The sequence below is a fragment of the Eleginops maclovinus genome, chromosome 2, assembly GCF_036324505.1.
Source record: "Eleginops maclovinus isolate JMC-PN-2008 ecotype Puerto Natales chromosome 2, JC_Emac_rtc_rv5, whole genome shotgun sequence".
Classification (NCBI taxonomy): Eukaryota; Metazoa; Chordata; class Actinopteri; order Perciformes; family Eleginopidae; genus Eleginops; species Eleginops maclovinus.
The window spans coordinates 28764693-28836781 of NC_086350.1; the positions used below are offsets into that span (position 1 = coordinate 28764693).

Genomic DNA, 72089 nt, shown 5'->3' on the forward strand with positions numbered 1-72089 from the left:
TCAAATCATGGCCAGCAGAAACTTGGTCACGGCTATCAAGGTGAGGCAGGGTCAAAGTCAGATGAAGACTTGCTGTTGAAAAGGAAGGGGAGTGAAGTATAGCATTCTAGTACAGGGGGCTACAGCGGCTGGAATAAAACCATTCAAAGTGCTGTTTAAGAGTAAACACTAGATTTATTAATAACAACAACAACAATAATAATAATAATAATAATACACTGAATTTATATAAAGCCTTTCAAGGTACACAAAGAAACAGACAATTTAAAATTCATATTTGGCTGAGTTATGACGTGGGGTGTGGGAGTTCAACAATCGAGAGCTGGGTTTGAGGGCTGGTTTAAAGGATGGTAGGGTGGTTGACTGTGTGATGGGGCTGGGGAGGGCATTCCAGAGGGAGGGTGCATCAGCAGAGAAGGTCCTGTCACTCCAACTAACTTTTAGAGTTAGGCTTCGAGGTAAGAAGGTTAAAACATATTTTCAGATATTAGTTATTGAATTAGACTTTGTTCGTTGAGCTCTGCTTCAAGGACCTCTTGTTTACCTATAACATTTAATTTGCTTTCATTGTTTGAATGTCAGCTCCACCATGTTCTTCTCCGTCCTGGGGTTCAGAGGGGGCTGCAGGTGCTTGGAGGATGTCCACTCTCTCAGCCTCTGCTCCCCCTTCTCATGTTTGAACTGATTCTCTAGCCCCTCCTTCTGGTTCCCCGGCTGGAGCCTTCTTACCCTCTCATTTTTCCTCCTCCAAAATGACAGGTGTCGTGAGGAAGCTGTATTCTAATACAATTCTGCACTTAACTAGGCTTTTGAGGTCAGTTTTCCACCTGACTGTGACACGTGTATTCCTCTTTATTTCAGAGGGAACAGTTATACTGTTTACTGCTTTCATCTGCATAATACCATTACTTAGACATTATAAAAAATACAATAAAACTGTTAAAGATTAAACTAGTGTGTAACGGTCTTGACTTGGTTACAAAATTGCTCTCTTTTGGGCTTGTCGTATTGAGTGTGTGTGTACCCTCTTAACTTCTCACATGGTTTTATTTAAATAAATGATCCAGACCAGCCGAAGAATGACCAAATATTACTTTCTAAAACTTTTTTTTTTATTACTTCTGAAGTCCGAAAAATAATTAATCAAATGAATTTATTCATAATACTTTTGTACATTTAAAACACAGGTCTTTTATTAGTGATGGAGTGGTTTCACTTGTACTATTATTTTTACTGAAGTAAAGGACATAATAACTTCAGTAGGAATTTTCAGCCCTCCCCCTTAACTGATTTTGGAAGATGTGGGGTCAGCAAACAAGCTTTTCTCACCGAGTATACTGGCAGTGTACAAACACACCAAGATCCTGGGACAAATATAACAGTTTTAGCTGCTAAATGCTTCACTATATTCAGCAACTTCATATAAAAGCTGGGAGTGGACACGGGGTTAATGACAACTCAAATAATATAGCAAGAGAACTTTGAAGGACAAGCTCATATTTTTGGGTGAATGGAAACATGAGCTGACTGAGTTTTGGGATGGTTCTTTGTGTGGAAGGCATGACTTTTGGGCCTTGTATTGTTCAACATCCACCCTGCTGAAGTATCCATGACAAGGGCAACAAATCTCTATCAAGGTGTGGCAAAGTGAGCTTTCCTCTGTGTTCCATAGCTCAGCCCGCCTCAGTCCACACTTCATCTTGTGGAATGTACCATAAACATAGGTTTAAAGCCCCTAGAGGCTGTGATACTCATTACACACTACAAGTTAAGAAATGTTGACCAATCCTATAATATCTTGACGGACAAATAATGGATCTAGAGGAAAGCAGGGGCGGATCTAAAAAAATATGCATGGGGTGGCAAGAGGGTGGCAGGAGATTTTGAGGGGTGGCATCCTCCGTCAGAAGTATATGCATATAACAGCTGAATGCGGTGATTACCATGTTGTTCAGCAAAACGCCTCACAAACTTATTTAGATCCAAAGCTTTAGAGCGTTTTGATTCTATGCTGAGTACAGCCAAACTTGACAGTCTCTTCTCTGTCATTGTAGAACGCAAATAACTCTTAATGATCCTAAGAGTTGAGAAACTTCTTTCACAGGATGCACTGCTCACAGGTAAAACTACTGCTATTTTACACAATCGGAACAACTCATAAAAAACATCTTGGTATGGGTCCAAAAATTTAGCAAACTCCATCAGAGTTTGCTAAACCTTCTTCTGTCTTTCTAGTACTCTCCTTGTCTGATCTAACTCGTGTTTAAGATCCTCTATATTTGAATCATAGGCATCAGCCAATAAAATAACAGCCTCCTCTCTCAAAAAAGTAGTACTCGACGGATTTAGCGCCTGGACATCCTGCATTATGTTGCAATTTATGTTAGAAAATCGTCTTTCTATTTCTCCAATCATGTTATCCATAACTGGATAGTACACATTGACGCAAAAAGAGCGTTTGCTATCTGGAACTACATGCTGTCCCAAAGTGGAAGGGATGACACTACCTTGAAGGGTCCTTGTCATCTGTCTTGACCTCTTTGGCTTTCGCTGAGCTGTATCAATGCTACTTCTTTCACACAAATCGAGCGTTTCACTCCACACTTCATCAAAAGAGGCTTCACTACGATATTGTACCAGTGTCTCTTTAAGTGCTTCAACTAGTTCAACGGCCTTAGCATAGTCCAATGTTTTAGACTGGAGCATGTTTGACAAAAATTTAGAGTCACTCAAGACCTTTCGGAACAGTACAAATCCAACAAAATTCAGATCAATCTGTGCCAATATCCCCCTAGCTTCAACAGCTCTTTGTGGATGGTTCTCAGAGTCAATCTCTTCAAGCAGCTGTACTATTGCAGGTAACCTATCCATAACATTGCGACGTGCTACATGCCTGCAGGCCCAACTAAGCCTTTGGAGTTCCCTTGGTGCACTGTCAAACATCTCCCGCTGCATTTCCAGCCATTTGTTGTGTACATAAGACCCAGATATGAACACATACATTCGTTCCAACAATGAGAAGAAGTTTTCCGCATCTGTTACACTTTTGACAGTCTACTATGACTAAGTTTAAGCACTGTGCACTGCAATGCACATAGAAAGCATTTTTGGCTATTTCTTTTATTTTCGCTTGGACACCAGCATGTGCCCCGCTCATCACTGCAGCGCCATCATAGCCCTGGCCTACAAGGTTTTGCTTATACTCCAGCCCATGTTTCTCAAGAAAACAAATAATTTTACCACTTAATGCAGCAGCACCCAGGCCTTCTACCACTTCAAACTCCAGAAAGCTCTCGTGAACTACACCATTGTAATAGTATCTCAGAACAAATTAAATTTGCTCTTTTTTCTGGACATCTTTAGTTTCGTCTACAATAACTGCAAACTGCCTGCTTTTTTTAACCTCTTCAATGATTTCTTCCTTAACCATTGCAGCCAAACATTCCAGTATCTCATTCTGGATTGTTTTACTGGTGTATGTAGCATTTTTAGCTTGCTGTTCAAGTCTTTTTTTAATCAGTGGATCATGGTTTCCCAACAAATCTAACATAGCTAAAAAAAATCCCTTTTTTTCTGAGTCAGGCGTCTCCCTGTGACCCCGGTGGGCTGTGTTTTCTGTGGCAGTTAGAATCAGAATCTCAGCTAGTGTTTTAATGTAGTTTTGATTTTCAATCACCTTTTTCTTATTTTGCTCATCCATTATTCCCATCATTGAGGTATTTTTGTCACTCATTCTCTTGTTTCTGCCCATGCAAACATTGCATTTACATGGCTTTCAGATCGGGCATGAAAACAGAAACCATTCTTTCATTGTGGCCTTTTCCAGTTACGATACCCGTCAATTGAGGTGAAAACACTCTTGGGGGCATCAGGTAAAGAGAAATGTCTACAGGGGAAACAATATGCGGAGTCTTTGGACTGTGAGTACTCAAGCCATGAATGAGTTTTGAACCAGTCCGTTCTGAAGCTCCATCTGGCTCCTCCCTGAAGGGTCTTGGGGAAACTCTCCCGTTTCGGCTGAGCTGGCTCCTCAACCTTTTAACCCCCAATTTTTGGGGGGTTAATTTTAGAATTTCAACCTCAGCTGCTAGAGCAGGTCTAAAATACATCGTACACAAAATACTCACGATCTACCCTTTTCCTCATACTCAAAAATATCTAGTTAAAGTAAACATATTTTTTTATTAATAATATATTTATTAGACTGCGGCCAGCCATGTCTCTTAAATAAACTGTTTTGCGAAATGTCCTTTTGTGTGATTTGTGCGTCTTATTCAGATGAAATATACTTTGTATTAACAATGTTCATACCATGTGGACCAACTCGCCAGCCGATCGGTTGCAATGGCTTAGGAATATTCATTTCCCCCGCTCTGCATGTCGTGTTGTTGTCTCTCGCTCTCTCCCTCTTGCACCTTGTCTATGTGATGCTCTCCATCTTCCATCTCTTCTTCTCTGTTGTGTTCTCCTTCCTCCTCATGAAAAAACTTGCAATGCCACCCTTCCTCTTCATTTCTATAAGATTCAAAGTTAATGTATTATGTTTTCTTTTAAATTACTGGTAATCGTTATAAATAATGGTGTTCAACTTAAAATTGAATGCTGTTTGAGCAAATGCGTGTTGTTTTCCCACTTACTGTGTGCTTCAAATGCCTGCAGCTTGTGGCCCAATCTTTCCCAATCCAAACTGATTCCTGAAATAAGATTCAAAGTTATTATTGAAAGGCAGAATTGGTGTGTTTAGCCTTGACCAGGTTGTACATTGTAGAAGTGTTCTTTTAGTGTCATCAGTGTAGTATACATCCGGTTACAAAAATAAACAGTTTCAAAATAAAACGGTTTTCTAAAAAGAAATTGTAGTTACACATAATATTGATTTTTTTCCTTACAACATCCTGCTAAATGACTGATAATATAACTTTTTTTTTTAAACAAAAGCTGCTAGCCTTACTACGTTGCACAGATCCAACCCCAGACCTATCTAACGTTACACGCACAGTAAGTAAAGTTACTGATAATAACGTTACTCAACCGGATTTGTATCGTTTCAAAATCAGCATTAACGTTATGATTCACATGGACATTATCTAACTTCTCTCTTTTCTGCAACTGGAACACATTAGCTTTGCTTATTTCACAGGAGAGACCTCTGAGCTTCTCGTCCCAACTCCCAAAAAAAGCACACGTAAAGTTAGCGTTATTGTTGTAATTCCAAAGCATTGAGGAGTTCTGAGAAGTTATTACTGATTATTTCTCATTTTTTCATAGATAGTTGATCAGTCTTACCTCATGCCTTCCGTCTTCTTGGGTCCGAATGCTTCCCGTTTCGCACCGTCTTCTGCTGCATTCAATTGCACTCGGACATTAGATATGATCTCGAATAAATGTCCAATGAGCCACAACTTTTCTTTCAAATCAACGCTGCCATCTGGGGTGGTAGCTGGGGAGTTACCACCCCATGCCACCCCGGTAGATCCGCCCCTGGAGGAAAGATCCTTTGAAATCATCGCAAACCTATGTTCAGAGCCACATTTTTATACAGCATAAAAGACAATATGAAGACATATCCATATCATATACTGCAGTATTTTCTGTGGACTTTCAGCTTCCTGAGTGGGGGACAGTGTTCAAACTAAACTCACATATAATGGTGACTGTAGGCCTACCAGCTGATTCAGTACAGTTACACCTTATATGTTTTATTTGGCTTTATTTAAGCAAACAAATTAATTAGTTTTAGAAAAGTAGAGTGTGGAGAAGCCTGTCAAACCCACAGTAGACCTTCACTTTGGTAAATGTACACAGTATACTTCATTCGTCATTCTAAATACTTTCCATGAATGTTGATGTACAAGAGTATGTAGCAGGATGTGGTTTAAAGTTGCTCCAATTAGTGTTTTTTAAAAGGCATTACCTAATTTTCATAGAATTAACTTTATTTCTGATTAATTTTTCTTTCAGAAAATAGTTGTTTTAATATCTGACCTCATCTGATAGTACAGCCTATATAATGATAAATGACAAGTAATACAGTTCTAAATAGATAATAAAAGGCCTTATTGTCTTTTTAGTGCTTTCTTCAGAAACTCATACAGACCAATGCGTCAGCGCTGTGACTTGAGCTGCTTCTCTCAACAGCTTCCCTGGAAATGATGTAGACATCCAAATCTGCATCATTTCCAGTGACAGGGAGAAACCCAGTCCAAGCGCCCTCCTCCATGTTTTTCGTGCGCAGGGGGAGGAGGAGTCGAGTTAGAGAAGAAGGGGTGGGGGGTGGGGTGAGCGTGCGTCCTCGGCAGACAGTCAAGGCAAAAGACACGGCTCATCCGCTTGCCTCCCCATTGACGTCAGTCCGGTATCACATGAACGAGCAGGGACCAATCGGCGCGACGCTACCGGAGAGTGCTGTGCTCCTTTACACCAAGATAGGGGAAAGACTGAATAAAAGGAAATCGTGCTAGTGAGCCTGTAATGACTATAAACCCCCCGGATGAGCCCTGACTCGCCGCCATTGGATATTTCCTCACTTTTCTCTTCAGTCCCATGCGTTCCTCGTGGTGGATTATTGGGTTTGGCACTGGGTCGGACGGAATGGATAAGGCCATGGCCCTAACATATTGAATAGCTCGTCGGTGGTGGGGGGTGGAGGCGAGACTCGCACAGCGGAGACAATTTATGGGGCATTGTGCGGGAGGAAAATGGTGGATTATTTACACTGTATCATAAAATCCTTCCCCCGGCTGAAGATCCTGCCATAGGACGCTGACCGCCGCGTCTACAGACGGCAGGTCGTGTTATAGCGGTCGGTAAGTAGGTACCCTCCTCCAGCTCAATCCCAGCGACTTTATCCATTTCTATTTTGTATATACATGAAGGATTCTTGTATCGTTTTGACGAGTTCACCCCCTCCCCCCTGAGAGGAACATTTGGAAACAATAAACTGTTGGATTATTATACTATGGATTTCAACAGCGGTGGCGGCGGGGGGGCTAACGAGCTGCACAACAACCAGTTCTATCAGTGCGAGGAGAACAAGCCTCTGCTAGGGGAGATGTCGGAGGGGAATAACAACAGCAAACTAAGCGCGGGGCCGTGCAAGAGGTCCCTGCACCACTGCAGCAGCGGCATGCGCTACAAGCTGCTGCACGAAGGGGACATCCAGGTGTGCGTGGTCAAGCACCCCCGCACCTTCCTCAGCAAGATCCTCACCTCCAAGTTCCTGCGGAGATGGGAGCCGCACCACCTCGCGCTCACAGACAGCAGCCTGTCATCCGCCACGGTGAGTTGCTCTTAGCCAACTGTGTGTGGTTGTGTGTGTGTGTGTGTGTGGGAGAGAGTGTGACTGACTGTATTATGCTGTGTTACACATTCCAAAGGCAACTTCACTGTCTGTCTTTTCTTGTGTGGACGCAGCAGTAGCGCACCGAGATTACAGACAGTGTGTTGACGCAGTTTAGCGGAAGGCAGCGTGTCACTGCTTTCATGACGGCCCGCTGTGCTGCTGTGGCCTGAGCCCTCCATCCCTCCTCTGCACAACGCATGTTGTCTTGCCACTTCAGGAATTGAATGGAGGTTCCTGAAGTGTTTGCGTGTATGTGAGTGTTTTTTGTTTAGGTCATTGAGTAATAAAACAAACAAAACGAGTGTATAGACCCTGGGGGAAAAATCCATTAGCAGGGGGTCAGAGGAGCCTGTTCTGTCTGACATGAACCCAACCGCTCCAGAACCACCTGTGGTCACGTGCTGCTTCCTGATGGAGGAGGGGGGGGCGGATACTCTGATCAAGTTCCAATGATAAAAGAAGACAGATATGTTAACCAGAGCTGAGTAATAATTACAATATCTTTTTGGGCAATCCAAACTTCAGCAGAAAAGAAAATCTTTTTTTTCACAATTATTTCTCTTAAACATAGGATGTACATTCTTTACTTCTCCGACTAGATCTGTTTTATTTTTTGTTGTGTTTTTGCATCATAAAAAAATATTTCTGACACATTTCAAACCCAGGGAAAGTTTTGTCTATTCAGTTGTCATAACTAGTCTCCTAAGGCACCTTTGATTCACGTTGTCTGCCAGAAGCTGTCACGCATTGATTTTTATCTAGTTTCAGGCAACAGTTCTTCCTTTTTAGATGTTGCTTTATTTAAAAATATTTATTTTAACCAAATGAAGGATTTCAATCAGACTGGAGTGATCAGAGGAACAGGCCTAGCCTGCAGGAGCAGCTCTGATGTTATTGCCACAGCTTTGTTCAGTGTTTTTATCGCTTTAGTCACCGACTCTGTTTGTTTTTCCTGTGGAGTGGCTCCGGAACCATGAACACTCAAGGAATCCTAACCGGGAGAAGCTGACTGCGATGGTGAATGTGCTGTCAAGACAACAATGATTGGATTTAGAGACCCTTAATGCCTGAAAATTAGATATTGTGTCTTTTTACATATACTTTGTTTTCTCTCCTATACTTTTAACACATTAACTATATGCCAAGAGGAAAAATACACAAAGTGTAATTATTATTATCACAACAGGAGTCATATCTCTGTAACCAGCTGTAATAATTAGTAATTGGAAGGCTGTGGTGCAGTGGGATAGTGCGCTGATCTTTGGATCAGGGGAGCGCTGCTGGGATCGTCCACAGTACTGAATGTATGTAAGTCGCTTTGGATGAAAGTGTCTAACAAGTGACATGTAATGTAATGTTGTTCTGTCGAATAACGCGTAAATCATAAAAGCTTTTATTTCCCCTTCTGTTATTACCAATGCCTCTGACATTTTCCACAAAGCCAGGCCCATTGTTTTCTCAACACACCATATGATGGAAGTTTTTTGGAAGTCTGCTTTCACAGCTAGTCTGAGGAGTGAGCTCAGGCGTACTGCAGGGTACAAAGTCTTGGAGACCGTTATTATTGCAGAAAAGATGTGTGGACGCTTTTTTCTGTAAACTGGACATATTAATTGTAGTAGAAGCTGTAGCTCATTGGCTCTGCTGCCTCACGTTAGCATACACTGGCTTTTAATTAAAACAAATCACCTGCATTTCCTATTTGATAATACACATCAAGCTCAGGGTTCCTGGTCAGAGCACCCTGCCATAAATGATGCTGATACGCTTGATGACTGAGTAGGATACTATAGTTTAAAGGGTAATAAGGTAGACTGCATGTAAATATTTTAGTATAATTATTCATGATTAAAAGCTTTAATGTTACCACTTGACACATCAGAACTTTTCTTGTCGTTTAGCTCTGATTGTGATCTCTACCAATTCTTGGAAGAGATATTTTATCTGGCTCTTTAGCTGTTAAACACTCCACTGTGTGCACCTGCTGTCTCCTCACTGTGGCATGTGTTGCTCAGGGCTTCACACTGAGTGTAAAGTGGTTTCTTAAAGCAGTACATTTGTACACAGCTAAACATTGAGCTGTAATAAATCTTTGTGGAGAAGATCGGAGCTGCAGATTCATGCGAACATTCCCTGTGGGTTTATTATTATGACATTGATTATATATTGATACAAGGCATGCTGGCACAATAAATGCTGTTGTGGTATTGTGATACTAGGGGCTTTACATTTTGCTCTTCATCAACACACAAGGTTTACTAATTTCTGTTGCCAGTTGTGAACAACATTTACAGAGTTTTCTTTAACGTTCTTTCTTTTTTGGGAGGCCTTTTTGCTTGTATTTGATATACAGCCAAATATAGAAACAAAGATAGAATCCCCTCCGCCAGGGAAACCTATTATGAATAATTCTTTACCAAAGCACACAGCACCAATTTTGACTAAAAGACATGATACCAAAAACCAGCCTTTGTGGCATAATGACTGATAAAAAGAGCAACTATTGGATGGCCTTCCACAGATTGGAGGCAAGTAGGCAATATTACTCAGCATTAACTTGCTCATCATTGTTAGAAGTGGCCGTACATCTACTGCAGGGCCATTTGCGGTCCAGTTTCAATTGGCCCTCAAGCTAATTCAACAAGTATAATGGAATATGGCCCAGACATAAATCTTGTGTCTCATATTGTATTGCTTAAATATTATGTTAACATATATTACACAGAATCCATGTGTTAATAAGCCCATCCATCCATCCATCTTCTCATGCTTTTCCGTCAGGGTCACGGAGGTAACAGCTCCAGCAGAGAGCCCCAAACTTTCCTTTCCCTGGCCATATCAACCAGCTCTGACTGGGGGATTCCAAGGTGCTCCCAGGCCAGCGAAGAGATATAATCACTCCACCTGGTCCTAGGTCTACCCCTCGGTCTCTTCCCAGCTGGACGTGCCTGGAACACCTCCCTAGGGAGGCGCCCAGGTGGCATCCTCACTAGGTGCCCGAACCACCTCAACTGGCTCCTTTCAACGGGAAGGAGCAGCGGTTCTACTCCGAGTCCCTCCCGGATGACTGAACTTCTCACCTTATCCCTAAGGGAGATGCCAGCCACCCTGCGGAGAAATCCCATTTCGGCCGCTTGTATCCGCGATCTCGTTCTTTCGGTCATGACCCATCCTTCATGACCATAGGTGAGGGTAGGAACGAATATGGCCCGGTAGACAGAGAGCTTTGCCTTCTGGCTCAGCTCTCTTTTCGTCACAACGGTGTGGTAAAGCGACTGCAGTACCGCTCCCGCTGCTCCGATTCTCCGGCCCATCTCACGCTCCATTGTTCCCTCACTCGAGAACAAGACCCCGAGATACTTGAACTCCTTCACTTGGGGTAAGGCTTCATTCCCTACCTGGAGTGGACAGTCCATCGGTTTCCTGCTGAGAACCATGGCCTCAGATTTGGAGGTGCTGATCCTCATCCCAGCCGCTTCACACTCGGCCGCGAACCGATCCAGTGAGTGCTGAAGGTCACAGACCGATGAAGCCATTAGGACCACATCATCTGCAAAAAGCAGAGGTGCAATCCTACCCACCGAACTGCAGACCCCCTCCTCCACAACTACGCCTCAAAATCCTGTCCATGAATATCACAAACAGGATTGGTGACAAAGCGCAGCCCTGGCGGAGGCCAACCCTCACCGGAAATCGGTCCGACGTGCTACCGAGGACCCGGACACAGCTCTCGCTTTGAGAGTACAGAGATTGGATGGCCCTGAGTAGAGACCCCCTCACCCCATACTCCCGCAGCACCTCCCACAGTATCTCCCTGGGAACCCGGTCATACGCCTTCTCCAAATCCACAAAGCACATGTAGACCGGATGAGCGTACTCCCAGGCCCCCTCCAGGATCCTTGCGAGAGTGAAAAGCTGGTCCGTCGTTCCACTGAGGGTCGACAATCGGCCGGACCCTCCTTTCCAGCACCTTAGAGTCAGCCTCCCCGGGAAAGTTTACTCTAAGTTAATAAGCCTCATTTAAAAAAAAATCTGACGAATAAAGTTGAAAAGATCTTCTAACAAATCTTAGTTTATAGGAAAAGCCCAATAACTTATAACAAACTTAAAATATACCCTTCATATTTCCTCTTATTTTCAGTAATCTGAGGCTTCTGTTTTGACCTCAAATACTCATTACCGGTGTGGTATTGCCAGCTCACTCGTCATAAGAACAATGAAGGGTTATTTTAAGTGGGAAATTCTATTTATTTGAAGCGTATTAGTTTCAAATGGCTAATAGACAGTGTTATAAGCTGCTAATTATAAAAACGTTTATAGACTGGATTATTAACCTTGTGTTTTATCAGTGGAAAATAGCTCAATAAAATGTGCACTTTATTCATTAAACCTCCATAGTCTAATGCAATCCCCCACATCAGCTATGTCAGCTGGCTTGTTTTTTTTTTCTTCCCGATAATGTATTAGAGCTCTTAATTCAAACAACGTTCGAACCCATCATTATGAGTTTGGTAAAGGTAGAATCTATGGCAGATCTGTCGTAGCTCTTTAATGTAGCAATATGTGCGTTCAACTTTAAGTGGGGAGTCAGAGGATCAGCGCATAAACAGAAGTGTAAATTCAGATTGCAGATTATTGGCCCTTATGTCTTAGGTTACACGTTTACAGAACCAAACCAGACAGTTGTTGCTATACACAGAAATAATAGAAAAAATAATTAAGAAGACTTTGTCACTGCACAAAAAGAAAGTGCATTTTTATTTATTTGACCAAAATCACGCTATGGTTCTTCTTCTTTTTAAGCATTATCATTCCAAGGATCTCACATAAATGGTAAAAGTCACTAACCGGGACAGAAAGTCTTAGCTTCGTCACGCACAACACTCAGAGACTGATGGAAATGTTTTAAGTGCATGAGCTAACAACGCACTTGTTGCTTTTAGACAATACGATTCCATATGGTGTCATTTCTCATAAGCTGTCCCGAAGTGAACCATTGTCTTCTTTGTTTTTATTATTTCAGGAAACTGGAACAGTATAGAGCTCAGTGGTAGACATCATGTAGTATTCAGCATTGATGTGTTTGAGAGTTTGGATTGGCCACAATGTCACATGTTCTTTGTTCTATAAAGACTGAACTATACGGAAGAAAAGCATTCAGGGTGAAGCATGAATGTGCATTTCCTGAGTGGGGTTGTTGTGCTCGGTTTTGAACAGATGTGGGCAGAAGAACAATGCTGACCAATTTGCTGTGCTCTCTTACGGAGTGACAACAAGGAGGCAAAGAGTGTTGAAATTGCATCCCGAGCAACATCCAACGCAAAGCAAATAACTGGAATGAGTGTGAGAAAAGGGGTTTGTAAAAGTGAGCATGGCTGCCAAGAAGGCTTCATTAGTTTCAGTTACAAAAACCTCAATAATCGTGTTTCAGTCCAGGCCATTTTCATGTTTTATTTTCATTTTGACAAGTAGGTTTATTTAGTTGATTTTCATTCTTTCAAGAAAGATTCAACTTGTGTGGGTGTTGCTTTTGAGAGTTGTGACTCCTTCTTTCCTCTCACAGACATGCTTTCTCAGTCAGAAACTTGCATCACATTTGCGTAAGAACAGCGCTAGAGAAAGCAAGCACTTCCTGTGTTGCGCTTTGCTCACTGAAGGCCTGCGATGAAAGGGTCTGGATGTGCTGCGAGCATGAGGGGCTTATTGTGAGGCAAGAGTCAGGAGCTTTTCAGAAGTCAACCAGGGAGATTTGAGAGTCCTCTGCTAAGGTGTCTGCAGTTTCTTTATTTATGTTTTTACAACTTAAGGAAAGACTTTCCAATAGCCCCTTTTTATTTATTCCCTTGAGAAAGTGAAAGAAGTTGTCCTATACCCTGAGCTACTGGTCAAACCAGACCAAGTGTGCCTGTGGCAGCATAACTCTTAAGTGTAATGTATTGAAAAACGGAGCATTCTATTGCTAAATTATTAAACACAATATTTTTAAAATGGAAGGATGTGTTCATTCCTTTCCCAGTATTGAGTCTCACTTTGCCCCCTCAGTGCTGAGGACAGCCTGTTGAATCTGTGTTGCACTCCAGCTGAGGAGCTCCTCTCACTTCTATAAAAAAAGGAAATACTGTTTTTCGAACTGTAGGTGGATCAACCTTGTTTTGTTTTAATAAACAACCCAAACAATGGCTGTAATCCTAATATCAGCTATCTCTTAACTAAGTCTAAACTCTGCATGTGATTGGTTACTGGTTCTAAAAATGAAGCAAACCCTCCTGAACCCAATGTGAAATGAAAGTACTCTGTGGAAACTGCAATCTGTGGACAAAAATGCTCAATTGGAAGGGCCTCTGAGAAGGGCCTCTGAGATAGGGCCTGTGAGATAGGGCCTGTGAGATAGGGCCTCTGAGATAGGGCCTCTGAGATAGGGCCTCTGAGATAGCAAATCAGAACGAAGAGCAGTGTGTGATTAGCTGGTTGGAACCAAAGAATATTGTAAATAATGTCAACATCCATATCAACTGAAAGCTAGGGAGGTTGCATTGCTCCTCAAAGCAGAAGCAACACGCACAAGCACAAGCACAAGCACACGCACAGCTATGAAAGGCTCTGGGCAGGCCTCCAGGACAGAATGCAGTAGGCCTACATGTTCATATTTAAATACTGGATCCGGCCAGTTGTGTTTGAACAATGCTGCCATTTGGCAAAGAGTTTAGTTAAAGTCAGGAATGATGTGTCTCTCTTTCATATTGATTTATGATATTTATGGAATTGGACTAGTTCTACTCATTCTTCTTTGTTTTGTGTTTCGGCGAATATTGGATATTGTGAACAAAAATAAAGACACCAAACAAGATTTTATGCAAGACAAATAACTATTGACAGGGAGTGAAGACGGCTGCTTGACTGTTGTTAATCATGTCTTTTTAGGGAAAATGTGTGTTGATAATTTTAACTATATTGAAAAAAGCCACATCTGTGGTGGCGAGACACACTGAATCCTATGCACCCTGTTTCCATGATACAGCGATTTATTTGTTACATCTGCACCTAAAACAGTGCACTGCACGAAACAAATAGCCAGATTATTTCTGAATAGCTCTGCTAACACATTCCATCACTTTAGAGAGTGCTCTCCTCTATGGGTTTCTAGGATAGTGTACTCCATACCAAAATAATAATAATAAAAAAAAGAAGCTACATTTGTACTTTCAAAACATTTTTAAATCCCTAGAGGAGAGCTACTTAACGTCAGCTGTTAGCAGCTGGTGCATGGAGGTTCCATAGAGTAGCATTGTGTTGCATTCATGCTCTAATCATTTAACATTTCTATTAGGCACATTAATGAATTTAACTAGTTTTGTTATGGACTTCTAAAGTTCTGTTATTGTGAAATCCCTCTAGCCGAGTGCATATGCCATAAACTGGACCGGACTGTGGACAAAAATAAGAGAATGTACAGTTTAAACTTGCGAATCATCCCCTACGAAGATCTGAGATTTGCTCTCACCTGTTTTTATTTTTAATTTATTATTATAATGGTCTTAAAAATTGTGTTTTAAAATAGCTGCCATAACAGTCCTATTTTGTGTAGTTTTGTTTTGCTACATTTTCTACTTTCTGTGTCTTTGTATTCACCACATATACCAAAGCAAACCAAAAGTAAAACCGATTCTGATCCTGATTCTGATATGATGTGGTTTTGGATTTCATCTCCCAGAAGAGATTTACCTTATATGGCGATAGCTAGTGAATTTACATAAATTATTTACATTAAAATCTTTAAGATCATCACTGTAATCAGCCAAGAAATAGTCCAGCTCATAACTCACTTTAAAACCAAAACTGTTGTTGCTTTTTTCGTTCGGGTTCTTTGAGCTTTTCATGATCCCTAAATGACCCTAATACAAGAAGATGTTGTCAAAAGAAAGAAAATGACGAGTGATTTCTGTAGTTAGAGAACATGAAGCAGGATTTGATGAGAGGCTGACGTGAGAGACAGGAGATGTGAAACGATATTCATGTGGGAACTAAAACTAGAGTGCGTTAGCCTACAGTTCATCTTATGTGACTCATTAAAATGAACACATGGAGACAACACTGCTCCCTCCTGATTGGCTGCCTTTTGAAAAAGTCTGTCATTAACTTTGGTTCAGGCTTCAATGGTAGACGATGTGTTTTCAGTTCTGCAAAGCATGATGGGAGATTAAACCCAACAGTTCAAACAACGGTTTACAATAGTTGTTATTCTGTATTTACCCAAAAACAAGCCCACTATAAATAAAAGTTACAAATGTATCCGAAAAGGGACTTTATTTTATGTTGTCTGAAACATACTGTATATATTTTAATTAATGAGGAAGTATGAATGATCAGTTGTTTAAAGGGGTCATGCTTGAAATGACGTCTGATGCTCATTCATCTGAGGCCTGGCCTGACCACAATGAGATGTGAAACTGAGCAGCCACTCTTTGAATGTCAGACCGGCCAAATCACAAAACGTCCTTAAAGTTCCTCTTTCTTTCTATTAGCCACACTTTTCAGCTGACATCTGGTTTTAGTTTAAGAAACAAGAGTAGTCATTTTTTAAAAAGTTATTGCTGTTTTAAAATGTAAAGAAGGAATGTAGAGGTGGTCCATGAACTCCGACCAATGCAAATACGTTTTGGAGCTCCTCATCAGTACTTCTGCACTTTAATAAGTGAGCTCTTCTTGTATTCAGCATTTCTGATCCGTTCAGGTGCATACTGACTTTGTAGAGATGTAAACACTTCTGATTTTACATAGTGTCATATGAACCGGGAAACAGTTACCTACTTACTCGTTATTTAAATAACTGAACAATAGAAAGTGATTTAGGTGTGTTCACTCCACTTATTGACTTTGCAATGTTGCTGTATGAGTGTGTGTCTTCAGTGTGTCACAGCGTTTACCTGCTGCAGGGAAGAACTGATGCTCACAGCAACTGTTTTAGGTTGAATCATCCTCCATTGATATTCAGAATTGTTTACACAAGGTCATTTTCAATCTGATTTATAGTTTTGTTGGGGTGAATGTTATATTTGGATCCAAGTGTGGAGCTACTAATTACATTTCCCAGCTGTTCCACTCCCATTGGCTAAAAGTGAGACTGAGTTTCCATGATCTGGATCTTCTCCTTCCAAAGCCATGATTATTGTGTTTCTGTTTTAGTGCAATGTATTAACTACCTTTTTAACATTTCTCCTTTTAAATTCGAGGTCCTGTATACTTTACTTATCAAGGTTTGAGGATTTGGATGGCTGTAGCTCAGCAGGTAGATAAGTAATGACGGTTAAGTGAAACATATTGTGTTAATCACAAAAACAACTTATTATTTACTTAAATACTAACATACTTTTATGTTTGGGGAAAACACAAATAAACTTGGGGTATTGTAATACAGAATTGCATGACAAACTGAGATGAGAAATCAGAGGGTTTTCACTTGATTATAGCATGATTTCTGAATTATTGGCATGAAGTCTGACAGTTTTCAGAAACGAGGGGCAGCGCTGTCACAGAGTGTGATTTCCCCTCTGTATAATGTCTGCTACGGCGGATATATTATCTCTGCCTCGATCATACTGCGAGCTCGGTCTGTTCCTGCAGTGGTGAGCCGGCCTGCTGTCTCCTGTGCAGCTTCAGGAAACTGGCGCATGCTTCAGCAAAATGCCTCTCCTCTATCACACCTGAAGCCACAGGATATGGTCATAATTTCTAGTAGCTGTTATTAATTTCAATTAATTTTCGAGTCAAGGTTTGATAAGTATTTTTGTCCTCCAAGTTTATGAGCAGCACTTCGATTGTTTCTTGGCAAACGGAGAAGTAGAGCAGCTTATCGTTCAGGGAAGTGACGGCCACAGTGTCACAAAGTCCAGCAGCTTTGCATGACAAGCGTTTCCCTTAACGGAATATAGGACATAGGTCAGTGTGTGATCGGTGTGTTAGTCCCGCAGAGGTTCTTAAACACATCTATTAAATCATCTTGGTAATCTAGGGTGTGTGTGGTTATTGGTGTAAATGAATCTGAAGCATCACATGGAGTCAATTTATTTTGCCTGCTTTATGACTGAAACAGGAAGAAGGGTTTATAGCAATTCCCTCGTCCATTCGCAGCAGGGATGTTGTTGTCTCCCCGGGTGGGGGGGGGTGGGTCACAGAACACAGATCTCAAGTCAGTAGAAGTGCACATTTTGGAGCTGTGTGTCTTTGAGAATGGACCCTGTTGCCTGATTGGAGCATGTTGATAATACAGTGCATTATTCATGCTTTCTGCTCCTTCTTTTTTTTTTTCCACCTTTTCTTTCTCTGTTTTAGTTTTGTTCCCTGTCTGCTTCTTCCTGGAACAAAAATCCCCTTGTTTCTATGGTAACCCAGCAGTTAGCAAAGGAGACAAGATGTGCTGTAGCCTCCTCCAACCCCCTCTACGATGAAAAGCAAGCAGAACAGAATGAGACAGAATGAGGAACAAAGTGTAGTAAAAGGAACAAAATACAGAGGAAAGAGGATGAGAGAGGGAGGAAGGTAAATGGAGGCAGCCAATCACTGCATGCTCTTGTGCAGGATGTAGTATCCATGGTAACCACAGCTGGTTAACACAAAATTGAAGTAATTTCTGTTTATCTCAATTCTGCTCTGCTCTGACAGGAGCAGAGCTCTCAAAAAGTTGTCCAGTCTTTTTCCATCTTTTGCAAAAGAGGCACACAGCATCCAGAGAGCAACGTCTCCACAGCCGGGTGCGACTACTCAAACTGAAGAGAGGGCTTGAAACACCTACAACCAATACGCTCAGTCATAAGATAAATGACTAACAGACACACAGACACACACTGGGGAGGGAGGTGTAAAGAAAGGAACATAAAATGCTGCATGAGAATGTGATGGGGGCACTGCATGCTCCACTCGTAACATTGATAACTGGAGAAGGAGAATTATACATCTTTAGTAGACTTAGAGCATATCCGATGGATTTAATCTGAAAATGGGGCCTCTGATCAGATTGTACCTTGGGGACCAATGAGGGGAGCAGTCACAAAAGCACATTTCAGAATATAAAAACACATCTACGGGGCTCACTAGGGGCGACTGTGGCTACGAGGAAGTGTGGTCATCTTTCAACCACAAGGTTGTGGGTTGGATCCTAGACCGAGCAGTCAACATGTAGTCTTGGGCAAGATACTTAACCCCAATTTGCTCCCGATATGTGTATGAAAGTTAGTTTCCTAGAGTAATGTGTGAATGACTTGTAGTATGTAAAATGCTTTGAGGGGTCGAAAAGACCTGATAAAGGGCTATATAAGCACAGTCCAATCACCACTTATGGGTGTTGTGTTCAAGATATTGTGGAGGTTGTCATACCAAATAAACGTGTCTTTAATAGTGGGGGAGCTGACACTTTTATGTGTTGTTGACGGAGCTGCTTTATTTTAACACGAAACTGTTCAACACTCCGGTTAAATCCATTCTGCTTGCTAACTTCTCCTCCAGTAACCAGAACAGGATATGATGCGTAAATACTATGCTTCCTACGAGTTGGTGCGGACTGCGTTCTCACCAACCCAAATGAACCACACCAAGGGTTCGGTCCAACCGGGCTAAACAGGGCTGGTGTGTGCGTGACCGTAGTCGATACAAACATTTGTTTTCAAATGTGAATCAACACCACCTCGAGCAAACAGTCAGAAATGAGCAAACCTTTTTGGGCTGATTGGTCGAGTAGTGTGTCATACAAGCTGTGTTGACACACATACAAACAAAGTGAGTTGGGGCAAAGGCCTCGAGAACCAATCATTCAAGAACTCTGCGGCCCAGAGCACACACTTTTTGACAATGTTTCCTTGATGGCGATTATGGAAATTAAAGGGGGGAAAAAGATAGAGCCTTTCGATAGAGCTTAAATTCCACATGCTCTCGGATATTTGTTCGACTGTTTACAACATATTTGACATATCATACATTTAATTAAAGTCTATTTCTGTGATGTCTTATTTAAGACAAACTATTATTTAAGAGTTTTTCTTATCGGGGTTGAGAAGATGTGAAGGGTTGGTTTTTGTGTGTCACTCAAATGCTCATGCACAATGCCTTCCTCATGATGTTTATGTATTTGTGTGATGAACTGCTCTGTTTCTGCGTTCGATAATGCTTCACTTTAGAGCTACATTAAATGCAGCACTGCTTATAAAGATTACTCTGATCGGATTGCTTTCCTCCTGTATTCTGAGGTTTTATTTGGATTACCCATGTCAGTTGAGACCATGATATATTGTGTTTTGTCTTTCGTGCTTCCTGCCATTCCAAACCGCTTGTACTTCTCCGGCTCTGTTTAAATATTCTGCATGTAATGTCGATGTTAGAAATCTGCAGACTAATATCCTTTTGCCTTTTCTCTCCTCTGCAGCCCACTGGTTACATGGAAACATCGTTGTCCTACAGCTCCATAGAAGATCTGCAGCTCCTTTCGTGGGACAATGCTCCAAAGTACTGTGTCCAGCTCAGCTTCCCTGGAGGAACCGTCCTGCTGCAGGTACTTTTTGCTGTCCTCTTGAACAAAACCAGTGACTACATAAATGTAGCAGAAAATTCTACTTATGAATTTTCACAAAAGATGTGTGAGCTTGTTGGTTTTGTTTGTAACAGACAGCTCTTAAGGCAGCTTAGAACACTTGCAGCTGAATGATGCTTCGAGCACTGCATACCTAACTCTCTTAGTCTCGCTTACTCATTTTACCTTTTGCTATTTCTTGGTTTTAATCTATATTTCCTTTAAGTGAAGTTAAATAATAAGAAATATGTTTTTGCTATGAGTACCACTTTATTCAAAATAATGGAAAAAAGGGTCAGAATAAACTTTTTTTCAGGTTTTCAAGGCTTTCTGTCTTGATAAGGATAATCTATCTAACAGTAAAACAACAAGAGAACAACCTGCAGCAGATTGTTAACATTTGACCTGACAAAAACCTCTAAACCCACTTCCATAAACTGGTTAAATTACTGGGGACAAATTGGACTTTATACTATTAAGCACATGGAAAATTAAATAGATGTTACCTATATTTTTTGAAAAAAAACCAATCTGTCATCGCGCTTGGTTTTTGGTTATGGCAATTTGAATTGCTGCTCAGACTATTGCTGTGTTTCCACTGAGAAGCCCGGCTCAGTGTGGGAGCATTCTCAGCGGTTGGCAGTGGAGAGGCCATATGAAATCAATTCAACAAAAAATTGGGGAGTTGTGTAGGATATTCCACTTTGCGCTATTTAGGATTTTTACTTACCAACCAGAGGTCTGCAGTGTTTCCCTCCACTTTAGTAGGTGCCGGTGGGGATGTCAGGTACAGCTGTTATATAAGGTTTTGCCAAGGAAAACCCAAACTATGTAGCTGCATGTTGTGTGACATGGCATCAAAACATTTAATATTATCTTCTTGAGTTGATTGGTTTGATAAATTAGGCCTTGTCAACTTCATGGATTCCAATCTGAATCGCTGCATCACTAGAACATTTAAAAAAAAGCACACACCAATGTAGGATTAGGGAGTTACATAGTAATAATAAATACAATATATTGCCATGTAATAATGGTTTATGAATTGACTCCATTGTCAGCAAGAGCTTTTTTTAATGGTGGGATTAAATGGGTTTAAAAGAGGATTGTAGATTCATTTAAAGCACACAAAAATGACAACATTGTAATCTTAAGTACGTTTTGTGCAGAAGTATATTATCCCTTTTAATTTAACTCCTTCTTTGCAGCAAATAAAAATGAATTTCTTAACAGCTATCACTTTAAAAGCAGTAGGGAAGCTACTTTCCTGAACACACTGTTCCATCTAATCACAAATTGGGACTCTTATCACCGTAACCCAGGACTCAGCTTGACTTGCCCAAGTAAAAAGACGTTGCTTCCTTTTGTTTGTTAAACAATCAATTCTGTTTTCCCTCCTGAAATTCAACTCGTATTGTTACAACACTATGCTTATTTAATGTGGACTTCCAGAGCTACAAACTTGACTTTTAATATTTTACATATATGGAAAACTGTTGCAGAATGTTGTCGACTGAGAGGCGCATGAAATCCTTCTATCACCTGATCTATTATCACATTTGACAACTTGTAATGTGTGTGTGTGTGTGTGTGTGTGTGTGTGTGTGTGTGTGTGTGTGTGTGTGTGTGTGTGTGTGTGTGTGTGTGTGTGTGTGTGTGTGTGTGTGTGTGTGTGTGTGTGTGTGTGTGTGTGTGTGTGTGTGTGTGTGTGTGTGTGTGTGTGTGTGTGTGTGTGTGTGTGTGTGTGTGTGTGTGTGTGTGTGTTTTGCAGGCTGCAAACAGCTACTTGAGAGACCAGTGGTTTCACTCTTTGCAGTGGAAGGTAAGGTTACTGTTTGTCTTGAGCAATAATTGATTTGTCTAATCAGCCCCATTTCAGTGTCATGGATACTACCCCCCCGACGATATTTGTCTCCTGTACGTGAGCCTTTTTGTTCCTTTTCTGAAAAAGGTAAACATTAAAACTACCACACTTTGTTTAACAGAAGAAAGATAGTTTTTATTGTATTACAAATAATCTCAAAGGCCATTCTACAGCACTTCAAAGAGCCCTATAAGGAACATCGAGTTCTCCAGTGCTACCGTCACGCTGTGCTCACTAAGCTCAATAAAGTTAAACAAGGAAGTATGCCTGAAGTAGTCTACAGCTCATACTCACTTCCTATGGTTATTTAATTTCCTCCACACTGTTCCGTAGCACTGCAGTAACACCGCACTGTGGAAAGCACCTAGCAGGCCTATCATAGGTAACTGTCAACGGCTTTCACTCCACCATGACATGCGCGACCCCAGACAGACTAAAGAAATAATCCTAATGACATAGGAGTTTTACAGAACAATGCAGGCAGTATATACAGAATACTGATGCTCCAGATGTGAGTGTCAGTGTCACTGAGGGGAGTGCATTGTTCTTGCAGAAAAAGATCTACAAGTACCGTAAGGTCCTGAACAACCCGAGCCGTTGGGACGTGGTGCTGAAGGAGATCAAAACGCTGGTGGACATGGCTCTGAGCTCCCCCCTGCAGGACGAGTCCATCCACCAGGCCCCCCTGCACATCATCTCCACATTGCTGGCTGAGGTATGTATACACACACACACACACACACACACACACACACACACACACACACACACACACACACACACACACACACACACACACACACACACACACACACACACACACACACACACACTCCTCTGCATAATTCTACTTTTCATCCTAATGAAAATCTAATGTGTATTACCTTTTATTCCTTTCCTTTTTTTCTTACATTAGCAAGAAAAAGCTAATGCCTCTTTGATATAGAACCGACTTTTGATAAAAAACCATATATTTGTAGTGTAAAAACTCAATAAACACGTTAAGAAGTTAAGAAGGAAATACAAATTCCCTGTGGTGGCTGCTTTGGACTGCTGCAGGATGTCTGTTTTTTTTCTCAATTAAATATTCTGCTTCATTCCATGTTGGCGTGTTCAAAACACAAATAACAGATGACTGGAAGGGCAAAATAGACAATAGGAAGTTAGTGGTTTCAGTATGACTTGATTTTAGTTCTGCTTTTGATGTCATTGACCATTCTTTGCTGCTACACTAGCTAGAACAATATGGTTTTAATTTTAATGCACTGAGGTGGTTAGAAAGTTACTTAACCAATCAAAGTCAAACTGTTTTTGTTAATGGTAGTCTGTCGAAGATTAAGACTTGCAGAGTGCCTCAGGGTAGTTGTTTGGGACCACTATATTTTTTATTTTTACAAATAAATTACCATTAGTGTTAATAAAAAGCCAAAATTGTAATGTATGCAGATGACTCCAAAATATATGAAGCAGTATCGTCTACAAGAGAGCTGAGTAACTTTATAAACAAAGACCTACAATTGATATCAGAGTGGGTAATAAATAGGGATGCACCGGATCCAGGATCCGGGGTCCGGTTTTGCCGGATAGTGGCGTTTTTGACGAGGTCCGGTTACTGCCGGACCCGGTGCCCCAACCGGACCGGATCCTACAGCACGTACGCACAACGTGATTACGTCGTTAAATGTTTAAAGAAGATAACCTCCATTGTGCTAGCAGTCGTCGGCGGAAATGGATGCATTGAGCCGAAAAAGTGCTGTATGGCAGTACTTTGAACTGAAAGAGGGAGATTCAAGTCGCGCGATATGCAAGCTTTGCAGTACAAATTTGGCTCGTGGAGGTAAAGACACTAGACACTACTCAACATCTCCGCTGTTTAAACATCTCCGTGCAAAGCATCCAACGGAGTATGAGTTGTGCAAGGCCGAGTCTAACGTCAGTGAGGCTACAGGTACCACAGCAGCACAGTCACAGAGTGGTACTCAGACCACTATTACCAACTTCACTAGCCCTGTACCAAACAAACCGTGGGCTTCAGACAACCCAAAAGCCAATGCCATACATGCCGCAATCGGTAAAATGATAGCTGTTGATTTGCAACCATACAGCATTGTGGAAGACACTGGGTTCACCGAGCTAGTGCAATTGCTTGAGCCTCGTTACAAACTCCCCTTACGGCGTTTCTTTGCTGATAAAATAATTCCTGAAATGTATGAAACGGTAGCTTCCCGTATACGAGCGCATGTCAAGGAAGCGCAGGCCTTTTCATTTACATGTGACACATGGACTTGCGAATACACCACTCAGTCATATTTGAGCGTAACATCACATTGGATTGATGATCATTTCAACCGCGTGACTGCTATCCTACAATGCGAGGCATTCGATGGAAGACACACAGCTATTAACATCGCAAACGCACTGCAAGGCATTATGAAAGCGTGGGACATACCTGTCAACAAATGTCACCTGGTCCTGAGGGACAACGCTGCGAATATGCGCAAAGCCATGTCCGAAGCTGGCATTCCCAGTGCTGGCTGCTTCGCACACACGCTCCAGCTGTGCATACACGAAAGCCTTCTATCCCAAAAAAGTATCTCTGACATGCTCGCACTGGGCAGGAAAACAGTAGGCCACTTTAAACACTCTTCAAGCGCGAAATCAAGGCTGTCAGCTCTTCAGCAGGAGTTGGGGCTACCACATCACCTATTAATCCAGGACGTAGTGACACGGTGGAATTCTACCTATCTGATGTGCAATCGCTTGGTGGAACAGAAGCGTGCCATAAACCTCTATGTGTCAGAGACGGAGAGCATGCAACATATTCATGCTCAGAGGTGGACTCTGATGGAAGATGTGCTCAGTGTGCTCAGGCCTTTCGAGGAGTTGACAAGGGAAATAAGTGCAGAAAATGCATGCATATCAACAGTCCTGCCAGCTGTGATGATGCTGAAGCGCTTCATTCACAATGAAACCGACAGCAGTGGAATTAAACAGATGAAAGAGCGCATGCTGACGTCCCTGCGAGACAGATTTGAGGGACTTGAGGGCAACGCTGCGTTCATTGTGGCAACAAGTCTTGATCCGAGATATAAAACCAAATTTTGGATGAATGACACACTCCAGTGCCGATCAAAGTTACTTGTGCAGGAGGCTGTCTCCCGCATATCCGAATCAGATCAAGACTCGCGTGCGAGGCTAGCGCCATCTGACCAGGCTGAGACAGAGGGGGCGACAGGCCGAGCGAAACGACACTGTTCAGGTATCTGGAGCAACTGGGACGATCTGTTCCGCAGCAACACCGAGTGTGAGACAGCCACACTGAGCGCCGAAACAGAGGTCAGCGTTTTTTACAGCGAGCCACTGATTCCTCTAACCGAAGACCCGCTTCAGTGGTGGAGAGGCAATCAGCAGCGCTTTCCACTGCTGTCAAAAACGGCCAAAGTTTATCTCTGCCCACCACCAACCTCTGTACCCAGTGAACGACTTTTCAGCACCGCTGGAGACATCCGTTCTCACACGCGCAACCGGCTGTCGCCGATAAATGCAGAGCGTCTTGTTTTTCTGAAAGGAAACGCTCATTTTCTGTGAAAGCTAGCTATAGAAGTTGTTCATAATATAGAGTAGGTTCGAGTTTTTTGTGCCACACTTTGTTTAATGTTCTAATTAAGCCTACAATTATGTGCTTGAAAAGTGAAATAGCCTGTTCCATGAGCATTCATGATTATCAAGATTCCCAGTGTTTTTTTTTCTGAGAAAAAAAAATCAGTCTGCAGTTAATAGGCTACTATTAGCCTACATCTTTTTTCATTACATTTACCAGGCCTATTAACATTTTGTATCCAAGAGTTATACATGTGCTACATTTGCTATATTTTAGTTTGTAAAAGCAGTAGGCCTATGTTGGATTCTTTTTACTCTTTTCTTTTACTTTTCAAAGAGCACTTTATGGCTTGCTGTTTATGACAGGCCTCATTCTCTTTAGTAATAAATAATCTAATTTTTTGCTCTCTTTCTTTGTTCTTTGGATTGAACAGAAGTTGAACAATAAGCCTGTACACAAATGACGTTAAGCTGCACATTTCAGCGGTGTGTTCCAAGTAACTATTGAAATAAAATAGATAATGTTAGAAGTTATTGCGTATGTTTCATCTGTTAAGGAAAGGAAATGAAGTAATGAACTGTAAAGTGGTTTTCACTGCATTATAATGTACTAGCTGATGATCCGAGTAGGATCCGGTTCCGGTTCCGGTTCCGGCAGTATCTTAAGCAGTGGATCCGGTATCCGGCAGGATCTTAAAAATCAGGATCCGGTGCATCCCTAGTAATAAATAATAAGTTGGAACTAAATACTGGAAAAACGAAATCTGTAATAATAAGAACAAATCATCAGTTAAAAGGTAAACCAAAATTGCAATTACATTTAAACCATATTCAAATTGAGCAGGTCAAGGAGACAAAATTGCTAGGTATAACCCTGAATCATACATTATCTTGGTCTAAACCAGGGGTTCTCAAAGTGCAGCCCGCGGGCCAATGGCAGCCTGCAGAAACATTTCTGACGGCCCGCAGTTTTTTTTTACAGTTATATAACTGTAAAAAAACATTGCACCGTGGACTTCTGGGAGTGAGGTAAAGTGCGGTCCGTTTTTTTTTCACCACTGCGAGGATAAGTTATATTTCGGGCTTCGCTATTGGTTTAGTCGCTCGAGGCTCCGCCTCGGCACCTGAGAAAGATTGACTGTACTCTCCGCCCAATCAGGGGGTAGCATCCACCCCTATAAAACCCCAGTAACTGCATTACTTGCTTCCCTTTTTTGCTCAGCAACTTGAGAACTGGATTTCTTTCCTGTGATTTTCGTTTCACCATCCGGTGTCGCAGTTTTTTCACTATTTTTTCATCATGGATGCTCACAAGGTCTGTTCCACTTGTGCCTCGCCCATTTTGGCGCTCGACCCCCATGGAATGTGTTTTCTCTGCCCGGGAGCGCGACATCGGGATGAGGCCGGGTCCTGCGCTTCTTGCCTTGCACTCCCCCGGAGGAGTGCGAGCGGAGGCTAAGCTATGGCGAGACGACCCGCGCCGACGCTAGCTAGTGGCGGTGGCGGTTGCGGTGGCGCAGTCGAAACCGCGGGTGGGTTACAACGAGGACGACGACCGGCACGTCTATGAGCAGGAAGACCTGGCCTCCCTCTTCAGGGACGACGAGCCGCCGGCGGACCACCGCTACCCCCTGGACGACCTGCCGGCCCTCTTTGCTTTGGCCACCGAGAGGATGGAAACCCCTCTGCCTCCTCAACCGCCTTCCTCCGTCGCCACTGGGCCGCCACCCAGATAGCTGTGAAGATGGAGCGGGAGCTGGGCCCCTCGAGAAAAAAACCATTGTGTCGGTGAGGAGAAAAGGCAGTTTCAAAATAAGTGGACAAACGCTTACTTTGTCGTACCTCACGGGTCGGATAAAGTCGTTTGCCTGATCTGTAGGCAGGTAAATGCAATGCGCATCACTGCAACATAAAACGCCATTATGACACCAAGCATAAAACCTACGATAAATTCAGTGGCGAGGAGCGCACCAGTAAGCTTGAACAACTTAAAAGAGGCTACACTGCACAGCAGTCAGTTTTCACAAATTTGGCTAAATCCGGTGAAGCTGTAACACAGGCTAGCTACGTGGTAGCTCATGAAATAGCCAGGCGGAGCAAGCTGTTTAGTGACGGAGAATTTGTGTGAGACTGCATTTTGAAAGTGGCCAACATTGTATGCCCGGAGCAAAAAACAAAGTTCCGTGACATAAGTTTGTCAAATGACACAGTCACACGACGAATGGAAGATATGGCCAACAATCTGAAAGAGCAACTGGGACAACGTGTGGAGGGGCTAGGAAAGGGGGCTTTTTCCATCGCACTGGATGAAAGCACGGACATTTCCGAAACAGCGCAATTGCTTTTTTTTGTTTTCATCCGAACAGTCACGGAGAACTTTGACCTAGGCGAGGAGCTGCTAAGCTTGGAGAGTATCAAAGACAGAACAAGGGGATTCGACATTTGTGATGCTGTGTGTCGCAGTCTCGATGCATACAGGTTTCAAGGTTTCAAGGTTTCAAGGTTTTATTTGTCATATGCACAGCAGATACAGCGTATATGTTGGCAATGAAAATCTTATGTCGCGTGCTCCTCCAACAACTCAACATATATGGTGCAAAAGATAAATAAAATAGTGAAAAAGAGAGAAGAATATTTACAATAACAACAATACAGATTTGAGGATGTGAAATATATACATATGTGGAATACATTGAAAGTATTTAAATACTTTACTCTGTGGAATGAGGAGGTATGGACAGATGCATATATTATGTATAGCAGATGTATATGGCAGATATGTATAATATATAGATATGTGTACTATAAACAGATATTTATGGCAGATGTATATGGCAGATATGTATAATATATAGATATGTGTACTATAAACAGATATGTATGGCAGATGTGTATAATATATATATATATATATGTATGTGTGTACTATAAACAGATGTGAGTAGACATTCACACAGCTCAGGAGTTCAGTAGTCTTATAGCCTGTGGTATAAAACTGTCTCTGAGTCTGGTGGTCTTGGTCCGGATGCTGCGGTACCGTCTGCCAGACGGCAGCAGACAGAACAGATTGTTGCTGGGGTGATTGGGGTCCTTTAATATCCTACCGGCCTTCTTCCTACACCGCTGGGTGTAGAGGTCCTCCATGGATGGCAACTCCGTCCTGGTGATGTGCTGAGCAGTTTTCACCACAATGTGAACAATGTGAACCTGTAGTCTCTGGTTGGTGTCACAACAGATGGAGCACCGGCAATGGTCGGGAGAAAGACAGGTGCCGTGTCGCTGCTCTCTGAGAAAGTGGCCAACAACGGAAGTGAGAAACTAATCAAATACCACTGTATAATACACACAACACTGAGGGCTTGTATAAGAAGCCCTCGCTGTTCAGACGCTTGGAATGAAACATGTCATGGACGTAGTCGTGAAGACAGTTAATTTCCTCGAGTCCAGAGGTCTGAATCACCGCCAATTCAAGACTTTTTTGGTGCAGAGGCAGATTTTGGTGACGTCATATACTTCAGCAGACGTGCCACACTGAAACATTTTGTAACTTGAGGAAAGAAATAAAAGAGTTCATGGAGTCAAAAGGACAAGAGGTGACATAGTTAAGTGACACTAACGCTCTGTGACCTAGCTTTCCTTGGTGATCTGAATACTTGTCTCAGCGATCTTAATCTGAAGCTACAGGGCCATGGGAAGCTCATTTCCACACTATTTGACAACATCAAAGCTTTCCAGCGAAAACTTGAACTGCTGCAGGGACAGCTCAAACAGGGAGATCTCACCCATTTTCCCGCTCGCAAGTCACTCGTAGATGACAGACACAGATGGGCGCCACGTTTTACATCACCTATGTTCAGAGAAGAACCATAGTCTCATAAAAAAACTCAGAGAGGAATTCGACAACCGCTTCTCCGACTTCAGGGACCACGAGAAGGTCTTCAACCGTTTCCAAAATCCTGTCTCATTTGTCCCTGAGGAAGAGCCTGCAGAAATGCAGTTTGAGCTCATCGACCTGCAGGAGAGCTCCGAGGCCAGAGCAGCATATCGTGACACGAATCTCATCGAGTTCTACAAAGGACCTTCCCCATCCACATACCCTGCACTTCGCCAGCATGCTATCAGAATGGTCTCTTTATTCAGAAGCACATACCTGTACATTTGTGAGAAGACCTTCTCCACCATGGCCATCAACAAATCCAGGCTGACAAATGGCCATCTACATGCTGTCCTTCGTATCACATTGACGGACATCAGAGGAATCGTTTGTTCTAAATACATTTGAAATGGACTGCACAATAGACTGTTAAATCCCAAATTTGTCTGTTGAGGGCAGAGAACCCCAGGGATTTTGTGTGCATTACAATGTTTCTCAAGGTTTTCACAAGTTTTGCCAGGTTTAGCCTAATTTATTAATTAAAATGTGTTTATTGCACATTACTTGTGGATCAATAAATGTAACCTGTAGAGATGCAACCTGTTCATTAAAATGATTATAAATTATAGATTTTCTTTCTGTTTTTTCAATTTTTTTTCCTTTGGCGGCCCTCAGTTCAATGTTGGGTTCCTAAATTGGCCCTCAGGTATCAAAACTTTGTGAACCCCTGGTCTAAACAAATTGCTAATGTTGTATGTAAAATGGGTATGTCACTTGTAAAAATAATTGTAAAATAGTTGCCAAAAGATGTCAGTAGACATCTTCTGGAATGCTTTGGTTCTGTCGCAGCTTGATTATTGTTTTGTTATTTGGTCTAGTGCTGCTGGAAAATATTTAAACAAACTACAAGTAGCACAAAATAAGGCAGCACAATGTGCACAGCAGGGCTCTTACAGGACCAGAGTAACTGAAATGTTTGAGACACTGACATGTTAAGTGTCAGACAGAGGACCACATGTACTTTGTTACATTTTGTCAGAAATATTACAGCGACTCATTTACCATATACATTATCAGAAAGGTTTATAGCGCAGTATGCTATTATTATTATTATTATTATTATTATTATGTACACGTATTTGTTTTGTTTTTTGTTTGGCCTTATGATGGCTAAAATTGGATGAACATTTTAGTTTTCACTTCCGCTGTTTTGTTTTAGTTTTATGTATGTTTGACTGTGTGTGTGAGGACCCTAGGAAGAATAGCCAATGCTCATGCTGGTGCTAATCGGGATCTTAATAAAGAACAAAGAACAAAGGAAAGGTTTGCAAGTCAAAAGTTCACTGAATATAATTGTTGACATTCAACAAAATAGTGTATACCTATCTGGATTCCCATCTCATCTATTTAAGCTGCACAACAACTTCGACAATAGTCTGGCACAAAACCCACATAACAACATCAAATAGATGTTATTCTAACAAATCGTATCTGATTCATAAAGTCAGATATAAGGTGTTATCTTCTCGGCTGGTCATATATTGTAAGTCCTTTTGCTAAGATAAGTTAACCCGCTGGTAATGGCTTCTTGCAGAGTTCTTTCTTTCTCAGTAAGAAAACAATTGCCAATATTCCTTTAAAAATCCTGTGGACACAGTCCTGTAATTTATATCGCCAGTAGGACAAAGCATCATTAGGTTAACCTACTTCATTGAGTTCTTCTATTAAACCTTTTTTTTCTCCTCCTTCCCCACAGAACTCTAACCTCAGCACTCAGGATCATGAGAACATCATTGTGGTGAGATTATTTCTAACAAAACTCAAGAGCTCTTGTTGGTTGGATTTTTAAACTCAAAACAATAAATATTCTGTCCCTTTTGTATTATTTTTGCAGGGAAATTTTCTTATTTGTGTGTAGACTTTTTTTCTTTTTTTCCTTTTTCATTTTACAAGTTTGCCACAGCCTAATCTGTTCTGTTGGCTCCAAGCCAGGATAAGGAAATATTTGTGTGTGTGTGTGTGCGTGTGCGTGTGCGTGTGCGTGTGCTCAGGCCATTGCTCCTCTCCTGGAGAACAACCACCCACCACCTGACCTGTGTGAGTTCTTCTGTAAGGTGAGACAGTGTTGTAGTGCACTCAGCACAGTGAGGTTTCTGTAGGATGGAGATCTTTAACGTGCTTCCTGTTGATGCTCTTGTTGTGTGTTGCAGCACTGTCGCGAGCGCCCCCGCTCAATGGTTGTGATTGAAGTGTTCACTCCTGTGGTCCAGAGAATCCTCAAACATAATATGGTGAGAAGTGTAAAGTGCTTACAGAAAGACACAGTTTAGTTGGTTCCCATTTAGAACATGTTTTGGGTCATTTATGTGCCATTTGCTTCATACCATCATTCTAGTAGCAGGAAAGAAGTTCTGTTAAATCTCATCCAAAAACTTAAAATACTACATAAAAAAATGTGTAATGTCCATTCCATATTCAGCATCACACTTGTCCATTTTGGACAAAAGGTTTAACTTTTTGTTGTTTGAAGTATTATGTTTTACTTTCTGAGCTGTGAGGGTTTTCCTCAGATGTTCCGTCTTTGCTCAATTGAAATGAAACAGTAAAACTAAACCTAAAATATAAATTCTTGAATGCTTTATTATACCTTGCAATTAATCATAAAAGTCTTGGATAGGATGATGAATAGAGAAATAGATCAATACTTAAAATGTAAGAAATCTGGGTTGACACTGTCCTTCCACTGCACCGTGCCAATAGTACAACATCTCACTTCACATCGCACCTACGTTGGTTCGGCTTATTGAATACTAATGTACTCACAGGATTCTTGCTTTCTCAGTTTGTATCTTCATTGTTGTATGCACTTATTGTAAGTCTCTTTATATAAAAGCATTAGCTTACTGATTTGTGTAAAACAAATGTAAAATATTAATTTAACAAATGTATGAATTATTTCCTTGAACACTTGTCTTATCTCTAACAGAAAACTTTGGATTCCTAGATGTTATCTTAAAGTTATGTCTTTTTAACTTAAATGGTTTATATATTGGCAGGATTTTGGAAAGTGCCCTCGACTTCGTCTCTTCACTCAGGAGTACATCCTGGCTCTGAACGAGCTCAATGCAGGGATGGAGGTAGTCAAGAAGTTCGTCCACAGGTGAGAACATGTCATGCACAAAATCAAACTATTACTTCCCTGCTGGGTAACATTTGGACATGTAATCAAGTATCAGTAGTAGAATTTTTGAATCAATGTCAATGGTGTATTATCTAGCAATATATATTTGACCTATTAAAAATTCAAGAAACGTGGAAGAGCAAGTAGGATTTTTAAATGAGGAAACACCCAGCCCAATGTTGCTAACTAGTTCCAAAGTAGCTAGCAGCACTTTTTCCAAAAGCTGCATAGTCTAGTTAAAAGTCTCTAAGTTGGAACACTAACCAGTCTCTCGGGGCCTCTCTCCAAAGCCACAACCCTAAAACTATCTTTATGTTTGCAGACAGACAGTAAAAGCTCTCATTCATTTTTGAACCTCAGGGTCTTCAGCTACTGACCAAAGTCAATTAGAGGAATGAAGGACCTATACTTTTACTAGCTTTTCATTTTCCTTCTCAAAAAATATTTTTGAAATTACGTTTAGTCCTTCAAAACTGCAATTCATTTTATGAAGGATAAGAAAAATGATTCCTTAACAACTGAGGTTGTGTGTGCTCGGACCCTAAATATAACAAAACATATTTTAAAAATATTTTCTTTATGGGAGACAGGTGAGTAGGTTTAATTTTTAAATATAAGATACATCGATTAAACATGCCCATTCGTTTACCTACATTATGATGATAATGCGGCAAAAATGAGACATTATTTTAAAAAATGTTTTTGTGAATTTAGAATAAATCTACAAATGCAAAAGGTGTTTGTAGATTAAAGCCCTAAATGAGTGTTGAGGAAGTTTTTCTTTGTGTGGAAAAAAACTCTACGGTAACAAAATAGCCCAAATGCTCAAAACTGTACATCGCAAAAAGAAAGATTTTCCCTTCAGTGTCTTATAGCTGTACAAGGCATGATCATACACAGATGCAAGTGTGTTTGAGATGCTGAACAATCAGTAGATGGTTGGATCATGTTACCTCACATGCAGCATGTGTGTTGCAGCATGCACGGGCCTACGGGGCAGTGCCCCCACCCACGGGTGCTGCCAAACCTGGTGGCAGTGTGTCTCGCCGCCATTTATTCCTGTTATGAAGAGTTCATCAACAGGTCAGTAAACACACACACACACACACACACACACACACACACACACACACACACGTACCTTATATATACAATATTTGTCACAATTTTTATATATATATATTTGTGACAAATATTGTGTAAAGTGCAGGGGTATGCAAAGCAAATTGCTGCATGTATCAACTATGAATCTGAATAGAATTGCAAATGTCATGTTACATTAGATAAATCAATTTTAAGGAAATCAAAAAAGTTTTCATTACCAAAAGAAAGTCACAGTTGGCTCTCGGATAGACTTGAGGTCCAGCGATTTATATTCAAATGGGCATGATTCTTTCGGCTGTGTTCTATAGAGGCTTTTTGTTTACTGCATATATAAATGCATGTGCTACATTATCTCATTAGCGTCACCTCCTAAATTGCCTTTGCCCCAAAGAGGGTCATTCTTAGTTCCTTTTTCCAAAACTCAAAGATACAAAGGGACCGTCCCTCTGGCAGCCATCTCTCCAGGCTCCTATTACTGCTGTATTTTATACTGAGTCCAAGCTTTGTATGTGGTACAATCTCCTCTCCCCCTTTCCCTCTCTGCAGTCGGGATAACTCTCCCAGCCTGAAGGAGATCAGAAATGGCTGCCAGCAGCAGAACGAACGCAAACCCCCCATGCCGCTGCGTCTGCTGCGCCCTGAACCTCCAACGCCTCCTTCTTCCACCCTCCTACCACTTTCTGGTACCCCCAGTCCTCCTCAGCCTCCTCCTCCTGCCCCCTTAAACCCCACCCCTTCCATTCCTATGTCTTTCCCGACACCCTCCCTGCCCCTCTCCCCTCCTCCCTCCGTCGTCAACTCAAGTGAGATCCTTGTGGAGCTGGAGCGCAACAACAACTCGGCCAACACCAGGCAAAAGGGTGGTCCATCGGGGGGGGACAGTGAGCCCAACCTCATCGACTGCCTGCTGGTCAGCCCGGCTGTCAACACTCTGTCCATCCAGCTGCCGGCGCAGGCCGACCGCGTGCTGGGCTGCTTCGCCCTCATCCTCAAGATGCTGTGAGTTCAAAAAGTGCTGCAGACGTATGTTTTGGATTGTCTGCTGCACTCTTTTGCATGAATGTTCACATGCCCTTTTACAGTATTTAAAGACATGCATTATTTAATTTAAGAAAACAAACCTAACCAGCAGTGTCAAATATGGTCTTAGTTAGATTTGAGACACACACAGTGTTAATTAAGTGTGTGATATGTATAAAATGAGATTACTGAAGCCTCAAGTCAAATATAGTCTGTTAAAGCTTCTATCAAAAAAAGATCCAAGCCAGTTTCATATTAAAGAAAAAGGTCCCGTTATATTCGGTAAGCCGTCCTGGTACTGTTACACAGTCTGAAAGTGGAGCAGCTGTTATGTGTGAGTTTCTTTGTGTCAGGATGTAGGTGTGTCAACCGCAGGATGTCACAGTGTCACTGAACTGATAGTAATATCTCGTGATTGTCTTGCCTTGCTCCTCCAGGTCTGACTATGATGATTGGAGACCTGCTCTTGCCAGTCTGCTGCAGCCCATCCCCTTTCCTAAAGAGTAAGTACTCTCTCTCTCTCTTTCTCTCTCTCGCACACACATATGCACACTTATCATTGATCCAGCTGTAATTTGTTTATTAAAATAAAATAGAATAGGACTGTGTTTCAGTGGAGAGTTTTAGTTCGACATCAAAAACACCTGTGCAGCCATAATCATACTCATAAACTGCAACATACACTACTTTGCCCTCCCTACATAGCTGCCTCTGGGGACGTATACTTGTTTCTCGGAGCATACTGTTGGGGCTTCTTCTGACGTGGGTGAGGCACCTTAACATGCCTCCGGGGGGGTGATGAACCTGGGTGGTTGGCTTTTCCCTCCACAGAGAGTCTATTTTAATTGGCTTCAAGAAGCCCTGAGTCTATTGTATTTGGCTGGCTGGTCCATCGCTTCATTAGGGTTGACTGGTGGACCACTTGTTGTTTCTCCAACACCTGTTACTCACCTGCGCCACTGTTGCTTGGGCGGTGTCTTCAGACGTCATTAGGAAAGGCAACAATACTCCCCAGCACCCTGTAGCCGGGGACATGAGTCACATTAGTTACACTCACTGTCCCTAATAAGCTGAAATCAGTGCGTACACACATTAGAATCAGTGTTGTGCAAGTTACTTCCAAAATGTAATACAGTACATATGACTTATTACTGTCTTTTTAAAGTAATAAGTTACGTTACATTACATTATTACTGTCTCTGAACTGTAATGCGTTACACTACTTTCACTACTACTATTACTGGAGCCTCTGCACGGCCCTGTAACCTGCTGTATATGAACGAGTCTCTATGGCAACGTTAGCTCACCATGTCATTGGTGTGTTAACAGGGATTTGGCTGACAAGCTTTCTAAAAGCTGGTGACTCCACAGAGGACAGAGGCTGCATATCCTCAACAGTCTGCCACGAGTCTCTCAACTTCTCTGTGTTCAAGCAGCAGACCCAGAGAAAGTTACCGTCTGTTGCTTTGGCCTGCGCGCACTCCTGTCTTTTTCTTTTTTTTTTTCGAGCCTGCAGCTCTGCATTGTGAGCCCTCAGCCCTCAATCGCGGATCTGTTTCTGCAGCCCTCTTAACCTATAGTAAGCAGACTTACTGAGTTACTATTCTACCTGCACAATTGTTTCACTGGTGTCGGAATGTCTTGCGATGTTGGTGAATTTTTAAAAACAAAACACCACATCATGTCGGGTTAAAATGTGTTGTAACTGCGTTACTGAGAATTGTAATGGGTATTATAGAATCGGAGGATGAAACCCTCTTTATTGTCACACACATGCACACAGCAGAGCACACACAGTGAAATTGGTCCTCTGCATTTAACCCATCCTAGTACTAGGAGCAATATTACCCACATTTCAGAAGTAATGCGTTACATTACTGCGTTACAGCAAAAAGTGATACATTACTGTAACTCTGTTACTTTTGTAACGCGTTACACCCAACACTGTGTAGAATCAACTGCCTTTCATACTGCAAACAAATGCAGTACATCTGAACACAACAGGACCGCACTTGGAACTTTTACAAATCCTTTTTGACTTTATTAAAAGACTAGTCCAACATTTTGGGAAGGACGCTTTTTTGCTTTCTTGCCTATGGTTAGAGGACAAGATCGGTACTTTTTGGTTGATGTGTAATTGGGCCCAGTTGGTTTGCCTAGCTTAGCATAATGTCTAGAAACCAGGTAAACCGCTGGGCTGGCTCAATTCACCTATCAGCTCCTCTTGAGCTCACACATGAAACCATTTCTCATCTGTTTATAAAGAATGTTAATGTGTAAAACTAAACATTGCATTGATATGCATTTTTTGGCTTGGGTCGAGAAAATCCCTCTGGTGGGAACTCAGAGATTTTAACCTTTGCAGAGAATGTAAATGCAAAAAAACCTATAACACACTACAGGAAAGGGTGAACCCCTAAAAGCATCTTAGGGCCCCATTTTAAAAGAGTAGTCCAGTGATCAGAGAGTGGTCTGATGTGGAGCTGCAGTGGCGGGCTTCCAGCAGGGCCAATACAGTACCCGGAGGAGAGGCAGTTCGCAAAGAGAAGGGAGCGGGAACAAAGGACCGCTACTGTTTTAAAATAAGGATGTGAGACATGACGGAGTCATAGGTCTCAGTTACAGTGACTAATGTTTTTTGTAGATGGTTGTAAGGGGTTTTGGATTTTCACAACAAAAGAGTGACATGTGAAATAAGAATCTATGGCTCAATTGCTAGAGAGCATGCATTAAATGAGGTGTATATTTGTCTTATCATCTCTTTTTTTGTCTATTCTCCAGGGCCCTTGCACATGCCAAATTCACTAAGTAAGTAACTCAGATATAATAAAGCATTCTGCAAAGATTTAGTAAGTTTCCACTTTGAAACATGTTTCTTAATGTTTCTGTCTGAATAGGGAATTGAAATATGTAATCCAGAGGTTTGCTGAGGACCCGAGGCAGGAGGTGAGTTTGTGTTTCTGCAGGTTGACCTCTGTAGTTTAAAGAAACGTGTTTGATGAGATTCACCAACAGAAAACCTTCTGTCTATCTCTCTCTCGTCAGGTTCATTCCTGCCTTCTCAGTGTGCGTTCAGGTAAAGATGGCTGGTTCCAACTCTATAGTCCAGGAGGGGTGGCCTGTGATGATGATGGAGAGCTGTTTGCCAGTATGGTGAGTGTTGAGACACAAAGTCAACCTTCTACTCTAATCTTCTAGCTAGTTAACTGTTCTCATTAATGGGCTGTAGCGGCCGTGCATTTCACCCCTAAGCCTTCAGTAGTGTCCTACCTGAATAAATCCACCTCTTAATACCATCATTATGACGTCATGGCTATAGAAACCATTAATATTATCTGAGTGTTTCAGTTCCAATAATAAGTCCTGTTCTCTCGCCATGGAGACTAATGCTGAAAGTCCAGTCTGTAGTGGACCATAGTGGAGCTCTGTTCCCTGCGCACTTACGCTTTTACGTTTTCAAAAGCCCTGTTGCTTTTAAGTGTCCAGCAGTGTTTTTTTTGTCTCGCCGCTGCTTCAGTTAGACAACTCAAGTTAGCAAACACTATGGCTCCAAACACCAAGTGGGTCAGTTGTGAATATCAGGCATTCCCAGCGATACAGTTAGCAGTGATCCTCAGAGGCTGCTCCACGGTACCGCTGTAGTGAGTGAACTGGGAGTGGCGGACAAACCCTTTCCCCGGCTGTGACAGGCTTGTTAGCTTCACAAAATCCATTTCTCCTCCGCTCAGCATTTAAAATCTAAACAAAAATATTACGAGGTTGCTACCAACCTGCTGATTTGATTGGATAAGAGTTTCAACATTAACAACCAAAACTGGATGCAGCGCAACCAAGCACAACACAGAGAACAGCTATCAACAGAAGAGAGTAGACTATTCGAAATCATTTAGTACATGTTAATGAAAAAACTGTATTTAAAGGTTAGCCAGTGATTCTGACGGTTTAGGCCAGCAGAGAAGGCCTTGCCACTGCTGGGGGTTTGCTAATAGCCGAGTTTCCCCTTTCCTGCTTCTCCACCAGGTTCATATTTTGATGGGTTCCTGCTATAAGACCAAGAAGTTCCTGCTCTCGCTGGCTGAGAACAAGCTGGGTCCCTGCATGCTGCTGGCCCTGCGTGGAAACCAGACCATGGTGGAGGTAAGTATTGAGACCCTCCCCTAAAATGCTTCAATTCAGTTTCCCATTCTCAATGGAAGTCCATGTTTGTTTCTATCAATTATTTTATTAATGAACATTGTCTTGTAGTATGGACAAGTATTCAGTATTTGTATACTTTTTTGTTTTATGTGAAGCACGTTGCACTGCGTTGTATATTACTGCACATCACAAATTAGCTGAGCTTTACTCAATGTGTTTAACTTCTTATTTTGCCCAATCGACATTGCCAATTCCAAATACTTTTGGAAACCAGTATATCTACAAGTATAAGCATGAGCCACAGCCTCCAAAATCAGTTCATTAAAAAATCCTTGTGGCTTTAGTTTCAGTACTGGTTGTTGTAACAAAGCTGATTAAAGTGACTGCACTGAAGTCTCATTCCGGTAGTTTTACTGGGAATAGAGAAAACTGATCAATACACCCAAAAACAATATTTACCTTTACTGTGTGTGTGTGTGTGTGTGTGTGTGTGTGTGTGTGTGTGTGTGTGTGTGTGTGTGTGTGTGTGTGTGTGTGTGTGTGTGTGTGTGTGTGTGTGTGTGTGTGTGTGTGTGTGTGTGTGTGTGTGTGTGTGTGATTGTTCAGATCCTGTGTCTGATGCTGGAGTACAACATCATTGAGAACAAAGACACTCAGCTGCAGATCATCTCCACCCTGGAGAGCACCCAGGTGGGCCTGCGCATGTACGAGCAGCTCTGCGACCGACAGAGAGAGCTTAAAGAACTGGTGAGTTACACACACACACACACACACACACACACACACACACACACACACACATACACACACACACAAACACACACACACAATACTTCATTAGGTACACTGAGGCCTGGAGTGAACATGGTGCTGTACTCCTCAGTGCCCATCAGTTCTTTTAGACCTAAATTAAGAACATCTTGTTCCAGTTGTTCGGCGACAGTTTGTTGGAATTAGACCTCAGCAGGAAAATCAAATCTCCAATTTCTCATAACGTACAGTTTCTCGTCTCCTCTGTGACATTTGGGACCTTGTCAGTCCACTATTTCAACTGTTTAATGCCCCAGAAGTGAAGAGATGTGAATGCACTTGATAAGATGAGAAACTTAGAAGAATTCTGTCTTCAGCCGCAACTTCTCCACATGTAGCGTTGTTGAAGAAGACATGTTGAAAGAATGTTATGTTCTCTTTGAGACATGTAAAGAAGAACTCCTTCTACAAATATGGGCCAAAATATTAGTTACTTAAAAATACCTTTTTGAAGATTAAGGCATGTAAACATCTCACAGTACAAACACAAAATACAGAGAAGAACCTGATAATGAGCATCATATTCTGGGGTCAGAACAGTCTCAAATAAATAAATGCACACGGAAGGATTCACAAATGTAATTCGGGATTTATATATAAAGGTCTGCATCCATACAAATACTTTTCAATGCACACACAAATACTAATCGTTTTATATAAATGTTAAAGAAGTTTCATAAATATATTTCTGATCCACATACAAATAGTACAAATAATACATGCTTTTTGTGTGTGAGCCTCTCTGAATTTGTTTGTGTATTTTTGAGACTCCCCTGACGCCACTAGATTCAAAAATGCATTTTTTTTAAAGGGGGAAGTATCTTCATCATCACATGATTGCGTCCCAACGTGGGTGGCAATTGAACCACGCTCACTTCCGCATTAGCGTTACTCTGCTGACTGCATCATGGATGTATAAAGAGAACCATGTGAACGACACTGAAGTATTATCACGTCTGCTCTAGCTGGGAAAACAATTTGAGCTGTTAGTCAGCGCAGCGTCGGAGCGTCAGTGTAGGAGTTTTCATCAGGAAATATGAAACTGAAACTACAGTTGCTTCATAGGGCATCGTTTCAAAGAGGTGAAAATAGTGCTTTTTTAATATGAGAGAAAATCAAAGTTATGCATAGCTGAGTAAATGTTCATTATTATTTTCATATTGATTCACCATGGATTCAAACACAATAAACCAGAAACCCAAATGTTTCTTAATAGCTTGTTTTTAGTTGTGTCTTGTTCATGAGTGCAGTATCTGAGTAAATGTATGTTGTTACTCTCCAACACTGTCAGAGGAGGAAAGTGTTCCTCTGGCTGCAGACCGCTGGACTGTTTCCTCTGATTAACAACACATATCGTTATTCCCAGACTAGTGCAGACGTGATATTACTTCAGCGTTGTAAACATGCTTCTCTTTATACACTGCTCAAAAAAAAATAAAGGAACACTATTGATTCAGAGTATAGCATATGTCAATTACACTTCTGGGATATTGATCTTCTCAGTTAAGTAGCAGAGGGGGGATTCAAAGTATTCCTTTCATTTTTTTGAGCAGTGTACATCTATAACTCAGTCCGTACATTTCGCTAATCCAGAATATGGGGATGGGTTCAATGGCACACCCTCGTGATTGGATTAAAATGAAGCAGACATCTGATTGGCTACAGACACTTCCCTCTTTAAAAAAATGCATTTGTGAATCTAGCGTTCTAGCGACATTTATATATAGATCCCAAATTCCTGTTGTGAATCCTTCTGTGTGCATTTATTTATTTTGAAACTGATCTGAACCTGTATCATATGTCCTTTTTAAGTCATATTATAATGAAAAAATGTCAAAGAAAACGGATTTACGGCTCTCTGTTTGTATTATATTAAGTTGTATATCTTGAGGTTTTGGACTGACAAAACAAGTAATATTAAGACATTTCCTTGGACTTTGAGAAACCAGGAAGGGCATTTCTCACTGTATTCTGGCCTTTTGATGAATAAACGATTAAGAAAAACATATACTTTATTGCAGAAAGCAATTGGCAGATGAGCTGTTAATTAAAACAATGGGGCCGTTTTTCTCTCACATAAACACCGTGGATACAAGAGCTTTTCTTTTTCGAAATACTTTATTTAGAAATGTTTCTTTTAGTTACAATAAAGCAAAGACGTACACAATATACAGTAAATAGGTACCCGAGACCTGGGTATTACGTACAATTCCTGAGAAATTGAGAATAGTGTGCCAGTCGATAGCATTGTAGACATAAACAAAAAGGCCAAGTGTAACCCACTACCAAAAAAATAAATAATAATAACTGGGGATGGATCGCCAAACATCAGACACAATTTGTAATTACGCAGTCTTTACAGAGTAAGTAAAATAAAATACAAGCAGCAGCAGAGCTCTTAATTTACTTTAATTATTAATTATCCTTCAGCAATGTCAAAAACGGCTTCCATACCTTAATGAAGCAATCCTATGAGTTTAGTCTATTAAAGCGAATTTGCTCCATCCTAGCAGAGGAAATCATTTTGGATAGCCACCTCCTGAAGTATGGGGCCTGTGGAGACTTCCAGTTAAGTACAATACATTTTTTAGCCACAATCATACCAATTTTGAGTGACTGCCTTTGTTGGGCGGGGAGGCATCTTGTCTCCTCAGAGCAGCCAAATATTGCCAATTTACAGTCCGGCTTAATGTTAACTTAACATTGTTTTTAAAGCCAATCAAATACTTCACACCAAAAATGATTCAGTACCTGACAGTGACAGAATAGGTGTGATGACAACCCTTCGGCAGTACCACATCTGTCGCAAATGTGGGAAACAGATTTGAATATCCTATTTAGCTTGGTTTTAGAGTAGTTTGGAATTTATAGAGCAAGTATGTGTACTGGACAGTCTCTCTCCCCACAGGTCCTCTGACACTGGAACACCCAGTTCTTTGGCCCAGGCCTCTCTCAGATGACTCGTACTTACTGGCATCGCAAAAGCATTCATAAATCGGGAGATCAAATGTTTCAAATTAAATTTGGGGTAAATCATAAAATACATTACTTTGTGGTTTGATTGTGAATTCTGAGACCTGTTCCCTCACAAAGTGCCTAACTTGAAGGTAGCGATAAAAGTGTGATTGGGAAGGTGATATTTTGCTTGGAGTTGCAGAAAAGTTGCAAATGTATCATTAATAGATCACCAATACAGCAAAGTCCTCTTTTTCTCCAGATTGCAAAAGCACCGTCTGTCAGTCCTGGTTTGTAAAGAAGATTGTAAGCTATCGAGGTGTGTACAGAAACATCCACAACAAAGTCCAAGTGAGTTTTTAACTTGCGACAACATCTTCAGGGAGTTACTTACAATGAAGTTAAGACCCAGTTGCCTATGGAGTAGTTGATTTCGGGAAAAGAGTAATGCAAGGAGAGACGTGTTTGAAACCGACAGCGATTCGACCTTCTGCCACAGTGGTAAGACAGAAGAGCTGTCATCACCAGTTGGGTCCTTTTGCCAAAAAGTGAGAGCCCTCAAATTTTCAGCCCAGTAATAATGTCTAAATACAGGTAAGTGAGCTTTGGAGATGATGTTTATTTGCCCAAACAAATGAATTAATAATTGAATCTAGTTGTTTAAAAAATGAAAGTGGTAAACATATAGGAAGTTTTTCAAACAGATGCAGACCTAGGAAGTGTTACCATTTTTATAGCGTTAATATGTCCTATCATTGAGAGCGGAAGCAGCTTCCAGTTCCTTATGTTAGCCTTTAACCTGTCTAAAATGTCCAAAAAATTCAATTTAAATAAAAGTTTGGGGTTTTTGGAGATTTTAAGTCCGAGGTAGGTAAAGTGGGGGGTTACAAATTTAAATGGCAGAGAATTCATAAACTCAGGGCTAAGGATGTTCAGAGGCATGAATTCACTTTTTTCCCAGTTAATTGAATATCCTGACAGTCTACTAAATGACTTAATGTAGTCCAAGACTTTTGGGACTGATACTAATGGGTCTGACAGACAAATCAGTAAATCATCTGCATATACATTTATAAGGCTCTCAACATTCCCCTACTTTATACCATGGATACCTGGGTGGCTCCTGATTCCTATTGTAAGAGGTTCTAAAGCCATATCAAAAAGCAAGGGAGAGAGTGGATTTCCTTGCCTGACACCCCGTTGAAGATCAAAGGGATGGGATCTGTCCGTATCATTTTGACCCAATCTATAAAAGTCTCCCCAAACCCAAACCGCTTTAGTGTCTCTAACATATAAGGCCATTCAATCTGATCAAATGCCTTTTGGGCATCGAGAGATAAAATAGCAGCCTGCTTCCCTTTTTCATGTACTTTGTATAGTGTATTTAGAAGCTGAATGAATGTCTACCAGGGATACATCTGGTCTGATCAGGGTGCACAATTGTTGAAATATGATTTCCTAATCTCGTGGCCAGAATTTGGGTTATCACTTTCTGATCACAATTTAAGAGGATAATGGGTCAATAATTTGCAGGGTCAGACTCATCGATTCCTTTTTTTGAGAATAAAGCAGATATTTGCTTCATAGAGTGAAGTAGGAAGCCTCTTATTTTTTACTGAATCCCTCAACATCCTCAACATGAGAGGGGCTATTTTCATCTAGAAAGCCCTGTAGTATTCTCAGCCAAAGTCATCGGGGCAGAAGGGAAAGCACGAATAGCAGCTAAAAGTTCAGTCTCAGTGACTGGGTCGTCAAGGTCATCTTTGGCAGCAGCATTTAGTTGGGCAATATTAAGACTTGCAAAAAAATAGTCAGTCAGTTTCCGTGGCCTTTACTTTACTGGAGGATAACTCTTTAGAGAAGTCCCTAAAACACAAATTTATCTCGTTTGGATTTGTTACCAACTCCCCTGATTTAGATTTTATTTTATATATGGCATGTTCACCTCTGAGTTGATTTGCCAGTAATTTCTCTGATTTGTCTACAAGTTCAAAATGTTTCTGCCTAAGTTTCAGCAAAAGACAGCTTATGTGTTTATTAACAATAGTGTTGAATTTGTATATTATGTAGTCGGACAGCAAGAGGGAAGATCTATATGCCTCTTTTTTTCAATATCCTTCAGTCGACCATTAAGTTTGTGCTTTTTAGATGATTCAAAGGAAGTGACGTGGCCCCTCAGAACAACTTTGAAAGCCTCCCATAGAGTTGAATCCGAAACCTGCCCGTGGTCATTTATGGAAAAGAACCCATCTATACATGCAGTCCTATGTTCAATAAAAGACTTATCCTCAAGAACAAGAGGGTTGAACTGCCAGCTGTATTTTTGCTCAGGCAGAATATTTTTAAATTGTAGTGAAACCGTGCAATGTTCTGATATCAGAATATTATGATAAGTAGAACTCGTAATATTAGATAATAATTCTGAAGAAATCAGAAAGTAGTCAATCCTGCTATAAGACTTGTGGACATGGGAGTAAAAAGAAAACTCTTTCTCAGTAGGGTGTCTTAGTCGCAATATATCAACCATGTTCAATTTAAGTAATTTAAAGTTTGTACTGAAGCTATGTTAGGCGGAAGCGGTTTAGTAGAGAGTCTATCTAATATTGGATCCAAATAAAAGTTGAAGTCACCTCCAATAATAACATTAGAACTGGATGCTGGTATCATATCAAAAGATTGGGGTTATCTACATAAAAGAGAAGCCACATCTCTGGCTTTACGTCCTTGGAGAAAAACATACTACATACGATATACCATACTATCGCGATACTTACACCACGGTACGATAGTATAGCGATTCTATGACATGCTAACTATGGCCATACGATGTATTGTGATATGGTGCATTTCTGATGCGTTTCTCTGCTGAATCCATCATTGGTTTTTTTTACTTCCTGCCAATCCCACTGACTTTACCCATGGCCTTGGGCGCACAACAAAAAGCTCAGCACCATCTAGTGGATTGAAAAAGAAATTGTTACCAACAACTTTTATTTGGATTTGCAATATGAATAGTTTACATAATAAGATATTGATACTTGGCGTCCCTGTATCGGTGTGTACCTTGTAGCTCAGGGGCATGAGTCACGCCTTAGTTAGTTAAAGGTTTTGTTGTCTGAACCCTTCTACATTGTCAATGTCAGTGGCCGTGCTCGAATGCCTCTAATCATTCTTACCTTTCACCGTAAAAGCCCAACATAATTACTTGTGAAAGTAGGGCTGTCACGATATCAGATTTTCACTCCGCGGTTATCGTGGCTAAAATAATTCACGATAACGATATTATTGCAATATCTATAGAACATCTTAACAAATTAATAATAATAATAATGCTATCAGTCAAATTCATCTCAAATTCATTCGTTTATTGTGCATTTTGTGTCTAGCGTACAAAAATAACAACCAAAAGTGTTGTCTTCTTGGGATTTTGTATTTTGCAGCAACTGTTGTCATCAGTGCTTTTAACCCTGGCCTGATTTAGTGATGGCTTCATTCTGACATACACTAGCCATGTCTGCTTTTCTTTTCTTATCTATTGACTCAAACACCGTTAGCTGACCTGGATCCCTGGCTCTGTGTCGCTTCTTTGACGCTGCAGCTGCCTAACATATAACCAGGGGAGAGAAAGTACTGTTTAGTCCAACGCCATTATAACTAAGCTTTAACACAACTAAGACCGTAATGTAACATTTATCGTCTCTGGGCTAGCAAACTAACTGCAACGTACTCTCTGTACCGTGGCGAAGTCTGCAAGGTGATCGACGCAAAGGTGGGTGGACAGGTTGGTAGTATTGCTCCCTTTTGCGCTTAGTGTTGCTTGGCACTTCTTGCAGACTTGGCTCTCTATCTCTAATACCCCGTTTACGAAATCCAAAAAAACTCCCACACTCGCGAGGCAACTTGTTTTGGGTGCAGGAGTGTCTCGCTCTCTTCTGTAATCTCTGACATGGTTTTGCGCGACAGTAGTGGCCACACAGCACAGCATACACGGTTGTAGTATCTGCTAGCTAGCTAGTGAACGCGTCTGCTTTTTTCTGTTTTATGGCGGGGTGGCGCAACCAGTGTTAAGGAGCGTCATTGCCACCTACTGATTGGAGTGTGAACCAGATAGTTACTGCCGTTGGATTATGTACGATATTATCATATGTGTATTATTTACATATCGTCAGTATTTCATTTTTTAAATATCACGGTTACCGTAAATACTGCTATATTGTGACAATCCTATAGGAAAGAGAACTTAAATGAGGCAATGCAACAAATGATGTTTCAGCTCGCAATTATCAGTAGCGTAACGGAGTTGATCAGACGTGTACACAGAGCTGATCTTAATTGAGAGTTTCTCCAGTCCTGGTTGGATATTAAAATGTACCATTATGGTACAATAAATCTCACCTGTTTAAGGGTTTCTTTTTCATCCTCCACTGCTTTTCATTGACATTTTCAAAATATGTTTAACTAACTTCTTTTTCACATCAGTGGCTTACTTTAAATGTCCCAAAGACCATCTTAAAACAACTTCCAAGAATGCACACAATGCAGGGCAATGGTTAAATAGACTCTCTTGTATTTAGATGACAATAAAGGAATTGAATATGCTGCCAGCATCATGTCACAGCCAGTCATGTTTTGTTGGACACAAAGTCAGGTCTGTGCACCTGTCCCCTCCACCCAATCACCTGCTTTTACCGTCATTTGCCACCTCTTAGATGGTGGTAATTGTACCCTTATGGGTGTTTTGGAGTACTGCAGGGGTACTTGAGATTTAAAAATCAAATGTTATAAATATTAGTTACGCATAGTTTGTTAATAAAAAATACGATGTTATTACAGATGAAAATAAACTGTCTCTCACTTGATTTTGTCTGCAGAGCTGTAGAGCTATCCCAAGGCAGCAACCAATGTATGTGCACTTATTCACACTAAAACCTAAATGAAAGATAACTGATATACTTAATGCATAGCACATAAACAAACCTTAATTAAAGCAGCTGTGATCATAAATATGTACGCAATGTACTGTATTTATCTTTTGTTTCAGAATCAGATCCAGAATGATCTTTCTTGTCATTATACTCCTGTGCATTACTTGCTAAAGTTTACTAAAATATAGTTCTATTATATTCATAGAAATGTACTTCAAGGCTACGTTGTGAAAGCTCATTACAGTTAGTCACAACGACAAACAAAAGGGATATGGTACTCAATTATTAAATTAGTGTGATTAAATGAGAGTAAAAAACTCTCAAAATGCAAAAATAAATATAAAAATAAAATATTTAGAACAGTATTTATTTTTAACAGTCAGAAATCAGGGAATAACCATACAAAATAGCAATAAAATGCTTTTGTGTCCATCATAATCATATTATTTTTATTTTGTCCGGTGGCCTTTACAGTCAAACTAATGAAAATTGTTCATAATTAAAATAAACAGCCTCAAATCCGAGTGGTTATTAGTTTGTAATTAGTAGTTTAAATATAGCATTCAGCATTTCAATGGATTCAAACTTGAAGTTTTCAGTTATCCTTGAGTCTGTATTAATTCTTTAAATACAGTGGGCTTGTGTAAGAGGAGAAAACATTGTATTGTAATATTTTAATCATTATTTTGTTTGAGACCTTGCATCCCCTTTTCTCTAAATGACATGGAATCAGCTAATAACACACACCATCTGCTGTCTGAAAATGTTATTGCAGGCCACTGAGCTCAGACGCCATCTTTTTTTCTGTCTTTTTTCTCTACAGCAAAGGAAAGGAGGCCCCACACGGCTTACTCTGCCCTCAAAATCCACGGTAAGATTAAACTAATGCCTTCACTGCAGCACATAGAGAAACGTTAGACAAAAATACTTGCGTTAACTATTTCAGTATAGAATGTGTTTTCCTCACATGCAGGATGCAGACCTTGCCCGTCTGTTGAGTTCAGGTTCTTTTGGCAACCTGGAGAACCTGAGCCTGGCCTTCACCAATGTCACCAGTGCCTGTGCTGAGCAGCTCATCAAGCTGCCTTCACTCAAACAGCTCAACCTCTGGTCCACACAGGTATTCACACAGCACACACACATCTACAGTCACATTTGTAATAACTAATGATCCAATACATGTCTAATGTATATCCCGTCTTTGTTTACATTTCTGTTCTTTTAGTTTGGGGATTCAGGGTTACGGTTGTTATCTGAGCATCTCGCCTGTCTTCAGGTTTTGAACCTGTGTGAGACTCCAGTCACTGATGCTGGTCTGCTGGCTCTCAGTTGTAAGAAAACACACACAAAATGAATACCTTAACTGCATGCTATGCATCACAAGATCATTATTGCTTAAACAGAATGAGCAGTCTGTCAGAGGACAAGTACTACAGTTACCAATACAGCCAGGATAAAAAGACAACATGTGAACAGTCAGTCTGTTGTGGCTGATGATGATTGTTTGCCTCTTTCAGCCATGAAGAGTCTTTGCAGTCTGAACATGAACAGCACCAAGCTCACAGCTGACACATATGAGGACCTCAAGGTAACAGTGTAACACAACTCATGTTCGCAAAGGCCAATATTGATTGGAGAATGATTTGAAAATGCATATTATTCTTGTTTGCGTTGACCATCTACACCTTCCATCTAAACTTTGTTTTAAAAAAACAACAACGCAATGTTTATATTTCCACATAAACTAAGTAAGCCCGTAGTGTCCCTGAGCAAGGCACCGTTCCCTACACTGCTCCCCAGGCGCCGCACATATGGCAGCCCACTGCTCCTCACACTAGGATGGGTCAAATGCAGAATGTACATTCCCCCCCTGTGGGACGAGTAAGGGTTCCTCCTTCTTGTTCTCTGCAATAGTTTACATGCAGCTATGAAGACAGAAGGGACTCAATATTCCCGCTCTTTATTTAACACGAAATTGTTATCTGTCTTGGGGTAATGGGGATAATGTTTTCTGAAATTTGCGCTAGCTCAAAAACTGATATAGTAAAAACTGAGTAAAGGTATGTTTCTAGGTTTTGATGCAGTTTCCTTTCATGTTTCTCTGCAGGCCAAACTGCCTAACCTGAAAGACGTTGATGTTCGGTACACAGAGGCCTGGTGATCAACCAGGCTCACTCAACCCTTATACACAACCAGGCAGACACATAAACATATGCACACACTGCACACAGGCTCCGATTCATGACAAGAAAAATTGTGTACTGATGTCATCTCCATTGTTGCCCATCATTAGACCAGGACATTTGACATCATCCCCACGTAAATATCACCTGATGTAACCAGAAGAGGAGCCTTCACAAGCTACATCACAACCCCTGTAATGACATAGTCACTGGGCATCAACTGTCAGCAACACTTTTTTTCAAAATGAGAAATCTTTATTTAGACCTTGCAGCTTCCCTTACCATTTCACCAATATTCCAAGGACCTGATGATCAGAGGAAAAGCAAACCGCTGTCACATTGTGACATGCAGCATACTTTTCTCAGCTTTGGCCCAGTCTTTCAGATGTCTCTCAGTTTCCATATCCAGGTCCAGCTCTCCAGCCGATGCCCTCCCACCGCTGTTGGTATGTGTCGTGAGGAAGATCTGAGCCTTCCCATCTGTTTCTCACTCCTGCCCTTGTACGATGAAAGCTGGATACGCAGCTAACATTCCAGTTCTTCTCCAATTTCATCTGCAAAGTAGCTCTCAAAGCAAATGTGTTGAACTGAACACTACAGTCCTTACTCTCACACTCTTTGGCTTTAGCTTTCAGGTTCTGATTCTAATATGTTCAAATGTTTTATTGGGGAAAGGAGGTGCTGCCTCTTGGAAACAAAGAGTTGCAAGACTGTGCCTGTTTGTCGCACAAAAAACAAAAACAAAAGTTTTTATCAACTTGAAATGGACATATTTTTCCAGACATCTGTGCTTTCATATATTGTGTGTTTCTTTATAAAACATATATATGACAATAACCCCCCAGTGATGATATTTTAGAAACAGTTTGGAAACTCTGCAGGAAAGCTCAACGGCAACATTTGTTCCTTTTTGATTTGTTTTCACTGTACGTACTGATGACCTCCCATTACTATTTAATAACAGTTGTGTAGCAGTAGTTGGGTTGTCTGGGACTGCCTAATATTTATATGTTGTTTTTTTTTTTTAATCCTCCTTAACTCTGTCTCTCCTGGATTGTGTCCTTATGATAATAAAGTACACAGGCCCTGTGGTGTTTTTTTGCAACATACAACAAAAAGCCATCCAAGAGGGCCCCATACACTGATCTCTCTGTGCCATGTCATGATGGTAACATAGATCTGTGACTTGGACCTGAACCATCACCAGCTGAGTTTTTTTCATATCCTTTGCTATTTTTGGGACGGATATAAAAACAAGAAAGACTTGCCAAACTTTGTCATTGGATTCAGTTTATGTTTGTGCACTTGTTTCTTCGGGCAAACCTAAGTGTGTTTTCAGTACTGATGGTGTTTCAAGTGGAACCTGCCTTTGGATTCACCTCTCTGACCCCCTGCTGAGGTCAGGGTGAGAAGCGTCAGTGCCTCTGATGGAGCTGTGGATGAGTGGCCTGTTGGTAGCTCTCTATATGTCACACCAGCTGTTTTCAATTGTTTTGCTGTTATAATATTACGGCATAATAAATGGGTTACATTATTAGGCTTTTGGGATGAATAATTCTCGACAGTGGATAGGACAAAATTATTGTACATGTTCTTAAGGGATATAAGGGACAAAATATAGGAAAACAGCACCTTTTGGACATATCTGCCTTGCTACATTCCCTAAAAAAAAAAATTGCCTGTTAGTATTGTGGCAGAATTTCATATGATGTGGACAGTGCCCTGACTTCAGGTTTATCAGAAGCTCCCTCTGTCTAGATGTGCTTTGGATTGCATTGGCCCTAGAAAAAGCAAGACAAGTCAGACTTCCTCTCTTTTTCCAGTCAGACTTGCTCTGACTGCACCCATCCATTTTATTTATTCGTGTCGACCTCCGGAATGCTTAGAGGATGTTTGTTAAACCAAGACCACGGCTGCAGCAGGGGATAGGATGCCGTCCACTATGAGATGCTTTGTTTCTTATTTATTGGGTGCCATGACAGATTTAGGTTTGGTTTGTAAATTCTGTTTATGTACGGCCATCTTCGGTTCCGGTTTTAGGACCTCCTGCTTTTTCATATCCTGTATGATATACAATTTGTATATAGTCGTCTCTTCCCTTCCTGTCTTTAGACAATTTTTTAACTCCCTCCCCCTTTCATTGGCAGGCTGGTGTTGCCTTTATCTTATTTGTGTGTGGTGGTTTTTTTCACACAAAGTGCACTGTAATCTAACAAATTATGTTTTCATAATATCTTTTAAGGTTCCAAAATCTTTTATTTTATCACTTAAATCAAACATTTCTTTCTTGTGTTCTTGTTTTTTGTTTGTTTTTGCATGTACATGTTGCTGTGTAATCTATTTTTGTAATTGTATTTCTGTTTTATAAAAGGATCGAAATAAGATAAAGGGTCTGATCACTATCTCACTGAGGTTAAGGACTGAATTGGAGATATTCCGTCGAATTATTTTCTGATCATTGTGGCCAGGATCTAGCTACGAGTCTGAACAGGTCCTGAAGGTCGAGGCAGTCGGGGTTTGATGGGTGTCACTTTTTTAAACAGCCATTACTAACGCTGGTACTGTTGGACTGACGCTGCCTCTAGCTGGGATTCAATCGTTCAAGTTTTTCCATTTAAATATTTTTAAAAACGTGCAAATAATTCTTCTTTTATCAAGAATGTGTGCCAATACTGCCAGATAATCATATCAGAGGTGGACCACACTGACTGACCGTTATCATTTTAAATAAAGTTGTTGCTTTTCACACATCAGTCAATTGATAATCCAGTGTAAGTTTACTGTCATTTTGTTTTATCCTTGTGTTCTAAGTCTAAACATTTTAAAGGAATAGTTTGATATTTTTGTAAAATAGAACGACCTGCTTTTTTAAACGGTTGGATGTTAGATGAGAGGATTGAAAGCAATAAGAGATGAGAATGCCATCAACCTTCTCACTTAACTCCGCCTGAAAGCCAACTATTCCTTTAAATAAGTAGGCACTGAACTCACCCCCCACTTGTCCAGACTGATTTGAGGTAATAATGGAAGTAGGGATGCACCAATGGTTCGGCCAACGTTTACCCTGATTTGTAAATGCAAATCCAACTTCAAAACTTGGCAATTTAAAGCTATAAAATGTGTTATTATTATAAAAAGGTCATATATTAATAGATTATGATGAGAAAGTCAAACTGTTACTTAAAATACTCTCATTGAGTAGTAACTGTTAAGCAGTGAAAAGGCTTTTAGGAATCTGCACATTCAAAGTAAGTTTGATGAATGTCTAAAAGACGGTTTGTATATTCTTTATAAAGATTTGTTCCCCTGACACAAAAGAGAATAAAAAACAAGGAAAACTAAAGAGAAAAAAATGTGGCGTCAGCAATGTGCAATGAGTGCATCCCTAAATGAAAGCTGTGTTACTGTGGAACATGTGAGGGTTAACTGCCTCGCCTGTCGTGTCTCCGTATCCTGTTGAGCTCACTGTGCTTTGCTTTCCGTTTCCATTCTGATTCCTCCCTCTTGTGCATTATCGCTCTGATGTTTATTATTCTACTCTAGCTTTTAGGAGTTTCTATCATGTACAAGATGTGTACCGCTGTGCTCAAGTCTTAACAGTTGTCATAGAAGGAACCGGGTCAGATGTTGCACAGCCTGACAAATCAGACAGACTTAAAAAAGACTACTCTTTTCCCCATAATTCCTTGTAAAAAAAAAAAAAGATTGTGGAGCTTGAAAAGGTCGCACTCATGTTTCTCTCTTTTTATTTTATTTTTTTTCAGCATTGATCTGCTTCTCCTGCTAGGTTATTATTATTATTATTATTATTATTGCTGCTGCTCTGTGGCTGTTGTAATAAGAACGCAACATATCTTCAACAGGAAAAACTATGATGTGAAATAATTTCAATCCAAATTAAATTGTCTGTGAATATGTTTCAGTTGTGTGTGGAATGTCTTTTTTATATATCCAACAGTCTTATTGTATTACACTCAGTAAACAGTTTAGTTTGCTTTAAGTCCAAAAAGAAAAAAAATCAGGAAATTCTCTAGAAATATGAAAGCATTAATCAGTAGTCAAAATGTATAAAATCTTAAAATATGTTTATAGATAGTTGCTTATGTAATTTCTTAATATGCAAATATATTAGAAGTAAAAGTATATCTATATGTCAGTAATGATAATCCAAAAGGTCGTATAGCATTTTAAAGATTTTTTGTATGTGGGTATTTAACTATTTACAGGATTTCTTTATTATTCCTTCAAACCGTGTTCCTGACTTTATGTTAGGTTTAAACACCAAGAGATAGCCATCAAATAATCCACCTAGGCCTGTTTACAGGTGTCTTATTGTACTGTTATTGTTGATTTTAGGAAATGTGCAACCTAAAACTGGACCATTTGAATGTGTGCAGTTTGACTGCTAAAATAGATACGATCCATTCATATGATTCCCATTCAACCAATGTTGATAAAATAGTGATATCTGAAAATTTGCTAAACAAATAAGTTCCAAACCAGGATATGAGCATTCATGGCTACATTGTGTATAGGACTGGTAAACCCTAAAAGGGGTGAGGTGTTGCAGTCTTTGTTAAATCTAAGTTTTAATGTAAAAACGCTTCCCTCTACATCACTGACAAAACAATATTCCATATTATTGTTGTTGGTTGCTACAGACCACCTTCACCTGTCAGCGAAACTTTATCATCTTTTTTTTGGGCAACCAGTGTATATTAAAATATAGTGCAGTTTGAGAAATGGGGAGACAGGCAAAGGGACTCAGACCGGATACCCCAGTATATGGCCGCCAGCTCTACCCACTGAGCTATACGACGGCCACGCTTTACCATCTTTAATGCAGCTTCTGTCCAGTCCAAACTATAATGAAATTGTCATGTGAGTGATTTTAACTGGAACTGGCTGCTACCAGCATCAGATGATAAGGGTAAAACATACTGCAATTCCTTAAATCTCTTTCAGATGTTGGCTGTCCCATTAGACCCAATGTGAATCCTCCTGAAAAATTCTCCTTAATTGATCTAATCCTTGTTCCTCATAAATACACCCCTGCTTCTGTATTTGCAAATGCCCCCTTAAAAAACTACGGCGTAAAATCAGAGACAATGCATTGTTCACATCAGATCTTTCTGATTTACTAAATGAGCGCAATGTGGCATGGTCAAAAGCCAGCAGTACAGGTATTGGGTCAGATTGGCTGCTTTTCAGGCAAAAACAAAGCTGATCATCTCCTATAACTCCTCCTCCTCATATCCAGCCATCTCCTATATCTCGTCTTTCCAGTGGTTGGCGCAGGCGAGCGGAGCGGCATTTGGTTTGTCCAGGTCGCCATTTTGGGGTTTAATTCGCCACACACATGTAAGGTTCTGCCATTTAGTAGTGCTGGCATCAGTTGGGGGGTCTCCATTACTTCAGTGGTGTCCAGAAAGCTGCTCCTGGATTCAAGGCGTTTCTTGGCGGCAGAGTGCTTGTAAAGAGGAGGCCTGTAGTCAATGGTCTTTGTTCGCTCTGCTTTTGTGATGCAGCCTGCATGTCTCATGTAGGATAGGGTCTAGTTTACGTGCATGGCTCGATCTGCTCCATAGAGGGCACACTTATTCAGCAGTGGCTAGTGCTGATGTACGCAGTGGGATTGGGTGGGCCCCCCATTTTGGATATGTTAGTCGTTGTAGGAGGTTGTTCCTTGTAGAGACCTCGTCTTTTGGATGCCTTTTTTTGTAACTAAAGGTACGATCCAGGGTTACTCCCAGGTAGACTGGGTGCTGGTGGATTTCAAGCTCCTGTTATTTAAACTTCAAATAATCTAAATAATCCCCTTAAATTCCCAAAAATTATCAAATCATTAGTTTGAAAAAAAAATTGATGTTGTTAATGAACATTCCATTGCCGATTGCTGTGCTAGAGTGTGGAGATTTGGTTTATATGAATGCATCGTCTCAATGCCTTCAATCGCTGTAGACCGCCTACCATGGTGTTGATATTCATTACAAACCTCTAAACCTCGATGCTCCGCTGCAACCTATATCCTTGTTTTGGATGGTCTTCCTTGACCGTGTGTAGACTGAAACACTGGAACATCCTTATATATATGAGGCTATGTTTGGTGCTCTTCCTCCTTATCTAAGGATCTACATCAGGGGTGCCCAACCTTTTTTGAACCAAGATCTACTTTTAAAGTTGATAGTGTGTCGAGATCTACCAAGCCATATCGAAAGCCATAGCATAGCCACAAGTAATTGTGCACCTATATAATAACACAATGTTCTGACACAAAGATCAAGTTTTAACAATAATAATACATTTATTGAAGTAAATGTACGTTGTGCAAAGAATAAGCACAAGTAGGCCTAGGACTGGCCCGTAACAACACAACAACATACAACCCAATTAATACAATGCCTAATTTAAGTTGGAAAAGTGGTTCTCTACCTTAGTGGGACTTCTGGCACTGAGAGGAGGAAGCTAGTCTCTCATAGTCCGGACAGTAGGAGCTGAGTGCCAGCCGTAAGCAGGCCGCAAGGTGGTCATCAGTCATGGTGGATCTTTATTTTGACTTAATGATGTTCATATGTGAAAAGGCAGACTCACACAAATATGTTGATCCAAAAGGTGCAGTCAAATTCTTTGCAGTTTGTCTGAGGTTGGGGTACTTCTCTTTCTGCATTAGATTCCAGAATTGGACATTTATGTCAGGTGTACCTCTTGATTTGAGCTCAATGTCATTATTTAGTGTGAGGATCTCATTCTCAATAGCACCGCTCTCCAGGTTGAAGAGTGATGCCACTTTGGACGTCATACAATCCACGTCTATATTTTCCCCAAATGGAAAACTGAGAAAACTGACAACAGGCTCAATGGATGCAAAGTCAGTAAAGCGCCTGTCAAATTCTGACAAGATGCTTTGCACTTGATCATCATAACGTGCCCTCTCAAGCTCCGCACAGTCTTTGCCCTGACGCTTAAGTTCTGTGTCCATGTGTGGAAAGTTCCGCAGATCACAATGTTGCAAGCTGCTTGATAGCAGCAGCAACTTCCTTTTAAAGGTGTTCAAGGAGCTGATCATGTTGATGATGTGTTTGTTCTTACCCTACAGCTCTAGATTCAAGTGATTGAGCTTGTCAGTCAGATCAGTAAGAAAGGCGAAATCCAAGAGCCACTGACTGTCTTCTACCTGTGCATATTCAGCATGGTTTGAACGTTTCAGAAATTCTTTAATTTCGGGCAACAATTCAGAAAACCGTTCCAGAAATGTACCTCTGCTGAGCCACCTTACGTCTGTGTGCAGCAGCAGATCTGTGTGTTCTGCACCGGTCTCCTCCAGTTGCGCACGGAATAATCGCCTCTGCAGACTCCTGGCCCGAACAGAACAGGCAATCTTGTTAGCCACATCCATCACGTCTTTCATATTTAAAATCTTCCCGCACAACCCTTGCTGGTGAATTATACAATGGTAATTCAGGAAATCCGGGAAAGATTCAGACTGTTTACACAATCCAATGAACCCAGCAGTACGTCCAATCATTGCTGGAGCCCCATCAGTTGTAATGGAGATGAGTTTGAAGAGGGGCAACTTGCTCTTACTAACGAATTCCATACAAACCTGAAAAATATCTATCTGTGCCTCTTGTGTGCCCTTTCAAAGGCAAAATGGTCAGCAGCTCTTCTTTTACACTCATATTGTCGAAAACCATTCTAATGAACACACATAGCTCAGCCACATCCACAGCATCAGTGGATTCATCGAATTGCAGAGAAAAACACTCACGTGTGTCAATATCATTCCTCAATTGCTGTTCAACATCCTCCGCCATTCCCTCGCATCGCCGTGTAACAGAATTTCTTGATAGCTGCACATCCTGAATAGCAGACACAATCTCTTTTCGATTTTTAAAATCGGCAAAAAGCGCATCTGCGGCTTCCATGAAAGCTTCTTTCACAATCTCACCATCCTTGAAAGATTTATTTTGTTTTGAAAGAACACGACAGACACGATAAGAAGCTATGGTTGCAGCCTTACTCGTGGTATTGGGCCTGGTAAAAATGGACTGTTGTGCTGCTAGCTGACTTTTCAATTCCTTGACTTTTCAGGTGTGCAGTGGTGATTTAGCTGGGAAGTTTGTATCGTAGCTCTTGTGGACCGTCTTGAAATACCGCTCCAAATTCCCTTTCTTTGGTAAAGCCACATTTGCATTGTAGATAAGACAGATGGACTTGGCATTCGCATACACGAAAAAATAATCCTCCTCCCTCTCTGAAAATTATAAGTTTTAGATTTTTTAGTAGTATCCACTCGCTCTAGTCAAGCTTCTCGCACACTTCCGAGTCCTTAGTTAGAACCGAGCAACCATACCATGCGCGCGCAGATAGAAAGAAGCAGGTGAGATTTTTTCTGTGATTATGCCTGATCTACGTTACTATAGCTGTACAAATCTACACGCTGCTTCAAGCGATCAGCAGTTCATTGTGCCTATTTAAGATGTTTTAAGTTGGAAGTTTTAATGTAGGCCTATTTTACACAACAGTAGGAGGATAGCCTACACACAACATTTTTCTCGCGATCGACTGGAACTCAGCCCGCGATCAACTGGTAGACCGCGATCGACTGGTTGGGCACCCCTGATCTACATGAACCGCAAATGCATGGGATCTTATTGGCTTTGCTCCGAGGACTTGTTTCTTCTTAGTGTCAAAGATTTCCCAGTTTGGGATAAATAAAGTACTTCTGAAGAGAGCGTTTTGTGACACTGCTCCTGTGGCTTGGAACCAGCTGCAGAATGAGCTGAAACTCAGAGAGCTGGTTTCTTTAAACAGACTCAAAGCAATTCTAAATGACTTTGAAGCAGGCCACTGTGTCTGTAAATGCTTTGGCTGATCTTATTATAACTGGGATTGGGTTATGATTGTGTTTGTTTTAAGTTGTCTGTAACTGTGCTGCTGTCTTGTCTTGGGCCAGGGCTCTCTCGTTAAAGAGATGTTTAATCTCAATAAGACCTATCCTGGTTAAATAAAGGTTAAGAAAATGTGGGTATCACTCCCTCCAGGTAATACACGGCACCATAGTTCTTTGTTACTGATGGATTTATTCATCTTAATTGCGCTCCAACATCACCGTCATCAAATCCACCGTCGAACTGTTCAAATATATAACAATACATACAAAATAAACACGCATTCATATCACACACAACTTTAAAGACAAAATGAATATGTGTGTTGAAACATAAACACGTAAATAAACATACCTCGCTGACTGCACACAACCGAGAGAAAATGAGTTCACTTAAAAGGAAAAACATAAAAAACTTCAAATGTGTACTGCAACATCACCTTAAACTCTTAAACTTTAAACGTATAGCAGAGTATACAGCTTCTTTTTGGAGGCGGTCGCAACAACTAAAGGTGTCCCCGCACAACATGGGATGTAAACATAGTTCCTACGTAGTGTTAATACAACGAATCAATATTGATGAAAATAAATCATATAAATAATATATGTAAACAAACGTACCAAAAATGACATAAATAATATTTATGGCAGTTAAACTCCCACCAAATCACAAATTTTGTGATTTCACTTCACAATTTCACTTTCATTTAACACAATGATTTTAATATTCGTGAAAGAACCATGACAATTATTTTTGCTTCAAGCAGTAGAACAGTCTTTTGTACAGGCCTATCAAGATGGACTGGCTTAGTAGTGCGTTTTCCCTGGTTATGTAAAGTTGAGTCACTGATTAACAGTTTTACTTTTCTGACTCTTCCATCAGTGCTGGGATACACCTCTGTTACTCTTGCCAATCTCCATAGGTTTCGTGGAGAGCCATCCTCGTGAAAGATGACAATGTCATTGACCTTCGTATTTCTCTTATCCTTTTGCCATATTTGTCTTTGCTGAAGCTTAAGAAGGTACTCCTTCCATCTTGTCCAGAACTCATTTACCAGGAACTGCACCTGGCGCCATCTCTTGCGTAGGTATAGATCCTGACTCATAAATTGGCCAGGGGGGGCGATACTATGTTTGACTTCATCATGAGAATGTGGTTAGGCGTGAGAGGTTCAAGACTTGTTGGATCATTTAAGTGCTCTGTTGTCAGAGGTCTGCTATTCACAATAGCCCTCACTTCATACAGAAAGGTTCTAAGCGAGTCACTGTCAAGTCTTTTAGCAGATTGATCAAGGATTGCTGTTAGAACACTTCTGATCGTTCTTATTTGTCTCTCCCAATACACCTCCCATGTGGCTTGATGATGGGGTGTTCATTATGAACTCACATCCATGTTCTTTTAGCTGTTAATGATCCAGGTCCTTCATTGCATTCATGAACTCTCCTTTTGCACCTACAAAGTTGGTGCCTTGATCACATCTCAGCTGTCTTACCTGTCCACGTATTGCAATGAATGCACGCAATGCATTGATGAAAGCGTCTGTAGTGAGACCATCAAGCATTTCAACATGTACGGCTCTAGAACACATACAGGTGAAAAGAAGACCATACTTCTTCAGTTCCTTTCTCGCTTCCTTCACATAAAACGGTCCGAAGCAATCTATGCCACAATATGTGAATGGAGGTGTAATGTCCATTCTTTCTTCTGGCAAATCTGCCATCTTTGGATCTTGTGTGTTCCTTCTGTACTTTCTGCACGTTGTGCACTTGAAGATGTGCGAGGCAACTGCGCTGCTGCATCCTATGACCCATATTCCACTGGATCGCAATTCATTTACTGTAATTCCTCTTCCTTGATGGTGTACCTTCTCATGGTAGTGCTTAATAGGCAAAAAGGACAGATGACTTGCCTTTGGTACAATGGCAGGATGCTTGACATGTGGGTGAAGGCCGGACCTTGTCAAATGTCCTCCAACCCTGAGCACACCATACTCATCTACAATCGGACTTAGTTTGTGTAGCTTGTTTGCTTTGTCCTTGGGTTTTACTTCCTTGCCTTGCCTTATACTTTTGATGTCGCTGCTGAATTCTTCTGTTTGGACCAGTTTGATTAAGAAAAGCTCCTGTCTTTCCTCAACACTTGTCGCTTCATTTATTTTTGGTTTGAGACCCTTGATTTGCTTAGCATGATGCTTAAGATGAGCAATGGCCTTGACAGCTCTTTTCCAGTCAGAAAATCTTTTCAGGCGGTCTAGCAACGTCCTGTCTTCCTTTGCTTTGGTGTTGAGCACCTGGGCCTTTCGAAGTTTTGGATCATTGTCAATGACCTCTCCCATATTAACATCTCCTATGGGTAACTCCTTTTCCCAAAGTCTGGGCCATTAAACCAGTTTGAAGCAACAAGCTGATCTGCACTTGGGCCTCTCGAAGTCAAAGTCAAAGTCCACTTTATTGTCAACATTTCCACATGTTATACATACAGAAAATTGAAATACCGTTTCTGGCAATCCCACAGTACAAATATAAACAAGAACATATAACATAAAAAGATAAGAGCCTAGAAAAAAAGGGGGAGTAAAAAGGGGTATACAAAAAAGCTAAGTAATATATACATATATTAGACACAATTAACACAATTTGACAGTAAAAGCATGATCTGCAGGATTAACTTCGGTATGTACAAATTGCCAATGCTTGGGATCTGTAACGGACTTAATTTTTAGATTCTGCTTGCCACAAACACATGAAACCGCCTGGAATCATTGTTTATATATCCAAGGACAACCTTAGAGTTTGTCCAAAAATATTCTTTGTAGACCATCTATTTCAAGCTCATTTCTGAGCATAGCACTTGTCCTTGCTGCTACCACTGCTGCAGATAACTCAAGCCCTGGTACTGTAGTTACCTTGGTGGGGGCAACACGCGCCTTCCCCACGACTAGCTAGCAATGGACGTCTCCATTGGTATTGATTGCTCTGAGATAAGCACACACCCCATAACCTGTGATGCTGACGTCGGAGAAGTGATGAAGCTCATACTGCTTGACATCCGTGAAGTTTGCTGGGATGTAGCATCTTCACATTAGACAAGTTATGAAGATCTTGTAGCCATGACTCCAACTGTGCTCTGTGCTCTTCTAGAAGTGGCTCGTCCCAACCAACCTTATCTCGACACAGTTGTTGCAAGATCAACTTTCCCCGGAAGATGAAAGGTGCTACGAACCCCAATGGGCCGTAGATGGAAGATACTGTGGATAGCACTCCTCTTCTGGTCACTGCGTGTCCCTTGACAGTAACTCTGAACTGGAAGTCATCGGAGGAGACGCCCCATTGAACACCAAGAGCTCTTTCCATGAGCGACTCTCCTAAAGCCATATCCAGGTCTTTGACACTTTCAGCGCACTCTTCCTTTGGTATTGGCTTCAATACTTTCTCACTGTTGGAAATGAACTTATGCAGTCTCAGCTTGCCTGTGCTGCAGAGCTCTCTTGCTTCCTTGACGAGCTGGATAGCCTCAGCATCAGACGTTACACTCGCCAGCCCATCGTCAACATAAAAATTCATTTGGATGAATTTAACAGCGTTTTGGCTAAATTCATCCTGACCTTCAGTGGCTAGATGTTTAAGACCAAAGTTTGCACAGCCAGGTGAGGAGGCTGCCCCAAACACATGGACCTTCATCCAATAAACTGATGGCGAAGACCCTAGATCACCTTTCTCCCACCATAAGAACCTCAGGTAGTCTTGGTCTTAAGGCCTTACATGGAACTGATGGAACATTCTTTCGACATCATGCATAAAAGCAATTGGGCCCTTGCAAAACCTACAAAGAACTCCCGCCAAGGTGTTTGTGAGCTCTGGCCAAGTAAGAAGGTGGTCGTTCAATGATGTGTCTTTGAACCTTGCTGAACAATCAAAGACAACACGTATCTTCCCCGGCTTTTGAGGGTGGTATACCCCTTGGTGGGGAATATACCAAGCCAGTTGATTGTTGAGTGCTTCTTCTGGGACCCTCTCTGCATCACCACGAGTGATAATGTCCTTCATGAAGTTCATGTAGTCTGAACAGTATTTCTGGTCTCCCTTGAACTTTCGTTCCAAGCACACTAGACGCTGAACAGCACATGACTTATTATTGGGTAGATTTGGTCTGTCTTGTTTAAAAAGTAGGGGCATTTCATAATGACCATCTTGTTTGTGTTTGATTCCATCTTTCAGCTTAGTCAAGAAGTGGAGATCTTCCTGAGAGACAGTTGCTTCTTCTCTGACTCTTTCACTGAAATCGGATTCTAGCATCTTAATTATATCATCTGGAGAGAACATTTCTTTGATCTGAGTCTTGCAAACATAGTGAACTTCTCTTTTGAGCTCGACTGTTGGTTTGGGTTCAGGCGTCACTTGCTTTACAATGATGCGATGACTTACTCCAATTGCATCCCCGTAATGCTCACATGGGTTACCATAACCTATGCCATACCATGCCATAACTATGCTCCAACCTAGATCGGTTTTCGGTGCAAAAGGTTGGTTTTCCTCCCCACATACAACTTATCTAGGTGTTAGAGCTTGTGGGCAATTGTACCCGATCAGCAGACCAATTTCACATTCCTTTTGTGGAGAAGGTGTTCTGCAAGATGCGCCAAATGAGGCCATGCCTTGGCTGTTTCTGGAGCCGGGATGTGTGCCCGATTAGCAGGGATAAATTCACGAGTGTAAGTTGCTGGCACTGTGATCTTCTTAGAGTAAAATAGCCCTCTTATCTGTAGGCCTTTAAGTCTTTTACAAGGTACAATTGTCCCCCTTGATGACATTGTATTCAGTTTCAGCTTCACTTGTTCTGTGTTATCTAGAACATCTGCTACTTCCTCAAGAATGAATGAAGAATCACTTTGTGGATCTAGTAGAGCGTAGACGAGAACTTCCTTGCTTGAATCACTTGGCGTTGACACAGACAGGTACTATTGCTGAAGTCTGGGTACTATTGCCATCTTGCACAACCCTGTTGGATGTGGTTTCTTTGGAGACGTCTTGTAGTTGTGTTGACTGTGGCTTTCTTTCCTTACTGTAACTTATTTCCTTAAATTGTTCCCTCCTTTGTTGTTTTGAGCGATCTTGGTGTATGCATGTAGGGTGACGTTTGGAGCAGGTGTCGCAGACCATCCGGTTACTACACCTCTTGGATGGATGGCCAGGACTCAAACAGCCGAAGCACAGTCTCTCACTCTGAATAAATTTGACTCAGTCAGTGACTGGCTTCTCAATGAATTTGTAACACTTGTGTACGCTGTGCCCTACTTTCTTACAAAACACACACGTGGCTATGTTCCTTTCGCTGGTGTTAGTTGTGAAGATCTTGGCACCTACAGTTTGGTTGTTGGAGGCCACAGCATTTTGGTTAGGAACCTCACAAAATAACTGAAGCTTGGGAACCTTCTGTGCTCCAGTTGGTATTGTGTGGCCTTTTGGTTCCATCTGGTGCTCAACCAGTGGGGTAGTTTGGCACTTTGATTCTCAATTCCATCATTAAGAACATTTAGATTCTCCTTGTGAGCAATGGAAGATTCACAACTGTGTAACAATTCCACACAATTCCTTAACTCAGCCCTCTCCCTTGAGGCTATTTTTGGCCATGCATGTAATTTGTCTCGGAAGGTTTTGGCAATTACGAAAGGCTCGCCCAAATCGTTCATTGAGCAGGTCCCATGCTACGTGATATGAATCTTCTGAATCAATCAGAAAAGTACCTTCTACGGCGTCTTTAGCTGCTCCAACATTTTTCCGAAGAAAGAAGATCTTCTCTGCAGTTGAAATATTTTTCCTCTCAATTAGTGTCTGAAAAGATGACTTCCAACGATTAAACTTGAGTGGATCCCCACTAAAGATTGTAGGCTCTGGAATGGGTAGCCTATTTGCTGATATAGCCTCAGCCAAGACCTTGATAAGCTCTCCCGTACCATCTGGAAGCACACTACTTGGAGCCACATCTCTTAGTGACTGTGGGTGCTGATGGACAACTATAGGCGTTTCAGAGCTCTGTGGTGGTGTAAGTCCTTGGTCTGGATGGAAATCTTTTCCATCATAGACTTGAAGCCTTGCTTTGACTGCATTTAGCCTTTTCAGCTCCTCCAAATGCTCAAGTTATCTTTTCAAGTCTTCTACAGACCTTTTTCTTGGAGTATTCTCTTCTTGCTGTTTCTTTAAGAGAGCAGCCTCTTGTTTCTCCTTTTCTATCCTACGTTCAGAGTCTCTTCCCTTTCTCCTTGAAGACGGCGAGTTAATGCAGCTGTTTCCTGGTCTGCAACTATCTGCTTATCCTCAGCTTCAAGTCTTTGCAGTTTCTCTTGGTGGCACCCTCTCTCAGCCATAATCTTCAATACAGCTTGCGTAGCTGCATACTCTGCAGCAGCTTCTTGTCTTTTGACTGAGGATACATTAGAGCGAAAGGAAGCGTTAGAACCATCAGAGGCTGGAAGTGAAACACTGGAAATTGAAGATGCAAATACAGAGCTTGCATCAGGCCAAATCAGCTCCTCCTTTGTTCCTTGAATTAGAGACTGGGCATTCTGTACAACAATCCTGGTGACTGATATGCAGTTGTCCATCTTGCGGCGCATGTCGTGAGCTGGGCTGTCAATCCTTCAGTATTCATCATAAACTGTATTCAGTTCAGATAATTTCCTTTGAATAGTGCGGATGTGTTCTTGTAGGATGTCACTGGGATCCTGTTTTATCACAGATTTTTAGTTAGAGCCTTCCAGCGTTCATAAATATTGTCAAAGCGAAGTAGAAGCCCTTTTGTCTTTTCTTTCAGAAATTCCTTTCCCCTTTCTGTTAATGTGCAGGCTCTTTCATCTCTACTTGGCTCTGCAGAATGTACTACTTGTTGTAGACTTCGCTAGACTCATCTGTCTGCTCTGGCTCTGCAGCTTGTGTTATGGCAGCTGCTACACCCTGAGTCTCTTCATTTGTTTGTGACATGTTCAATTATTTAGCAATTACCTGTACATAATCAACTTGTCTCACATAAGCAGTACATATAACAACAAGCCTTTCCACAAAATACTCAGGTGAAAGGGTTAAACTAAGTTAGGTCACTGTCTTTCAAATAAACCCTTTAAGGAGGGTAAACATTATAAAGGCTTGCTTGGAACAATATTAAACCATGAATAGAACATTCCCCTCAAAATGTCAGCTTGCTTAAATATACACAAAATAGTTGTAAACCAATTCCACTTATAATATATATAATAATTATAATATATTATATACAATAAAATAATGAATGACCAATATAAACCACCAACAAGCCAATTACATCAATGCCCCTTCATGTGTTGTAAAACGCTGTTATTGTTATTAGGTTACACACCATCCCTTGTAGTTTTTTCAGTCTTTATGTCACGTTTCAGAACACAAACTTTAGTGTCTGGTTTATATATATATATATATATATATATATATATATATGTATATGCATATATATATATGTATATGCATTTATTTATCATTTGTTAATTCAGGTTGAAAAAGACAGTTGCAGCTCAAAAGATGACAGGGAGAGTGCAGGGAAGGGCCAGGATGCTCAGCATCACAACATTTCAAACGCCCAGACAGTCAGACAGTTACAGCCTGGAACAATTTTTTGCTTATCAACCACAGCAAAAGCCCAAAAATGTGTCTCTGCAGAGAGTGTTCATTTGTAAAGATGGCACAAATCGCAAATGGCTCACATACTGTGAGGAGAGTCACACGTTATATTGTACAGTGTGTTTGGCATTTTCCAAGGCATATGAAACAAATCCCTTCTTAAGTGGAATGCAGGACCGGAAGCATGTCAATCAAAGTAGAGGAGCATGAAAGGGGGGCCATGCATAGGGTGTGTGCTGAAGCATATTTTTTACATGCATCAAAAGCTGATACTGCCAGTCTGCTACATGGTCCCCATATAGTGTCCCACAGAGACCAAATAAAGAAAAGACCGCAAGTGTTGGAACGAGTTGTTGAAATAGTTAAAGTCATTGGTAAGAGAGGACTTAGCTATAGAGGGTCACAATCTGAAGCAGCTTACACATTGAATGAGTATTGACCATGGGAACTTTTTGGAGCTTGTAATTCTTCTTGGGAAATATGATGTATGTCTGAAGAAACATCTCACTGAGTGCAGTGAGAAAAGTAACAAGGTGCATCAAACAGGAGATCAGGGTCGAGGCTCTCTTGTGACATTTTTGTCCAAAACCACTGTGAATAAAGTCATCTCTAAAGTGCAGCAACTTATACAGGAGACCATTGCAAAAGAGGTTAGAGAGGCTCAGATGTTTTCAGTGCAGATTGACACAACCCAAGACATCACATCCCAAGACCAGTGCTCTTTAGTCTTAAGGTATGTCAAAGACACCGTTCAGGAAAGGCTTCTTGCAGTGGTGAAGTCTGAAGCATCAACTGGCCAATATTTTGTCACGGTCCTTGCAGATGTCCTTGAGAAATGTGAATTGGAGATCAGCAACTGCATCAGTAATGCCACTGATGGTGCATCCAATATGCAAGGCCAATACAAAGGTTTTTCCGCTCTGTTGTCCTCGAAAGCGCCAAACCAAGTGCATGTGTGGTGTTATTCACATGTGTTAAACCTGGTTCTGGCTGACACAACTGAAGTGGCTATTACCAGTGGATCCTTGTTCTCACTAATGAACGATATTGCTGTCTTCTTTCGTGAGTCATACCAGAGGATAAATGTGTGGGAGCAGGAAAGTCACTGAAAAATATTGAAGGCCAGTTTAACCTGAAAACATCAGCGTGTGTCAAGCAAAAGGGTATTTTGAGGGTTTAATGAGGTTTGAGACAGTTCTGACTGCTCAGCTTTTCCTCAGGATCTTTGAAGTCACAACACCACTCTCCAAATACTTGCAGACGCATGGTTTAGACATCTTGACTGCTCACCGAATGGTTCTGACCACTGAAAATGCCCTCAAGAACATGTCACAAGATTTTGAGTCAGTGAAGAAAGCTGCTGATGTTTTTGTTCAGTGGGCAAATACAAAATTGTCTGAGGAGGAATGTGATAGGGAAGTGGAAGAAGCTCTTCCAGAGAAAAGGATGAAGAGAACAAAAGACGATGGATGGTAAAATGGCAACGGATGAGAGCTTTGGAAATGCTAACAGTGCCTATGAAGCAGAGGTCCATAACCAGGTGATGGACACAGTTACAGGGAGCCTCCAAAGGCGTTTTCTATCCCATGGTTCCCTCTATGCAGACATGGCTCCCATTGACCCAAGAAACTTTACCCAAGTTTGTTTATCAGGTCTGCTTGATACTGCTTTTCAAGGGTTGAGCAAATGCTTACTCAAGTTTGACAGCAATGCAACTGCTGCTAATTTGCAAAGTGAGCTTAAGTGTTTGGTAGCACAATGGTCACGTCTGAAACAGTCTGTGTTGGATGAATACAAAGTTAGGACAGTGGTGGAAGAAGAGACAGAAGAGAACAAAGACACAGAAGAGGAAGAGGAGGAACTTAAACTGAGCACCTGCAAAGCTTGTAAAAACTGCCCAGCATGTTGTTACCAGATTCTGACAAGGTACAACCTGTTCACAGATACCTATCACATCCTTGGCCTAAGCTACACATTTCTCCTCACTCTTCCTGTCACCCAAGTAGCCTGTGAGAGAAGTTTCTGTCTTCAAATATATAAAGAATACATTGAGCAGCACTAATTCCCAGGAACATCTCGAAGCATTTATGCTTATGGCCATAGAGAAGGACATTGTCCTTGGGCAGTGAGCTCATTATAGATAGAGTTGCAGAGACCAGTGCCCTGCTGAGTAAGCTTTTACTGCCACATTATTGCGTACATTTTCATTAGCAACCTATAAATAAAGTTTCTATCCTCCAAGTTCAAGTTAATATAGGTTAGGGCTACCTTCTTTGTGAGTGTTCGGAAATACTTTTGTTTTATTGTGGTTTTATTGATGTTTTGTATATAAATAAACACCTCAGAAATGATCATTGATTGTATTATCTGTGAATATCTTCAGTCTATAAGGCTTTTGGTATAGTATCTTGAAACGCTGGCAAGTGGTTATTTAAACACAAAATCGCGTATGGGCTGTGGGCCTACATTGTTGAAAAAGTCCAGGGCCTTTTTTAGCCCCAGTCCGTCCCTGCTGGCTTATGGACGTCTTCACGGCACCATAGTTCTTTGTTACTGATGGATTTATTCATCTTTTTTATTTATATTTTTGGGCAACCAGTGCCTTTAATATAGTGCAGTGGAGAAACGGGGAGACAGAACCTGGGTCCACCGCGTGGGGATCAAACCCCAGTATATGGCTGCCTGCTCTACCCACTGAGCTATAGGACGGCCGGATCTATTCATCTTAATTGCGCTCCAACATCACCGTCATCAAATCCACCGTCGAACTGTTCAATACATAACAAAATAAACATGCATTCATATCACACACAACTTTAAAGACAAAATGAATATGTGTGTTGAAACATAAACACGTAAATAAACATACCTCGCTGACTGCACACAACCGAGAGAAAATTAGTTCACTTGTTAAAAGGAAAACATAAAAAACTTCAAATGTGTACTGCAACATCACCTTAAACTCTTAAACTTTAAACGTATAGCGGAGTATACAACCCTTGCGCTTCTTCTTGGAGGCGGTCGAAACAACTAAAGGTGTCCCCGCACAACATGGGATGTAAATATGGTTCCTTCGTAGTGTTAATACAACGAATCAATATTGATGAAAATAAATCATATAAATAATATATGTAAACAAACGTACCAAAAATGACATAAATAATATTTATGGCAGTTAAAGTCGGTCAGGAATTAAAATGGGTCACCTAGGTTAGGGTGACCAGACGTCCCCGATTTCCGGGGACAGTCCCCGTTTTCAGTGACCTATCCCCGGCTGCTGCTGTCCCCGGACATGTCCCCGGTTTTCACTATGACTGAAATATTCGAAATTGGAATAAAGGGGGGGAAAACAACAAAAACAAAATGTTGACCAAACGAGACTTATAGTTTGTGCACCCTACTTGCGCAGTCTAAAGCCAGCCAGAACAAGTGCCTAGAATGCCCGTCTTTCTGATCATCTGATTGGTGGAAAAGCTGCGCAGTAGAATATTTCTCTTCGGGGGCGCAACACTGGCCAGAGGCAGCTGCCAGCTACACGTAGCTAGTAGCCTAGTACTCGATTCTTTCATGGTATTCAATGCATTCATTCAGCCAGCACAGTACACACAGCAGAAACATCATTGATTGGATAGATAGGCGAACCAAAGGTGTTCTTGTAAGTGTTACCGTTTAATCATCTATGTCATGGGCTACGTTCCCAATCAGCATAAACACTCCCAATAATCTCCAGGACGCATGTGATTGATTCCATGAAGTTTTACTGAGAATCTTGGGAAACTGAAAATACAGCAAAATATCCGCATTATTATAAACAATATAATCTGTCATCCGGCAGTAGTAAAATATAGAGCTAATTCAGTTTAGCTACACAATCAAAATGCTAACAGTCTTTAATGCTCACACAAACTCAGCACTGCTCGATAGGTTAGTGTAAACATATACTCACAGACGTTGCTTTAGCGAAGAGGGAGAAAGAATAGCTGTGTAACGGAAGAACTGAAGACGGCACGGCTCACACAATCGTAGCTAATCACTGCACTGAGAAACCGGGTTCTTAGCCTATCTCCCAGCATGTACTACGTCTGAGTTGCTATGGTAACCAAAGTAAACAAGGACACTAAACAGTGTTTCTAACAAAAAACGACAGGGGCATAACAATCTATGTTAAATATTATTTCACGTTTAATGTATGTGTATTGTTATAAATAATCAATATATTGAAACGGAACATTAAAAGATAATTCACTGTTTCAGGACCGATCATATTTGTCCAATTCCTGTAGTATTACCGTATGTTGTTTTTAGCCTCAGTTAGCATATAGCTAGTATTGTATTGTATATATGAGTAGAGGAAGAAGGACACGTGGAGTTACATATTAAACACACCGCCTCTACCTCTCACTCATTGATGCTGCAATGATACTATTGCGTGTTTAATAACTGATAAACCTCAGAAGGATTGCATAATAGAATATCGTAGATGAGAGCTTCAGGACATCACTAACAAGATGGCGACGCCCCCGACGACGTCAGCCTATGGAAGAGTCCGGAGAACCCCATGTGACAAGCGGCCAATAGGATCCAGCCCCCTGTTACCAACCAATGATAGAGATAGAATCGGAGGATGAAACCCTCGTTATTAGTCACATACATGCACACAGCAGAGCACACACAGTGAAATCTGACCTCTGCATTTAACCCATCGGACCGGAGCACGTCTTATTTCGGAGTTGTTTATTTAATGGCCGGAAAGGGATGGTTCTATAAAACATGTTTGTATTTTGAAATCGCTCTCTTTTGTTCCAGACCGCCAGACAGTAACTTCTGATGAGCTCCACTCATTCAGCGGCCTGTGGACGTGTGTACCGGGCTATTGAGCCACAGCTGTGAAACTTTTTAAAAACCTACTACTGGATCCTTTTATTAAATACTCCTTTTAAAACTTATAAAAGGAGCTTCACTTCGTTTTCTTTTGAATCGACTCCTGGGCTTCGAATAAAATAACATTTCCTACAGTATTTTACAAGGTGCCTGATAAAACAGATCTGTTTGTCTGTTACAGCTATTGCTAACATTAGTAGCAGCGATGCTACAAACAACTGTTTAGTAACTCTATGGCACACAGTTTTATTATTATGACATTTCAGTGTCACTTTAGCTCCTTAGAGGTAGTTGGCAACGTGTCATTAAATAAAACCACTGGAAACGTATTACAAACTATTCATCACGTACTTGTGCCAGCCTGTCAGTGTCAGTGATGACCAGCACTCTCTGGCTGGCTGCCTTTATTTATTTAGAGTTAGGGACCATTCACAATAAGACATTGATATTGTACAACAAGAGGAAATCTATCATGCCAGGTTGTAGCTGTTTGCTCCTTTGTAGCATTTTCCATTTAAAAGTCTTCCTCAAATCTTGTGAAAATCATATGGTGTAAGGAGGACACCTTCATTTGGGTGTACTCTGTCTGGCTGATGTTCTAAAACCTCAGCTACTTTGTCATCAGAAAAAAAAAAACTCATTGTTAATCAATTCCTTTGCAATTTAGGAGAAATAGGGTGAGAGAAACTGCTTTATTTTTAAACTTATTTTAAAACTTAAAAACACTACATGTTTTGGAGAATTTTACGCCTCTGAACCGAAAATGTCCCCGGATTTTGTTTCAGAAATCTGATCACCTTAACCTAGGTAGAAAAGACAAGCTACAGTGCGAAGGAAAGGCTACCTTATCTTTCCCAAACACAAATCGCCATTGAGTTTGCTCAAATGCATCTTTTCATTCAAACACCTTGAATTACTAGTATCAAATACTAATAATACCAATAGTACCACCTGTCCGAAGTAAAGTTGTTCACTTTTTAATAACTACATTCAACTACAATGTGCTGTAATTCTAAAAAGAAATTATTACTGTATCTACCCTTTTGCTTCCTGTACAGATCTTACTATTATTGGTTAATATAATTTAGCAGGAAAGTATTGAATATTCACAGAAACTGTT

The 72089-nt window shown here is 41.0% G+C and overlaps 1 protein-coding gene and 1 long non-coding RNA gene across 2 annotated transcripts; one reads left to right on the plus strand and one right to left on the minus strand.

Moving 5' to 3' along the window:
• Positions 1 to 4358: 4358 nt before the first annotated feature.
• Positions 4359 to 5708, minus strand: LOC134876061 (uncharacterized). Its single transcript, XR_010167334.1, has 3 exons — positions 5287 to 5708; positions 4638 to 4694; positions 4359 to 4515 (listed from the first exon to the last, which is right to left on the minus strand). It is a non-coding gene; the product is annotated as an uncharacterized LOC134876061 (long non-coding RNA).
• Positions 5709 to 6344: 636 nt separating this feature from the next.
• On the plus strand, positions 6345 to 53473 carry cmip (c-Maf inducing protein). Its single transcript, XM_063897563.1, has 21 exons — positions 6345 to 7279; positions 19755 to 19880; positions 21670 to 21720; positions 22316 to 22477; positions 30993 to 31034; positions 31288 to 31350; positions 31447 to 31527; positions 32293 to 32396; positions 33396 to 33500; positions 34068 to 34520; positions 34979 to 35044; positions 37323 to 37349; positions 37439 to 37487; positions 37587 to 37694; positions 38562 to 38678; positions 39285 to 39425; positions 48192 to 48239; positions 48342 to 48488; positions 48594 to 48699; positions 48886 to 48956; positions 49476 to 53473. Exons 1-21 carry the CDS (start codon positions 6959 to 6961, stop codon positions 49527 to 49529), a joined length of 2442 nt encoding a protein of 813 aa, XP_063753633.1. The 5' UTR covers positions 6345 to 6958; the 3' UTR covers positions 49530 to 53473.
• Positions 53474 to 72089: the final 18616 nt, after the last annotated feature.

Bases quoted from the DNA above. Each gene is read 5' to 3' on its own strand.
- cmip (XM_063897563.1), top strand. From the start codon at position 6,959: ATGGATTTCAACAGCGGTGGCGGCGGGGGGGCTAACGAGCTGCACAAC. The intron at 21,721-22,315 runs GTAAGGTTACTG...TTGTTCTTGCAG, and splicing joins TTCACTCTTTGCAGTGGAAG to AAAAAGATCTACAAGTACCG. The intron at 22,478-30,992 runs GTATGTATACAC...CCTTCCCCACAG, and splicing joins TCTCCACATTGCTGGCTGAG to AACTCTAACCTCAGCACTCA.